Source organism: Primulina eburnea, chromosome 7, assembly GCF_022965805.1.
Source record: "Primulina eburnea isolate SZY01 chromosome 7, ASM2296580v1, whole genome shotgun sequence".
NCBI lineage: Eukaryota > Viridiplantae > Streptophyta > Magnoliopsida > Lamiales > Gesneriaceae > Primulina > Primulina eburnea.
The window spans coordinates 7,103,343-7,175,431 of NC_133107.1; the positions used below are offsets into that span (position 1 = coordinate 7,103,343).

At 35.6% G+C, this 72,089-nt stretch overlaps 3 protein-coding genes and 1 long non-coding RNA gene across 5 annotated transcripts; 2 read left to right on the forward strand and 2 right to left on the reverse strand.

The window, feature by feature from the left end:
• Positions 1–1,821: 1,821 nt before the first annotated feature.
• LOC140837041 (probable cinnamyl alcohol dehydrogenase 9) lies at positions 1,822–5,890 on the reverse strand. Its single transcript, XM_073203028.1, has 5 exons — positions 5,694–5,890; positions 3,581–3,694; positions 2,789–3,305; positions 2,279–2,432; positions 1,822–2,159 (listed from the first exon to the last, which is right to left on the reverse strand). The coding sequence occupies exons 1-5, from the start codon at positions 5,771–5,773 to the stop codon at positions 1,957–1,959; spliced, it is 1,068 nt and encodes a 355-aa protein (XP_073059129.1). The 5' UTR covers positions 5,774–5,890; the 3' UTR covers positions 1,822–1,956.
• A 12,450-nt stretch (positions 5,891–18,340) lies between these two features.
• Positions 18,341–20,957, forward strand: LOC140836081 (WAT1-related protein At5g64700-like). The gene is made up of 7 exons (XM_073201493.1): positions 18,341–18,629; positions 18,822–18,884; positions 19,090–19,206; positions 19,338–19,590; positions 19,954–20,112; positions 20,256–20,407; positions 20,665–20,957. The coding sequence occupies exons 1-7, from the start codon at positions 18,457–18,459 to the stop codon at positions 20,792–20,794; spliced, it is 1,047 nt and encodes a 348-aa protein (XP_073057594.1). The 5' UTR covers positions 18,341–18,456; the 3' UTR covers positions 20,795–20,957.
• A 5,968-nt stretch (positions 20,958–26,925) lies between these two features.
• On the forward strand, positions 26,926–30,776 carry LOC140837042 (potassium transporter 5-like). Its single transcript, XM_073203030.1, has 9 exons — positions 26,926–27,138; positions 27,606–27,828; positions 27,989–28,237; positions 28,341–28,379; positions 28,496–28,756; positions 28,850–28,902; positions 29,121–29,235; positions 29,334–29,588; positions 29,709–30,776. The coding sequence occupies exons 1-9, from the start codon at positions 26,953–26,955 to the stop codon at positions 30,668–30,670; spliced, it is 2,343 nt and encodes a 780-aa protein (XP_073059131.1). The 5' UTR covers positions 26,926–26,952; the 3' UTR covers positions 30,671–30,776.
• Positions 30,777–30,955: 179 nt separating this feature from the next.
• On the reverse strand, positions 30,956–34,643 carry LOC140837043 (uncharacterized). 2 transcript variants are annotated; one of them, XR_012119203.1, is made up of 2 exons: positions 33,995–34,643; positions 30,956–31,215 (listed from the first exon to the last, which is right to left on the reverse strand). It is a non-coding gene; the product is annotated as an uncharacterized lncRNA (long non-coding RNA). The 2 variants fall into 2 exon arrangements; XR_012119202.1 differs by lacking the exon at positions 30,956–31,215 and adding an exon at positions 31,800–32,015.
• Positions 34,644–72,089: the final 37,446 nt, after the last annotated feature.

A 72,089-nucleotide genomic window follows, 5' to 3' on the forward strand; every position in this document is an offset into this window, starting at 1 on the left:
AAATCTCGCTACGGTAAGCCAACAAAAACGAGTCACAAGTTTCATGAAGACGGCGTGAAAAAGTTAATGTTTTGAAGAAAATTAGGAGAAGTTATTGTGGGCTATCTGTCTTCTGTCTTTACATGTGTTGAAATACTCTCAATTTGGTCTCACCTATGGAAATGGGCTGGGCTGGACTAGGACATTGGTAGGTGAGCAAAAATTTTAACTTAAGTATATATAAAAAAAAAGTGGGCTGAGCTACAGCCCAGTATAGCCCTAACATACATCCGTCTCCGGAGCTCGATATTCGCGCTTCGGGACGCTTCACGTTTTTTAGAACCTTGCCATATGTAACGAATATTTAAACTGTGACCAAAATTTGAGCTCGAACTCACGAGGGTGTTCGAGTCGATTTTTAATAGAATTGCTTGCTAGCACTAGCAGCTAGGCTTCATTGCAATCTCGAATCGGATTTTTAGATTTTAGTTCTATATTTAAGGAGTGTTCGGAAGAGCTTGTACAAATCTATTCCTGTAATCGAGTTGAGCGGAAATGCTTTGGGCTGTTTATGAATACACTTGTCTCAGCTTTAAATTTTGTAATTTTAGCTAGAACCATAAAGATTGAGATGTTCGTTTTTTTTTTCTTTGCTATTTTTTAATGATTTAAAATTATGATTTGATATTTTTATCCTTAAAAAACTTATTATATTCCACAATTTACCTCAGATTTTATAATTATTTTTCTAGATTTTTTAAAATGTAAAATTTTATTTATGTATGCGTTTTTAAGAGTTTCCAAAGAAATTCATAAAGTTGAAATAAAATTTTATTAAAAAAATTATTATTTTTTACAATATTTTGTATTTTTTTTATAATTTTCATTTCCAATATTTTTTACATATTTTGTGCATCTGTACAAATTTTATCATTTATTTTTAATTTTTATTAATCTTATATAAATTCTCATTATATTAATTTAGAAAATATTCAAAACACTTTTTTAATTGACGGTACACGTGAAAGTTTCATTAGAAATCGAGTGCGGGAACTGCATTTATATTTCTATCTTTTAGTTTATTGTTTTAAATGATATATAAAATCAAATGTTAAAAAATTTGACAAATTTGACAACTACGTTTATAATAAATTGTTAATTATTTTTCTCATCAATATAACGTGCAAAATGAAAATGGACTGCTTCGATTGTAATATATCTATGGTCATTATCAATCAGAATGTCACACAAATGTGAATAAACAAAATGGAAATGTTTACGAAATATTCAAAAACATATTTATATACTATGTATAGTGAGATATCATCTAACTTGTTTTTCAAAGTCATAAAGATCATTATCAGTAAGGTTTTTTTAATTTAGACGAAAACTCTTATGAAATTGTCTCACGAGTCAATTTTGTTAGACAAATACCCAAACCGATCGACTCATATTACTTTTGAGTAGTTCTCTTGTGAGACGGTCTCATGAATCTTTATCTGTGAGACCGATTAACTCTACCGATATCACAATAAAAAGTAATATTTTTTCATGGATGACCCAAATAAGAGATCTGTCTCACAAAATATGATTCGTGAGACCGTCTCACACAAGTTTTTGCCATTACTTTCTGGATCAAAAGTATTACTTTTCGTTACAAACATAAATCGATCGATACGTCTAACAGATAAAGATTTATGATATCGTCTAATAAAGAACCTAGTCTTATATATTTATGTCTAGGGTCATGATAGATAACTGATTTTAGAAAAAGAAGTGTTGCTAGATCACCTTTCATGATTAGAGTAAACAACCAATGTAACAGATCACCAACTCTGTTCACACAACAAAGAAATATGATGTAATTGTTTTGTGTTCACAAGACCCAACAACCCATATCAGAATGAAGAAGAAACATGACAATAGGCAACATATCAACGAGTCTGCTCGCCATTAAGATGATGTCAATACTAGCATTTAGGTATTGACTAATGAATTCCCAACATCGATGACGAAGCGGTACCTGACATCTGACTTGGCAAGACGTTCCATGGCCGTGTTGATCTCGTCCATACGGATGAGTTCAATGTCCGACGTTATGCCATGCTTCCCACAGAAGTCGAGCATTTCTTGCGTCTCTTTTATGCCACCGATGTCGCTCCCACCGACAAGCTTCCGTCCTGTACCATGAAAAGGAATCATGAAACTAAGTACTAATGCAATCATGGTTCAGCCCCTACTCACAAGTCCTTTTTTCCCTTTCCCAGTAAAAGAATGCCTAAACCAGGACTTGTCTTACCCAAAACGAGAGGGAAAATAGGTAGCTCCAGAGGTTTATTAGGGAGGCCAACCGTAATCAATTTCCCGTTCATTTTCAGCAAACCAAGCAAGGGTGCCAAGGAATGAACTGCAGCAATGGTATCGATAATGAAATCTATTGTCCCAAGAGCAGCCTGCAACAAGCAAACATCAAATCTTCAACTCAGAAATTAAAACCAATCAGCCTCATTGATCAATACTCCATAATAAACTTCAGTAACAACAAAGATTTATGTCACTAATACATAACAAAGTTCACGAACCATGCAATTAAAACATGGGCTCAATGACTCACTAATTAAGCAACTGTAAGACGGCATCGATCACATTGGAATGTCTCAGGTTTTTGTTTTTACAATGTTCACACAACCAGGTTATACCTCAATTTCCAGCTGACTTGATTCAATCAAAGGTAATAGGATTCATTCCATCTCAATTAATTTACTGCACAAAACTTAATATTTTGGCAAAAAAAAAAACAATCAATTACCTTCAACTGAGCAGGATCAGAACTGACAATGAAAGCATCAGCACCAAGCTTGTTAATGGCTTCATCTGCCTTGTCCGAAGACCTACTAATAACAGTTACTTTTAACCCAAAAGCCTTTCCAAACTTGACAGCAACATGGCCAAGCCCACCAAGTCCAGCCACACCTAAATGCTTCCCAGGCTGATCAGTCATTCCATAGTACTTCATCGGGCTGTAGACCGTGATTCCAGCACAAAGCAAAGGTGCGCCTGAATCCGAGGGGATATTGTCCGGAAAGCGTAGCACAAAATGCTGGTCGACGACGATTATATCAGAGTAACCACCATAAGTCTTTGTTCCATCTTTATCTAATGCGTTGTACGTAAAAACCAATTTGGGACAATAGTTCTCCAAGTCCTGTTCGCAGATACTGCAAGTCCTACAGGAGCCTACTATCACTCCCACTCCAACTCTGTCACCCACCTTAAACTTTTGAACCATTTCCCCGGTTTTGGTCACTAGACCAACCATTTCATGTCTGTGAACGGGAACAATAGACAAGTTGTAAAGCTTTTCTTGAGCATACAAAAGAATCAGGCAGCAGTCAAGGCACGTAACAATCGTTCTTAGGTAAACAAACCATTGGATTTCAATGGATCAGGGACGCAACATCTATAACAATATCACTATCGTAAAGGACATAATGATACAACATCAGATTTCAGTATGCAGCTAATATAATAGAAAACAAAGACATTAAGTAACCTTAAGTGATCAGCATTTTCAGATATCCTCGTGATATTAAAATCTTACCCAGGAACAAGAGGGTAATTCGTGAAGCCCCATTCGTTCTTGGCGTTATGCAAGTCTGAGTGGCAAACTCCACAGTAGAGTACTTTGATCGTCACATCTTCAGCTCCATTTTCCCTGTCGGACAAAAGCAACGACTTTTCAGTACAACTGAACAGTAGGGTCGTACCTGGGAATACGGTCTGCCACCAGTGTTAGGTAATTAACTAGCTTCGTAAAGTCGACTTGAAAAAATTTAGTTTGTCAGATATTTTTTTAATATTTTATTTCAAATATATAAAATTAAAATAGCATGAAAAGACGTGCTAAAAATAGGATTTTTGAATAAGAACATAGAAACCAATATATATATATATATATATATATATATATTTTTAAAGTTTACAAAGGGTATGGTATGTAGAGGGGGTATCGTGGAAAAAAAGCCGCTGCAATATTTTTTATAACAATGTCACGTGTAAATATTTTATTGGTGTGAATTATGATGTAATGTTACGAAATTAGTTGAAATTTGATATACGTTATCAATCTATTATTAGTAACAGACAGTATTGCAGGAAATGTAGTAAAAGATTTTCTTCCATTAATTACCGAACAAAAAACAAAGCAGTGTAGTTAAATAATTATATTTTATAAAAAAACTAAATACAAATTAATATATATGTTGTGGGTTTTACAAAAATAAGGCACACATACAACGACAAGAATGGATATTTAAAATAACAATAATACGAATAAAAATAACAATAAAAAAAATATACATACACAACAAAAAAATAATAAAATAAATATCTTTCCTTATGGAAGTTAATTTTCAAATATACATGGAAGTTAATTTTATAATAATTTTAAAAATATTTAATTAATAAAATTGTTTGAATGCATCAATATAAAATTTCTAACTAAAAAAATACAGATGTAATTATAATTATATCATTAATTAAAATTATAAATAGATGTCTAACTCGTAACGTATTATCATAATTATATTTATTTTTAATATAATATTGTTTATATCATGACATTTTTTAACTGCAATAAAATAGCTCGACAAGCTCTAAATTTAGTCCACTTTTTCCTAAGTTCCACAGTAGGTTTTATCTTATCATTCATTAATTTTAAAAATATTATATTCAATAAAATGCCTAAGGAAGAGAAGCATGCATAATACTAGCTATTTTCCATTGGAACAACACAAGGGTATGGAATATTGACACCCTATTCAAATATTGATTTATCTATCAAACATATATTCATCAAACATGGAAGATAGAAACATTGAATGCCTTGTATTATTGCTCTATGAATAAAATGTACAAGCATTTACTGCAACCAAATTAGTTGCACCTAATCTTTGTTGGAAACACCTTGCAATCCAACCATCATAATAAATATTCACAATTGCATGCCAATGGGCGCGGACGATGCACGTGCCTCAAAATTATATGAGTAGGTTTCTTGTGAGACGATCTCACGAGTCTTTATTGTGATACAGCCGTCAATTTTAAATTTTATTATTCTAAAACATAATTTTGGAATATTCCTAATTATTTTTTGTTAAGAGACTTTTTTCCCATAAAATATTTGTTTATAAATTTATTATTAACAAATTTTTCATATTATTTATAAATGTATTATTAAAGGAGACAAGTACTAATGAATAGAGTTGGCGATTATCATCATTCACGCCGGTTAAGTTTATGCTATATTCCTAGTGCATTTTCCATCTTGAATTCAGATGTTTTGAATTCAGACGACGTTTCGATCGTGTTCATATTCATCACCGTAGGAATTGGGTTCAAGCTTTCCCCAAACCCTTTTCATCAATGGACGAACATATATCTTGTATAAAATATATCGAGAATAGCATTCCCAATTTAACATAGACCGATCAACAATAAGCAACCAAAGATTCGTATACTGAGGAAATTAAAATTAAACCAAACTGCGTGCAATAAAGAAACGAACAATTAAAGACCACCATGGTATATAGAGATAAAGTTTTTTCTTCCAAAAAATAAAAATAAAAAAGTGATAAATTGGTTAAATATTCATGGAAATCAATCAGCAGACCGAGGAACTTATGAACAAAACACATATTGAGAAACGCATGCACCTGCGCGAGAAGTGAAAAGGGGAGAGAACGCCAGAGGGATCTGTTGCTGCCCAGCCAAAAGCTTTTTGCTGCCCAGCCATTGTTTTTCTCTCGCAGATTAATCTAAATTCCTCGCTGTATGATATAATGCAACAGTATTGGGGGTTTTTATTGACAGGCCAGTGGAGTGGAATTGGGGAGTCTGCTTTTACACGATTGTGGACCCCAAAACTCATTTATAGCATTTTTAATGCAATAATTTCCAATTAATCATTTTTTGGAGATTTTTTTTTTTTTTTAAAAAATCTTGTTGTAGTTTACGAATTTTCGTTCTAATGAAAATAATTTAAAGTAATTTAATATACTTTTACCAGTATCAAAATTTAAACATTTTAATTAAGTATTCAGTTTTTATAAACTAGATTAAATAAGAACTAGAAGATATTGTCATATTTAATATATTAAAGAGTGAGTTTCATGTGAGACCGTCTCAGATCCTAATCTGTGAGACGAGTCAACCTTACCGATATTCACAATAAAAAACAATACTCTTAGGGTGTGTTTGGTTGAGCGGATTAAATAAGGATAAATTAATAGTCAAATATTTATCGTTAAAATTTTAAGATGTTTTAACAATCATTTTGACTCGGTTTAAGATCCAATTTTATTAATCAAATAGTTATCCATAAAATTTGGTCTTAAACCGGGTCAAAATGATTATTAGAACAACTTAAAAATTTAACGATAAATATTTGACTATTAATCTATCCTTATTTAATCCACTCAACCAAGCACACCCTCAGCATAAAAAGTAATACTTTTTCATGGATGACCTAAATAAACTGTCTCACACAAGTTTTTGTCTATATTAAAATGGATTGTTCTGGATTTTTAAAATTTTGGAAATAAATGTTGCGGAGACCGAAACAAAAACGCAACGAAATTTAAGCCAAAATGTATCTAATTCTAATAAATCAAATGTATCAAATTAACCTGCGGATCACATGTATCTAATAAATGGGATCAGCGTTAAATGGGATCACATGTATCTAATAAATCAAATGTATCAAAAAAATGGGTAGGTCTTTTGACGGTCGACCCGACACAACAAAGTATCCGGTCCAAGGGTCCGAATCTGCTGCTCGTAATTAATTTGATCAACTGCAAAGCGAGTGAGAGAGAAAGAAAGTGCATGGTGATTCTCACTGGAATCTTCACTTCGCATGTGATTATTTGAAGAAACGAGAATTGATATGAACAGGAGTGGAGCCAGAAATATGACTCTGCCCGGGGTAGAATTTTAAATTCTAGAATCTTCTAATATTTTAAATTGATCTACCCTGGATATGAATAATCGTATATGAAATGTGTGGGAATCTTCTCTCCTCTCCTTCCATCATCTGATGATACTATGAGAAGTACCCGTGTCCTCGAGAAGTACTCTGGTCATCCCAAAGCTCTAGCCGAGATAAGAACTAATTCGGGTCCCATCCCTGAAACTCAAAAACAAGAGAGGATAATCAGACCGGTCTATACTTGAATGAGCATGGACTATCAGCTTAGCCCGGACAATATAATAAAACTTATAGAGATCGGGGTCTTTTTCACAGCCTAGCATAGCGATCATTGCTCGAGCATTCCAAGACAAATGCCAATCCTGGGGACACCGGTATGGGAAGTCATGCTGTGAAATCACCGGCATATCATTCAGTACACGCAAAGTTGATGTGAGGGTACCAGAAGCAGTAAGATGTGTCAGTTGTGACAATATCAAAAAGTAAGTATGAGCAGTATCACGCTCTCAAGAGAGGAGGCCGTACATTGAAAGCAAATTAATCATTACTTGTATCTCTATAAATACCCTAGCTTTATTAATTACGAAACATTCAATTCATTTACTGTTTCTCACAAATAATCAATATATGTTCTTTATATCGTATTTTCCTTGCAAAAAAAACACTTGAATGACTTGAACGTCGGAGTTGCTACGTTGGAAAATCCCCCGGCGCCTCACTAAAATTCCTTGTTCTCCAAGTGTGCAGATTATATAGCCCGAGAACTACCAACCCGATCTCCCACGTTCACGAGAAGAACTCGGCTCGGTTAAATCGCCCACTTAGTTCACCTAATTTACCCGGCCTACATGAGGATGGAATTTGGGGTGGGCTGTTTCCACAAACGATTATCCACAAATTCAGAAAACCTAGATTCAATTGATAAGGTTGTGATGATGGATCAAAAAATTAGAGAATGGGCCGCAAAAAAGATGTTTGAGCCCATCAAGAAATGCTCGCACCCAAGAATATTAAACCAGGAGGAGAATTTTCCAGAATTAAGCGAGCTCCTCCTGCATGGGAACGCAACCACATGGTTCGACCTCAACAAAATAACCAACTTATGCAGTCACATTTTCTAATTTCATTTCTTTTTCTGCAAGTAATTTTGGTGATATAAATTGTAACAGAACGCAAGTTTTGATTCATTGAGAAAATACAAGCTTTGATTTAGGAGTCGGTACGAACTCATTGACAGCGGTGAGGATGAGAAATGAAGACGTCGCGGAAGCCATGAGGCAGCTTGAGGCCAATTTCAAGCTTCACTCAGAGACCTAGCTAGTTGGCTAGCTACACCAAAACGCTTCAACAACAATGGATTTAAGGATGGGGCAGATGAATCAGAAGTTGCAAGGTGCTCATGTACACGCTCTGTGTTTCTTCGAGGCTTTTTAGCCATTGTTTTGTTGAGTTTGAGTCAAGCGTCAGTAGTAATTGCATTATTGTTGTGGGCATGCACGAGCTTACGATTTAGAGTCGCATTATTAGGGCGTTTATATTAAATGGATTTTAGTTGTGCAGTTATAGTTGGATTATTTTGGTGAATTCAAAATAGAAATAATTCGAATAATTGTATGATTTGCGTTGGAAAATAACTAGTCAAGTTGGTTTTTTGGAAATTAATTCAACGTGGGATATTTTGAGAATTTAGTTGAATTATTCAAGTTGTTGGAATGATTCATGTAATTATTTTTCCTTGATATATTATTTTAGACCCAGAAGATAAAATTTGATCACTGTGATATAGTTTGGTAACATACGACGTTGTACGCATATTTACGTGATTTATATGAATTTAATGAGTTATGTGAACTTAAATGTCTTGTCATTTAATGTTATTTTATTTGACATATATGATATGATATTTAGAATAGGGCTTGATATGTCATCATATTTTGAGCTCTTTCATCCTTGTCACCCCTTTCTTGTTGTATTGTATTTTTGACACACGTTGATGTTTCGGTATCAGTTGGTGGCTTTTGAGTCGAGTCATACCTGAGATCGGAAATATGATTGTATATTTCTGATGCATTTTCTGTGTGATATGCTCTTGGAATTTTGATATCGTATATATTTTCGATATTGTGCCTTCCTTGTAACGTTGGAAATTGTATGGAGGCCAAGCTATGGGTGTTTGTTTTAGCACATATTGTCACGTCCCGGGACGGGAGTTGGTTGACACCGGCGTTGTTCTCCAATTTACATTCGAAAACAACAAGTCTCGGAAGGATAAAATTCAGAAAACCAGTCTTTTTATTCAAAATACGAAATAATTCATTGTGTGATACAAACTCGAATCATTAATGTTTTACAGCGGAAATGTAAAACAGACAAAACATTGCGTCTACAGATGCAGCGGAAAAACATAATTTAAAACTGAGAATAACAGTCTTCTTCTGCACTATCCCCAAAATTGATTCTGCTCCTTTTCTTCTAACCTTTCTTCATCGTTCTTATCTGAGATGTTATGGTGGGTGAGTGATATGATTGTCACTCAGTAAGCAGGAGCGGGAATAACTCCCAGTTTTCGAAATCATTTTCATACAGAAACGTAATACGAAAATATACAGAAATTCTTATTTTCATAACGGAAATCAGTGTTCAGTATTCAGAAATCAGTTATCAGTATTCAGTAATAAAAAATCAAAAGTTTATCAAGTAAGCACTGAGCACGTTCGTGAATTTCATGGCTAAACTGATATCAGTCCCCTATATGTTCTCTCCTCTAAGGGGTGATGCCAGTAATCAGTAATAGTAATCAGTAATGTTCAGAATATTTATTCCTACCATTAGTTCACTAGGTTTCAGTACTTCAAAATTCAGATATCAGAAATCGATCATACGTACAGAAACTTTGCTTTAAAACATAAATCATCAAACTGGATTCAAAATACTTATACATAAGCCCACTTATAGTAATTTGCTAAAAGTGTTTCGGTTGAAGTTTGAAATCTGCTTGTTCTTGCTACTGGTTTCTAATCGTCGAAAATCAGCACTCTCTTAGCTCGAAAATTCAAGTGATAATCTCAAGATTTATGTAACCCAATTCAGAGGTCTGAGAGTGATATTCATAGGCCAAATTATGACTGTTAGCCTCCCAATTAATGACCATAATCTGACATTAACAGCCTTTATTCCATGTTAAATGCTTCAGTTACAAGTCATGGGCTGAATTGGTTACTGTCTGCTGGAATTTCGTTCTGTTGCTGCTGGATTCTAATCTGCTGGAAAAATACCAGCTTCTGAAATAATAGCTTATGTTGGAATTTTGCATTGCTGCTGGAATTTCGTGCTGCTGCTGCTACTGGATTTTATCTATTGTCTGCTGCTGGATTCCAATCTGCTGGAAAAATACCAGCTTCTGAAATATTAGCTTCTGCTGGAATTTTTAGCTTCTGCTGAAATTTGCTAGCTGCTGCTACTGCTGGAATTTCAGGTTCTCACACATCTTGGCATACCTCGCACACTTAGACCAGTGCGATTTAGCTGAATGATGATGTGGCTCCCTGTGTGTTGTTGCTCGAGCACTGATTCAGTTGTTATCATACCATTTATTGGCTCATGTTATCTCAGTTACATGCATTGCATATTGTATTTAATAGTATGTTTGTGCATGATTTTTGTTTATTTATATTTGTTATTTAACCGTTTCTTACCAGAATCCAATCTCAATTATTTTTTGGAGATAATGTGGCTTCTTTTGGACATTATGGTAGGTCACTCAAGTGGTTTTACTACACCAGACAGAGGAGAGTCCACCAATGTAGATCGTTGTTGAGGTTGGACTATATAATATCAGGGAGATGCCTCAAGTATTTGTATTATGTTTTGGGAGTCTTTTATCGTTTTTTGGATTTATTTATCCTGTCATCAAGCCCTGCCGGCTCTAGTTTATTGTTGAATGATTTATTTTTTTTTTGTGCCCGACCGACACGTTTATGTGTGTTTTTTTTTTTTTTGTGCCCGACCGACACGTTTATGTGTGTTTTTTTTGTTGAGCTCATAGTTGAGTTACTTTGATATAAACTGATCATATCTCATTTTTTCGGTATATCTAATTCATGAGGAGATCATGTCAAAATTTTTTAGGATCAAGGTCTATTCTAAATTATTTTAAACTATTTTTCCCTTCTTTCATCTAATAAATATTTAATGTCTGATAATTAAATATTCTTATAGCAATGAGGCCTCACATATCATATCTATTAGAAACATGAAGCTGAAATTTATGGGAAAAATAATTATTAGTGTGATCGAACAAAACTTGCACTATAAAATCCTTAATAAAATTAATAATATTCAAGCTCGAAATAATCGCAAGTGCACGATGTCAATAATAATATATTGTACGAGAGTACGATTATCGTTCTTTTAGAGACTGTATTTCACAATTGTTATACTCAATTATTAAACCTTTAGCAACAATAATTCGCATGATTGTTTACTACTACGATGATTAAATAAAAGCTCAACGAAATGATTCACAAATTAAATAATGAAATAAATAAGCTAAAATGATTGATTAAATATTCAACGAGAAATTAATTTGTTGGGAATCTAGGTTCACCTACTCCTCGCTAATTTACTTAATTTATTCGACAATAATCTACGCTTTCGACACGATTTCCTATCCAATTGAGCACGCCCTCTCGAGCTATGCCAAACTAATTCAACGCAGTGAAGTAATTAAATCTCTTTAATTATTTATCAAAGGTGAATTTCATGTCATTCTATGAAATCCTCTAGCTTTCGACTTACTGGACTATGACTATCGACATGTATCCGACTTCATATTTTTGTGTAAATTGTAAATCAACAAATTATATTACTCGTTCCTATCACGGGCTATTCTCTCGAACTCACTCGCAATATGAAATCCTTATTAAAGTTAGATACGCTTCAACAACGCAATGAAAATAATAGCACAATTAAGAATAAATCAAAAGTCGATATATGAATTAATTAAACTCGGTTTCAGGGTAAAATCCTTTTAATCCCAACAAATAATGAAAATTAGCTACTAGAATTCATGATCAAACTAAGCAAACAATATTTAAATAAGAATAATTAAACTAGAAATACTAGACGTAACGAGAACACGAAGAACATTGCCCGGAAATCTTGAAATCTTCAACTCCAAGCTTTCTCCAAGCCTTTTTCTCCTTTTAAACTCCTTGGATGCTGAAAAGTCTTTTAATTTTCTTTCCTTAGGGTTCCTTTGTGCAGCCTCCACTTTGCAACATCTTGTGGAAGGCAAGAAATCATCCTCAAAATCTTTTCCAAATTAAATACCGCTCGGGAGAGGTACGGTAAGATTCTACCGCCCGAGCGCCAACTCCTCTGTAATTTTTCTCCCAATATAATGTGCGGTACGCGTGCCCGAGCGGTAAGATTATACCGTCCGAGTGCCGAGTCCTCTGTAATCCAGTCTTCGAAAGGAACATCTTTCACCTGAGCGGTAAGATTCTACATCCCGGACGCCAACCCTTCTGTCCGGAAATCCATCTTCGCGCCCGAGCGGTAAGATTCTACCACTCGGGCGCCAACTATTCTGCCCCGTTCCTCTCGTTCTCGCGTGGCTTGTGTATTTCTATATTGATTTCAGCTCTCCGGCCATTTCACCTGCAAATTCATAACGTACGAGTGAGACACGATCATAGCATATGCTAATTCTAAAACGAACAAAATGTATATAAAATGCACGCACATACAATGCAAACACACTCAAAATTAATGCTAAGATGTCTTGAGGAGATAAATTATAAATGGTGGAAGGTATTGCTGTAAAAAAAGAAATCCCGAAGAAGAAAAAAAGCTCCATGTATGTTCATCATCTGGACAAAGATTTATCCTTCCACATGGTCACCTCACCGGCATATATGCTCAAGTAAAGAGCACATTTGAGCAAATCATAATTTGACATCAATATCAGATCAACAAATATCAATACTCCCGTCTTACAACAACTTGTTGTTTTACTCAAAAAAATGAAAAAGAAAGGTTGAAGAAACGAGATTTGATCACCAGGCTTGTCGTTTAGTTGATCGGTAGAGACTAACCATGATTGTCGTCTGGATGCCTGGTAAAAGGTTAGTTAGGATTTGTCGTCCTGACTGAATGAGTATACTAAGATCACGAAAATACCCTTATTAGCTCAGAAAAGTAATTTTTTCCCAATTAATAAAAACCATAAAACTTACCCAGCTCTCACATCTCATCCACTTTCAAAAATTCATATTTTCCTATATTATCTATGTAAATTACATATTTAAAACAGTTCCATCATTGTTTTCTAAATAATAGCTAAAAACTATAACAAAATAATCATAAATCCTAAAAAAATCAATCGTACAAACATGCAACATATGCAGATAGACAATAATATTACGTAATATATGTCACACAAGGCTAATATAATATTAATTAGTACCCTTGGGATGGATCTAGCATTCTAGCTCATTTTCTAAAAAAGTTAAAAAAGAAGAAGGAAACGTAACATAAATTAATTTCAATTTAAATTAATAAGACATCGAGGTATGACATTCAAAGGTGAAAGGTTGAGGATAAAAGTTGGCAAATTGGAACTAGCACTAGATCGTGTGACTAGCTTTAGATTGGTGGTTTATGCTATTTTTAAAATCATTTTGGGACCAAAAGCTGTCACATTCCAAGAAATTTTAATAAATGCATGATCTTCATGTCTTTTTTTTTTTCCCTTAAAAAAAAATTTACATGTAAAGCTGAACTTTATTGCTTTATATATATCTCTTTTCTTGGACGGTTGATTCCATTCGGACAGGAATGACCAGTATCTACATAAACTAATGTCTGCTGACACATGCCAAATAAAATTTTCTTCGGAAATATATTATTTATTTATTTCCATCTTTCATTTTTTTCTTGGATAAATAAGAATTTTTTTCTCGGATATATATTCTTGATGCAGAACGACCTGATTAATACTTGTAGTAAAAAAAAAAAATGATACGTTTGATATAAAAATAATAATTTTCACTCAAATCATCATACATTATTACACTATATTTTTTTATAATGTAACTAACAAAAAATGATATATTTATAGTGAAAAATAAAATTTGGATACAAAAAAGTAATAATTTTCATGAATCGAATACTTTTAACTCAAATCATCATATATTACATAAAATTTTTCATTACATAACTAACAAAAATGATACTTTTTGCAGTGAAACATAATACTTTGGAAATAAAAAAGTAATAATTTTCATAGTTTCGATCGAGTCAGAATTCCGATTACAAAGTTGACTTGTGAGATGAGCTCATAATAGTTTTTGTGTTTTTTCATTAGTGTCAAAATTTCAATCTTGATCTCGTATCTTCTAAATTTTGGAAATTTTAGTTTTTTTTTCTTCCAATGTGGCGTATGTAGCTAATAATTAAAAATGATAACATTTATATAAATAAGTTAAAATTTATAGATAAGAATATAGGAATATGAAAAACTTGAGAATTTCAGAATGCGATGTGAATATGAAAAATAATAGTTATAATGTTAGTTACAGATATTTAAGGTAATTTTTTTTTATAGATTGGTCATTTTTTCGCGGAAGAAAAATTATTATCAAGTTCATATAATTTGATCATTTTTATTTCCAGTCTTGTAAGTCGTTAAAATTCAGTATTAATCCAATAAATTGGTCCTTATATTCATTTTTTTCAGTCCTTTTTTTTAATCAGATCTTGCCATCCTGGTGTGGCATTCCGATCGACTACACGTCAAGAATGTTCAGATCAACAAATTCTATTTTCACGTCATAAATTTCCTGAATAGGTGTTTTGTCAGACGGTCTCACGAATCTTTATCTGTGAGACGGGTTAATTTTACCGATATTCACAATAAAAAGTAATACTCTTAGCATAAAAATTGATATTTTTTTATGGATGATCCAAATAAGAGATTCCTTCATAAAATACGATCTGTGAGACCGTCTCGCACAAGTTTTTGCCAAATTTCATTTGCCACGTTGACACTATAAAAAAATGATTAAAAGTGAATTCAAGAATTAACTTATTGAACTGAAACTAAGTTTTGACGACTTACAAAACAAAAAATGGAAATGACTAAATTACACTTACTTCTGGGATTGATGCAAAAGAATGCTATAGGGATTGATGCAAAAGAATGCTATTTTAATATAATATATATCCAAATTATTGATATATTTTATAATTTTGGTTCTTAAAATAACCAAAAACACTTACTTTAGGGATTGATGCAAAAGAATACTATTTAATATTATATGTATCCAAATTATTGATATATTTTGTCACGTGAGATATTTGCCTAATAAAAAAGTAGGAAATGGTTGGCAAATGGGAGATAAATAAGAGTTGATTGAACAATTCAAAGACATTATAGATGTTCAAAGATAAGATATGGAAGGAAGAACAAGGAATATATGATGTTTTTTGGTTGCTGCCATTTTGAATATGGTCACAATTATTTTTCAAAAAAGTGAACGAATGTGACTCTATATTCTATCTGAGAATCAATATGGGAAAATATTTTTTTTAGTCCATTAACTTGTCCGGTCGTTCACTCTTTTCAAATTTTGATTTTGGTACACTAACTTTAATTTTTTTCACTATTTTGATCCCAATACTGACGTGACATCATACATATCATTATTTTTCTATGACGCGTCAACAATTTTCAATGTCACATAAGCATTTTCAATGCAACGACAATAGTTTTAGGTGTCACGTCAATATTTTTAGTTGATACGTCAGTATTTGAAAAACCTAATGAACCAGAATAAAAAATTAGCCAAGTTAATGAACAAAAAAATATATTTTCTCGATCTATATATATATATATATATATATATATATATATATATATATATATATATATATATATATATATATATAACATTTAGATTAATATTGATTGAGAAAAAAAATATGCATAAAGTGATTCATATTATTTTTTTACTCGAGGAGGCTACAAAAACTTTGGTCCTATCTACAAAATATTTTAAATTAAATGTATATCACAAAAATATTTACCTTTTAGTGTGTGTGTGTGTGTGTGTTTTTAATTTTTTTTATTTTATAAAACGATCTTTATTATTGACAAAAATAATTTATTGTTATTGCTTTTTAGTAAATGAGGTACATACGTTAGCCCTTCATATCCCCACTTAATTAGACTCGTCCATTTGTCCGAATATTCTTTTCGCAGTGTGGAAACACATACATTGTTTTTGAACGATATATAGAGAGACTTTAAAATGGCTTTAATTTTTGAATGATGTGAAGTTTCATATCATCCATATGCCATATTTTATGGAAAAGTCACTTATCTTCATTTAATATTTTAATATTATTACTGAATAAGTGCTTCAATTGAGATTAGAAAAAAAAAAGAGGTAGGGGAATAAGCATTCTTATACTTTCACCCAAAATCATTGATTAAAATAAGCTCCACAAAATTTTCCAAGAATTGATGATTTATATATATTTTGAATCATTAAAAAGTTATTTATATATATAGTTTTGTTACGATGTCCACTAATCGTGCCCACCATTGAGGTAACATTCAACTATTGAATGTGATTAACTGTATCAAAATTATATGTCTAACAGATAAATGTCGTCTCAATGGTGGACACATAAATGAGTACGGTTGACGGACAAAATAGCAAATATATATATATATATATATATATATATATATATATATATATATATATATATATATATGAATGTATGTATGTATGTATAGGATTAGGTTTCCAAGAGTCGTCCTAAATAATTGTACCATATAGGCTTATGAATTGAAATTTATGTTTTTTTAAAAGAAATGAACAAGTACTTTCTCGTATATAAGTCATCCTTTTTTTCACATGTGGAACATGAACATTTTATCGACAAAATCCTTTCATTATTATTACAAGTTCTCAAAAATAAAGTTGAGTGATACTCATGGATGAGCTCACTATCTCTGGTCCATCTCTAGCCTAAATGAAAGACAGACCCATGACCGGCCCATGTATTTCCCGATAAATACCAGGTTTGAGTATTTAATTCATTCAATATATTATTTTTCAGCAGCTCTCTTAGCTGGAGCCCCTTAGATCCTCAGTATCTGACTTGAGCATTGGAGAAGCTACGTCGGGACACCCTCCTGGCCCCCTTCTAATGGTCTTATTCGTGATTTTAGGCTCAGGACAATATCGAAACCTGCGTCTGGACATTTGCTGGAATCAAACCCTAAATTTTTCGACTAAAGTAATGTTGTGTTTGGATGGAAAACATCGATACTTATGAACGAAAATCTAGATTTCGAAAGACATCTATGTTGAATATATTTGAAATCCGTTCATATTAATACTATATTCAAAGAAAGGCCATTTTTTTTTTTTACTATTTTCAATTGAATTTATCGGATAATTTAAATATGCTCAAATAAAGCCGCCACATATATCTTAATGCAATTTAATTACCGAGGGGGTAAAGTAAGAATAATCAACTTTAATTTATGGAATTCTTATTAGTTGTTAATTCGAATCACTGGTCAAGTCACACCCCAAAAAGGCACCTATTATGGTTAGTCATGTCCGCCACTAGCTCACCAATCACCGCGAATTAGTGCAATAAAACTTTTTAGTACATGGTTAATTAGCAAGTTGGCGAAGTTATTAAATTTATGTACAACTTTTTTATTATTATTATTATATAATAAAAAAGTTGTACATATATATATATATATATATGTGTGTGTGTGTATGCGTGCGCGCTATGAACACACGTCAGTACTGATAAATTAAATAATTTCGATAATATACGTGCATTTAAAATATATTCAAGATGTGTATAATTTGAAACTCATTTATCAAATCTCTTAATGCAAATCAAATTTATCAACCTAAGTGCAATTTAAATGAAATTGAACTATAGTATCCAAATGTTCATGTCGAAAAATGGAAAAATAGACAATTATGTATTCTGAATTGTCATGTATTTTTATGTGTTTGTCTCATAACTCGTCAAAATTTGGTAATTATCCAATAAATTAGATTTTTTTATAGTTTTTATTCATTTTTTTTTTATCCAAAGTGTCAACCATTTTTCCATATCTCATCAACATTTTTACTACGTCACATCAACGCTAGCTTCGACGATATACCACAGAAAACCAACTAAAAGAAAAGTTACAAAACCAAGACTTAACCATAACAAGTTAGAGACGGAACCCAAAAAAAGAGTATATATATGTATATATATATATATAATCATGCACGTGAATAACTATTTAAAAAGACAGAATCCCTAGTAGTATGTAGCTTACACAGCCAGCTACTTATATATATATATAGAGACCTCCTGTAAAAGATTACTTACAGCCCTATTCAACTTGTTTGCACAAATATATATTGAAGAGAAAATAATAATATTAATATATAATGAGGGGAAAGAAGCCATATTTGGTAGTTATGTTGATACAGTTGATATACGCAGGCTATTTCTTGCTCACAAAACTTGCATTAGATGTGGGTATGAACACCTGTGTGTTTGTCTTCTACAGACAAGCTGCTGCCACTCTTTTTTTAGTCCCCATCACCATTATCTTAGAGAGGTAATTGTACAGTATTCAGTAATTTTTATTGAATATGTTGTTTAATTTTTCTCCTTATCTTCTTGTTCATGGATCATCAGAATCTTTAGTGTCGAAGTTTTATTTGCAATAAAATCGTATCTTGTTTATATATGCTTGATTAACTGAATGGCAATAAAATTTTGGTATATTTTAATTTGATTCTACTTTCAGGAAAAGCGCTCCACCTCTATCCTTTTCCCTGACGATCAAGATATTCCTACTTTCACTGATTGGGTACGTCTTTAGTTTCAGAAACATTACCATTTTTTTTTGTACGTAAATATTAACAAGAATATAGTCAATTAAGTGTTTTTTTTTTTGGTTAATTAGCTAGTTTCATGAATAGATTCATACATGAGTTTCAATACTAAATAGATCTTATGTTAAATGAAATCGTCTTTTTTCGTATAGAAAGTTTAATGAGTTGGATAATTTGCAGGATCACAATGAGCTTAAACATTGTTGGTGTAGCTTTGAAATACACATCCGCATCTTTGGGAGCTGCTACTTCAAATACTCTTCCTATTATTACTTTCTTTCTTGCTGTTCTATTAAGGTAAAGTTAAAGAACCTTTACAAATTATTTATTATTTTCATGTTGAGGAAAATAGAAGGAAACCAATTTAATTTAAAAGCAACAGCCATTTTGTCAGATATGATACTCATAAGGTGTACCTGAACTCACAGGATGGAAAGCGTAAAACCTAGGACAGGTCCCGGGATAATGAAACTTGGAGGAGTAATACTATGCCTTGCCGGAGTAGCGACGATTGCTTTCTTCAAAGGACCTCTCTTGAAACTATTGGTGCATCATCACTTGATCAGTAGTCGCATTGGCGAAATGCAACAAGAACAAGCTCCTGCTGCTGATTCTTGGGTTAAAGGTGTCTTCCTCATGATGTTTTCCAACGTAACCTGGGCATTATGGCTGTTATTACAGGTTAATTATAATAGGCTATTTATCTAAATCTATGCACTTAATTCTCATCGTATTTCCATTGAACTTATGCATTTAAATGCAATTCATATAAGAGTACAAACAAATCGAGTTGGTTCACTGGCTTGAATACATATTAATTTCATTATAATATAGCTAATTTCATTAATTTAATATAGCTAATTTGATTGTTGCACAAATATTTGAAGCACATGACATCATGAATCATATAGAAACCCTAGAGATACCTAAAATAACTCATTCTTCGATCAATTAAGAAACGAGATGGTCGTACGTTGTTTCGGTCATTTCACTTATTATTCCATACTGAAAGACATTGAAATATATATATATATTTATATATAGGGTAGATTACTAAAAGGGTTTCCTTCGAAGCTGCTGTTGACGACTCTGCAGTGCTTGTTGAGCACAATACAGTCATTCCTTGTGGCACTCGTTTTTGCAAGAGATCTAGCTCAATGGAAACTCGGATTCGATGTCCAACTTCTATCGATATTCTATTGTGTAAGTCTGTTTAAATAATTATCATATGTTCTCTTTTAAGCTAATTACAAGACAAAAGCATTCTCACAAGATTTAACTTAATTTGTTAAACTTAAGGATCATATTCTATTTAATTAATTATTGTTACACATATATGTTGACAGGGAGTAGTGGTGACTGGTGTTACATTCTACTTGCAAGCATGGGTTATAGAGAAGAAAGGTCCAATCTTCCTAGTCATGACTACTCCTTTGATCATGATCTTCACAATCACTATATCCGCACTCGTATGCGGAGAAATTATCACTTTGGGAAGGTATGTGTATAGACATTATTATCTTTTTTTTTTTTGATAATATTAGCTTTTAGCTAGAATTTCATGTAAGGCCGATGGAGCACGAAACTCATAATTTTATAAAATTGCAAATAAATAGATGATCACATAGTCTTCTCGTTAGATTCGTCGTGCGCTACCTGTTTGGATACTTGATATATAGGTGGTATATTATATACAGTATAGATACTTTGAGCTTATGCTAAACTACATGCTTCTACAATTGATGGTATTTGTAGTGTATTGGGAGGAATTCTGCTGGTTGGAGGGCTTTATTGTGTGTTATGGGGAAAGATGAAGGAAGAAGAAATTGCAAAAGGAGAATGCAATCCAAAAGTTGTTGACGAAAAGGCTTCATCTCTAGTGTAGCATTGAAGGAATAGAATTGCAATTACATGGATGATAGTTGTTAGATGTTATCTTTGTAAAACACTCAAATTTCCAGCTTTGAATATTTTTAAATTCGAAATATATTGGATAATGTCGAGATTTTAATTTGTACCGAGTAAATTTTGAAGTTTGCATGAAATTGTGCCCCCAAGGAATTCGAAATTTAGCCTAGATAAATATACAAATTTCGAGAATTGTAGATATGGATCAAGATGTATACTACAATATAAAGATCTTCAAGATAAGGAATTATGATCCTAAAAAATAAAAAATCATGTATAGGGATATATACACATAAACCGAAATTTTATCAAGATAAGTGCTTCAAGATTGAAGATTTTCTAGACAAGATAGTGAACAGAAAATTCAAAATTATGCATGTACGTGCATATATAAATAGAGATCCGTGTATATAAATATATACTTCAAGATGGGGAGATTTGAGTATCAAGATTGGCTTATCAAGCACATGAAAAATTGATATTAGCATGTCAAGTTTTTGAAATATGATTATCATGATGATAAAAGATTTCAAGAAGATCAAAAAATCAAATCTTTGTTCACGATCTATCTCTAATTCGAATTTCAAGATTTAAACTTTGAACGCGAAGATAATGAAGGGAAATAATATTTTCGAATTTAATTAATAAAATGTCTTGATTTAAATTATTTCCCTAACAATATTTTTTCCTTGTTGATTGATTGAATATTTAATATGATTTTGCCTTTATAAGATAATGAGATAATTATGGAAATATATTCTAGATATGATATTTATTATAATGATTTAATGAAATATGATATCAATGGTTAAATAGAGTTTATTTGTAATTAAACTCTGATTTTCCTTATGAAATAAGATTCCTTGTGAAGAAAAAATCTACAATTACAAATAAGAGATCAAGGACCTAATTGCGTGCTTCTTCCCTCACAAACATACATATACGCACTTGTGCACGCCGTGAATATCAGAGAAATAAGTCATCAAGGATCGTGCTGTTTTGAAGAGTGGTGATCGCGTGTTGCCTTGAATGTTGGGGACATCTGCAGACATCATCCGTAATGAAGTTGGCTGAAGATTGTTTTCATGGCTCCTTTTTTAGCATCACGTTTTTTTTTGCTTTCTTAGTTGATGTTTTATTATTGTTGGTTGTTTTAGAAAGCTTTTATTTTCTCAATTTGTTGAGGAAATCGATTTTAGTCTTAATCACTAATGATATGTTTTTGTAAACGTTGTGATTTTCTAGTGATTAATTTTTGCCCTGAGGTAAATACTTGTGCAAATTTAATCTTGTCCATCAATTTATTTAAAGTGAATTTGTGTTACAAAATATAATATTCCGCTGCATGCATGTTGTCTTAAGTGTTATAACATTTGACACAACACCTAATTCTGATAAGACACAAAATTACAATTTTACACTACTGTTGATATATTTTTACACATATGTCGAACACTATTTCTTACAGATAAAATGTGATCAAGATAGCTCCCACACTTCTATTACTAAGGCATCACCTCATTCACGAAATCACACCTAAAACTCCATTGTATTTTTGACACTCTGCTCTCCAAGTGCTGTAGAGATTTCAAAGATTTTACAAGCCGAAGTCCAAACACTGTCTGAATTTAAGCAAGATTCCAAGATATTTTCGATCCAAGCTACCCTTCTCATGTTTTCTTCATTCAAGATTAAGGTAAGTGAGCTATTGTATATAAGTTGGCATACTTGTTCTTTTAATAAGTGAACTTATATTTTAAGAGATTAAATTCATATATGAAGTATCTTCGTTTCTTAAAGTTCGATCGAGCTTTATTATGATTCTTCTTCTCTTTTCTTGTGATACGATTAAGAACTATCATACGTTTTGTCAATGTGATGATTCAACTAGATATGAGTTATAATCCTTACATGTGATAAGTTTATGACCTTTACACGGCGTGATTCGCTCCTTTAGAGTAATAAAAATTAAGGAATAATATTAGTAAATCATGTAAAATAGATGAATTTCAGTGTTAATACTATGCTTATGTTTATATTGTATGTTATACGAAATATGTCATGTATGATATGTTATTTCGAAGTTCATGTATATTTGTTATGTATGTGTTTGAACGACCCTACTTGCTAAGTTTTTCCCCAAACACTCATCTCTTACACTCTCTCTCCATATAAGAATGAAGAGCAAATCAAGGATGATGAGCAAGACCAGTTTTGGAGCTAGTGACAGAGACATAAGAATCATGAATTTATTTTATTTACTATATTTCAAGTTTTAATTTAAGTTGTAAGATGCTTCCGCAAGTTTTATTACGTTTTGGGATTTTACATTGTAAAAAAATGATATATATGAAGTAAATGGATTTTGGTTTATACTATGCTACAAGACTCTATGTTTTTCGATTATGTGATTGTTGAACAACCTCAGATGTCTTGTGCTTCAGTCTCGGGGCGTGACAATATTTGGTTGACTTAAATTTTTAGATTAGTTTGCAAAAAAAATATTGATTTGAAGATTTTGGATATAAGGAGATAATTGGAAAAGATATTTTGTTAAATATATATTTTGAGTATTGAAGATATTATAGAGATAATCATATATGATCTTGATTGATATGAAAAGATAAAATGCAAGAGTTTGTCTATCTTGGATATATAGGAGTTTTCTTTATATTAGAGTTTTAAATTTTTTTGAAAAAGTTTGTCTATCTTGGATATAATAGATCTATTCACCACGATCATCAGTGTGACGAGGAAGCATCAGAACCAAATGACAGAAGAAGCAAAAGCTTCGTGCGTCATTACGCGACGTGTCGACTCATTCGATATTAGAGACCAAAATTTTTTCTTCTAAATCGGCAGCTCATGGCAGCTCCTCTTGACAGGTTCACTCCTTGTTTCCTTAGTTGATCGTTATAATATTCACCATTGGAAAGCTCGCTCTATGTTACTTTCAGAAACAAAGCTAGAATTTTTTTGTTGGAGGTGAAATCGAACTTTTTAAAATAGTTAATAGAAATAATGTTATAAATATAAATAATATTTATCAATTACTCACAAAAAATTAATAATTACAGTGATAGTAATAAATAATATTTGTCATATCATTTTATTGCAAATCTATCTCGAGATGAGAATATTTTTTACATAAATAATAATATTTTTTTATGAGTCAGATCGTGTAAGAGATGTCTCTCACATAATTGTCTCGGTTTTTGTGATTATAAAAATAGAATATTCAAAAATCAAAAGTAAACTAATGTTCAATATTTGAGCTAACTTATTTGAAATAAATTAAATATACGAAAACTTGACAAAAATTAGAAATTTAATCTTTCCAAATCAATCACCAATATTTATGAGTGGGTCTCTTATGAGACAATCTCACGAATCTTTAATCCTATCGATATTCATAATAAAAAGTAATACTCTTAGCATAAAAAATAATATTTTTCATGGATATCCTAAATAAAAGATCAATATCACAAAATACGACCCTTGAGATCGTCTCACACAAGTTTTTGACATGTCTCATATATAATGATTTGTGAGATCATCTTACAAGAGACCTACTCATATTTATATTTTTATCAGTTGTATTTTATTTATATTTTTATCAATCAACCACCTGCCAGCCCTGGCTCCGTTGATTAGATTTAACACGATAGTTGGAATCAGCCAAGTCAACAGTGAGCGCAAATTAGTTTTTTAGTTAACTCAGTTGGTAGTAGTTCATAATTAGCTGATCAATTAGTTAAAGTAAAGTTTACTTTTGCAATTGATCATGTAATATATAAATTAAACATATATGTAGGGGCAGAGCCAAAGACTCTTATAAGCTTGGGTGACCCAATTTTTTTTAAACTTTGTCGTGCAGGAGGGGGAAGGCATGGACCCCGTGCCAAGGTCCGTGTGAGGGTCCGTGTAGGCTCGTAAAAATGGCACCAAGGAGAAAACGAAGGCACGGACCCCGTGCCAAGGTCCGTGTCCGGGTCCGTGTACCTGCGGGAAGTGTAAACTCACGAAATTTCAATACATGCTATGCTTGTCATTCTAGACTCGATAGTACGGACCATGAACCGACACCCCGAGACCCATCCTAGCATGCCATAACATCGACCCAACTTCGCACAACACCCAAAGCAACGACGTCCACCCTACGACACATACAATTCAAAAACGTGGCAATTGACACCAACTAGTTTCCTACGACTTCTAATGCATTTTCGTACCTATCGACACTAAGCAACATATCAAATAATATCCCAACATCATACTATGCATACCTAGATGCAGCAACGATCACCCGTCGATCTCCAACGAAGCCTGCAACAATAAAATCTCAAAAACCCATTGTGTGTGCGTTAGATATATTTAGGGAGTGATTTTTGCTTAATTAAACCATTAACCATGCTAATCAATATACTAATTAAAATGTTAACTCAATTAACCAATTAATGAAAATACTATCTCTACTAACCTTTAAATAAAAATTCCCTAATTAAAATGAAAAGCACAAGCACTAAATCTTTAAAGGTTCTAAAATCTTAAAGTCACCCAATAAATAAATTAGGCTTTAAAAAGGCTAACACTTCATAATTTAATTAAAATGCCCCATTCTTAACTTAAAATAAAATACCACATTTTAAAAATTGCCAATCTCGTCACCGGTCTCCATTCCTCGATCCCGCCTCGAATAATCGCCTGAAATATGACACTCGAGAAAAACATTTGAATGTGCATCACATAAACATTAAAAAAATACAATTTAAATAAATCATGCATCACTAAAATCATTTTAAAATTAAATAAAATATTTAACAATTAAGTAAATGCATAGGTTATACGTGTACTGAATTTGGGCACTACATAATAGCTCAAGCACCACAGTTTGATTGCTCTACCAAGTAGGGACAATTATTGCACCCAACAATCTTTCTCCCAATAATTACACTCCTTGCAATCAATGAGAATTGAACCCGTGACCTTGGCTCTGATACGAATTGTAAGATCGAATGCTTACCGTTTAATCAAAAGTTATAGCTGGTGGTAATGGTACAACTCAAATTTTTTAAATTGCACAATAGCTCAAGTACCATGGTTCGATCGCTCTACCAAATAGGAACAATTATTGCACCCAACACAAACCGTTCAAACTAACTGTTAGATTATATTGTTGTTGTATGGTGAACTGATGGTCATTAAATAACCAGAATTTGTAAAGTGATCATTAAGAATTTCAACTTAGACAATGATAAGTCCTACTCGAAATAAATTGTTACGAAAAGTTGCAAATCAAAATCTTTTAGTGAATTCTAAGTAGAAGAAGAAATTATATATGAGTATTTATTTTTGAATATACATAAATATTTGTCCTCTTTATATTCGCACTTCACATATCGCTTGTTTCCATATCTAGTTATTCCATGTCAAGTGTTGCTTTTATTAAAATATGTAACTTATCACTTGTTTATTTTTCAATGTTTCATTGAAGCTAGTCGTTCAAGAAATTGTCTTAACCGCCTAAAAAATATTAAGGACATCTCGATTTCAAGAAAATATTTTAGAAATAATTTATTCACCGTGGTTATAATTTAATTTAGTGCGACAGAGAAATAAAAAATTTCAAAATTTGTGATGTAATGGTAAGTATTAAGACTATTTCATTATTTAGAAAGGAAAAAAAAAGCTACATGTCGCGATCCCACTTTTTTAAAACTTTTTAAGATTTTAGAAACTTATTATTTTTAAATATATTGCAGATATTTCTTAATTTATTTTAAGAAACATTTTGCATACATCTTATAATTTTTTTCACAATATATTATAAAAGATTCAAACATTATTAAGTTGAATCTGATATATATATATATATTTTTTGTATATTAATTTCTTCGGAAAAATGATTTTAAATTTTTTGGTGGAGGCTACAACGGGTGAGGTTCACCCGGTGGAGTAAAAAGTTGACCCGAGAAGTCAACTGAAGAAAATTCCATGCAAATGGAAAACACGCTCACGCAATTCACATGCAAATGGAACATCCACACACGCTAACCATAAACCAAAGTCCTAATATATGAACCAAACCGAGCTAGCTAACTAACTCCAAATCAAAGAAAGCTGCAACCTGCAACAATGGCGGATCGCGAATTCCATTCTCATGATCTCCACGATCATCAGTACGAGGAAGCACCAGAACCAAATACCCATTTGAGAGAAGAAGAAGCTTCATCGGTCGTGCTGAACCGCTTCGACTCGTTCAATATAGAGGCCGGAAATGTTTCTTCTAAACCGGCAGCTCATGGCGGCTCCTCCAGCCAGGTCCTCTCCCAGTTTCCTCAATTGATCGTTATACTATTCATTATTGGCAAGCTCTATCTTACTTCCATTTTTATATATATTAGATTGAGGACGATTCTAGAATTTTTTTGGGGTGCGGCATCCAATTTTTTTTAAAATAGTTAATCAATAAAATATTGACAGGGACGAATCTAGAATTTTTTTTGGTTGCGGAATCTAACTTTTGGAATATTTGATCAATAAAATATTATTTTTTTGACACTTTTCCTTATTTTGATTCTTTGTTAACAGTTTTCCAATTTCTGGGGGGATTTCAGACATATTTCATCTGATTTTTTGTTTACTAAATTTTCAAATATTTTATTTTTTTATTTTGGTGTACTAGCTTTAATTTTTTTCCTCGAGAGATTTCAGACATATTTCGTCATGACACTGAAAAATATCTGATATAACTTCAAAAATATGTAACATCTTCATTCATAGTGCAGAATAGCTGGAGAAGGCTTTTGAATATAACTTTTCAGTGTGTGGGAGTCGTATATGGAGATATCGGGACCTCTCCACTGTACGTGTTCTCCTCCACTTTTCCCGATGGGATTCAGCATACCGACGACATAATTGGAGTTCTTTCGCTCATCATTTACACCATTGTGTTCATTCCTATGATCAAATATGTTTTCATTGTTTTGAGGGCCAACGATAATGGCGATGGTATGTTTTGTATATTATTCAAAATTTTGATTTAAAAAAAAAAATTAGAAAACTGAAAAATCAAAATGTTTAATATCATTTTTTTAATCAATAATCTTTCCATTATCATACTTATTTATTTATTGAATTCTATTCACTTCAATGCGGGTGCTTGCTGCAGGGGGTACATTTTCCTTGTATTCCTTAATATGCCGGTACGCTAACGTGAGTCTGATACCAAAAAGTCAGCCTGAAGACTCCCGACTCTCAAACTACAAACTCGAAACCCCTTCGACCCATTTAAACCGGGCTCGAAAGATCAAAGAGAATCTGGAGAAGAGCAAAGTTGCTAAAGTCGTGCTTTTCCTCGCCACGATTCTTGGAACTTCCATGGTCATCGGTGATGGTATTCTTACACCCTGCATCTCAGGTATATTTTGAACACACGTGTTATAAATGGCAAGTTTAGAACTTTGAGTTGTCGTTAAGAAATGGGATATTTACATAATTTTGTTTATTGATCGAATTTGCAGTCCTTTCTGCTGTAGGTGGAATCAGTGGTTTGAGCAAAGGTAGCTGCAACATTTCTCTACGTGTTTACTTTCTTTCCTCTTTGGCATATATACAAAATCATACCATGTTCGTGATTTATGTAAATGTATAATGATGTTGGTATGTAATTTCTCAGATGCTATTGCGTACATTTCAATTGCCATATTGATTGCTCTCTTCGCCATGCAACGATTCGGCACTGATAAAGTGGGCTACACCTTTGCTCCCGCAATCTGCTTATGGTTTTTATTTATAACTGGAATTGGTGCCTACAACTTATTCAAGCACGATATTCGTGTTTTACGAGCTTTCAATCCGCTGTATATAGTGCATTATTTCCGAAGAAATGGTCACAAAGCGTGGGTATCTCTTGGTGGAGTTGTTCTCTGCATCACAGGTTATATTTACTAATCAATTCTAATACTTGAATTTGTTTAACTTTCACAAGCAAATTAACCAATGTTTATCATTTGTTATTCTCAATATATAGGGACCGAGGCCATGTTTGCTGACTTGGGCCATTTCAATGTACCAGCCATACAAGTAAGTATAGTAGTTCCATTATGCCACGCCTATTCGTTGAAGGAATATGCAATGATCATGTTTATATTATGATTCTCTAGCTAGCTACTTGAGTTGGTTTGTTTTCATATATAAGAACATCACATTGTTAGTCGGCACCGATCGATTTGTAAATTCTTTGTATGGATGATTGAATTCAAGGCAAAACCAATGAGAATTCTTTTTTTGCATCATGTCAGATTAGTTTCTCCGGAATTGTTTTTCCTGCTATCATCATCGCATATATTGGACAAGCTGCGTACCTTATGAAGTTTCCTGAAAATGTGCTAAACACATTTTATGACTCCATACCAGGTTAATTCCTCTCCGAGATGCTCCAATGCAAACATAATGCTAAATCTCTTATGGTTTTTGGGTTAAATCTGAACATTTAATTTATATATATCTTACAGATCCAATTTATTGGCCAACTTTTGTTGTGGCTGTTGCTGCGGCCATTATTGCCAGTCAAGCTATGATATCTGGAGCATTTTCCATCGTTTCACAATCCCTGAGTCTAAGTTGTTTTCCAAGAGTAAAAGTTGTTCACACTTCTACCAAGTATGAGGGACAAGTCTACATTCCTGATATCAATTACTTTCTCATGATTGCTTGTGTCATCATAACGTTTGGCTTCAAAACGACAGAAAAGATTGGCAACGCCTATGGTAATATCTTCGAATTAACTTCATTTTGTATTTCTACTAATCAGAAATTCTAATGTTTCTTAAATAGCAATTATATATTATACATGACAAGTAACATAGCCCACACTACTCATGTTGTAGGTATAGCTGTTGTTTCGGTGATGTTGATAACAACATCTCTGTTGACACTGATAATGCTCTTCATTTGGAAAACTAGAATTTGGTGGGTTTGCTTGTTCTTCGTTGTTTTCATGTCGGTGGAGTTGGTATATCTATCGTCCGTTCTTTATAAGTTTACCAAAGGCGGGTATTTACCATTGGCTTTCTCTCTAGTGCTTATGATAATAATGGGTATATGGCATTATTCGCAGCAGCAACGTTACATTTTCGAGATGAAAAATAAGGTTTCTAGTGCGTATATCAGGGATTTAGCTAAGAACAAAGACATAAAGAGACTACCAGGAATTGGGCTTCTTTATTCTGAACTAGTTCAAGGAATCCCACCAATATTTTCTCACTTTGTTTCTAACATCCCTTCTATTCATTCTGTGATGGTAATAGTCTCAATAAAGTCCATTCCTATCAGCACCGTCTTGCTTGAGGAGCGGTTTTTGTTTAGACAAGTTGAATCAAGAGAAAGCTATGTTTACCGTTGTGTTGTAAGGTATGGATACAAGGATACAATGAAGGAACCACACGTATTTGAACAACAGCTAGTGCAGAAATTGAAGGAGTTCATAAAGCATGAACATTTTATGCATGAGGCGGAAAACATCCCTAAACCGGATTTATTGGGTGAAGGATCAACTTCTTCTGCATTGATTCAGTCTGCTAGTTTCGATAACAAAAGGGCCGACATTCCACTGGCCCTGCTCCCGGGAGCAGAAGAACAAATGCGATTTATCGATAAAGCAATGGATCAAGGTGTGTTTTATCTGCTAGGAGAAGTGGAAGTGGTCGCGAAAAAGGACTCATCTTTGCTCAAGAAGATAGTAATAAACTATGCCTACACATTCCTAAGGAAGAACTTTAGGCATGGAGAAGAAATGTTGGTCATTCCCCAGAAAAGGCTTCTTAAAGTTGGAATGACATACGAAGTTTGAATTCTCACAAGATAAATTGGTGCAATTAAGCCATCTTTTACCCAAAGATTAAATAATTTGATTAGACAGTTTGAATTCAACATTATATATATTGATGTTAGAAGGATGATCGATTCAATTTCTCATTCCCGATTTGTCACGCCCCGAAGCTCGGGAGTTGACACCGGCGTCGTTTAACAATCACACAATTAAAAACAACCAGTCTCGTAGCATAGTGTCACCGATAACCAGTTTATTAATCATAATTGTAACGTTCATACTCAAAATTTGCGGAAAAATTTAAAATTTTCTTAAACATAAAATAACATTCAAAGTTTGCCATAAAATATCTTAACCAAGTCTCCCATAAGACATGGTTGTTCAAAATAACTACAATAAAATTTGCTCACAAAAAGTTTGCTCAAAGTATTTCCATCAAAATATGAAATCAGAGTAATTTAACTTTTGCATAAAACTTAAACATGGCGGTCATCGGGTTTAGCCTCCCGCTCAGTCCAAGCCTGCCCCTAGGTCGCCACCTCCTGTCTCCTCAACAACATAATCACCTGCATCGATCAAGTCTAGTGAGTCTAAAGACTCAACACGTATAAACCGGAATAACGAGTATTACGTAATAAAACCACATACAACTTTAAAATAAAGCGTACATACTAAAACTTGACCTTGCATAACGTAACTTGAACATACGTACATACATAGACGTGCCATAACTTGAAAGCTTTCATAAACATGCTTGCATAACTGAACGTACTTAAACATACATGACTTTATTTTGCGTAGAGGCATGTTTCAAAGCAAGTGACCCATAACATAATAAATGCCTGATCAGACAAACCACAGTACTGGGCTGACAGGGACGTATCCACTGCCACATACATGAGATCCATGTTCATAATTTAACGGGCTGGTTGGTCCCCGTTCATAATTTAACGCTTTCCAACCTCTATCTAACCCGTTCATAATGTAACGGGCGGATTGGTTCCCGTTCATAATTTAACGCTTTCCAATCCTAACATAATTTGATCACAAGACATTTAGCATACCTTCAAAAACTTAAAATTGTAACGTCTCGCTCATTTTTAAAAATGCGGAAATAATTTTTTTTTATATAAAGCTCACATTTTCGAAATAACATTTAAAATAATCGTACTTATTGACCAATAAAAATAGTGCGGTTTAAAATAACCAAACTCGTCCAAAATCATACGTAAACGTAAACGTGTAAAAATCATAAATCATCAACGTATGAAAATATTCATCTCATTTCAAATCTCAAAAATCAAAATGCGGAAAACATGTGGTCCTCGGGTCATGTCACCGCCAGTCTCCTCATCATGAAGCTCACCTGCATCACACACACCTAGTGAGTCTAAAGACTCAACATACCTGTACCAGTAATAACAAGTACGTATACATAGCACACAATAGTGAAAAATATCAAACTCAACATATCTTTCATGAACTTAAAAACATTCGTGAACGTGTTGTGTAAAATCATATCGTTTTTCATGAACTTTAAAAGCTTAATGCCAACATACCTTTCATGAACTTTAAAACATAAACGTGTCGTGTAAAATCATGACGTGTTAAAACAGCTCATCGTTAATCATCATTCATCATTTATCATTCATCATTCATCATTGGTGAATTCAGTTCATTAGATGTGACTATCGTACATCATCATTTACGATGGATCCATCATACATAGAACCGCGGTACCGGGCGGCTGTCGGACATCAGTGACAGGATTACCTATCTACTATGCCTAGGCCTCATCATCATCATCATCATTTACATATACATCTTAAACATTTACATATACTTCGATAGCCACAACTAATTCCCATCATTCAAAACATTATCATTTTCATCACTCATGAAATCATACTCCAATACAATTTTCTTTAAATTCAAGCGTGCAACGTATATTCTCATAAAATCTTAAAAATCATGATGCATTAACATTTAAAATATCATAACTTTGTGCTCAGGGCGCTGCCAGGACCAACATCTAACCTCAGATGCAAAATGACCATTTTGCTCCTGGAAATCCAAAAATTACCATTTTACCCATAGACGTAAAATTTCACTTCTTTGACAATTTCTTAATTCCATTGACTCTAACACGTCCCAAATAATTATTTAAGCTTACAAGAACTTTCCCATATTTTTATTTGGCTTAAATCTATGACTTTTAAATTTATCTTTAAATATAACCTATTAATGCGTTTTAATCCTGAATTAAACCAAACCTTAGCATAAAATTCTCAAATTAAAAACTTAAACGTCTAATAATTATTTGAACTTAAATATAATTTTTCATAATTTTATTAAGCATAAATCTATGCGTTTCAATTAATTCTTTAATTAACGTTTCGTGCGGCGATTGAATCCCGGATAAAACTAAAACTCATTCTTTTGATCTGAAACTTACCAAACTCCTTAAAACATCCAAGAACATATTTATAATCATTCCTAGATGTAATATCGAGTTTATTTCATAACTTAATCCATTCGTTTTAAAACTTGCACCGGAGTCCCGATTTTAACCCGAGTGGACTCGAAACTTAACCAAATTTTACCAAACTTAAAACATGACTTCACAACACCATACGAGACCTGAATCCACCCAATTCCCACCCCTTAGAACCTTAAAAACCTTGCTGGTATGCTGCTGGAAATTTCAGAATATGCACGCCTCTACCTAGTGCACTAACCCTCATTTTATTTCGTTCCTAGCCTAGACCCGATGAACCAGCCATGACTCGGCTTCCCCTAGACCATCCTAGGACTCCTCTGGACCCAAAGGAACCATGGCTACACCCCCAGGCACGAAGAACAGCTCACCCGATCGGTAATCACTTCATGCATCCTACACGACCAACTTATTTCCCCGAACTCGAACGGCTTTGTGGCTCGTCCCAGCGCTAGCCGAGCCTTTCCAGACCGTGGTTCAGACCCCTCGGGGTCTGGTCCATGGCTTGGTATGGCCCAAGCAACGCTGGTCCTTTCCACTTCACCGATCTACCCACTTTCGATCTAATAATCAAGAACCATGGACCACCCTTACTCGACGCGGTGTGGTCTTGTTTCCAGCCTACACTCCTCTGTTTGTCGGTGATAACATACCTCAAACTCACCCTTTGACAGTCCCCTTGCACAAACAGGAGAAGAAAACGTGAGATGCCAAGAAGATGCAAACTTAAATAATGAAAACCAAAGCCATGAGAATTTGTCATGAAAATACCGAGCCAGGCATAAATAATACACACATGACAGCATATAACGACGTGAATGATACAGAAATAATGATACAATGCGTGCCTTAGATGTTTGAAGAGCAAGAACGATGCGAGGGAGACCCGGGAGAATTTTTCCTTTTCAAGAGAATCCAAGGCCGAAATTTCCTTGAGTTTCCTGCTGTGAAAAACCGATGAGAATTGTATGGCTGGAGAGGGGTGTCGGCTGTTATGGGTAGGGTAGGTTTAGGTTAATGAAGATTATGTATTATTTAAATGGTTAATAATTGACTAAAGGGCCCTAAATATTTAATTAAAGGTTTAAAAAGATATTTAAGCCCAATAAACTTAAAAGTAGGTCTATTAAATCCAAACATACTCTCGAAAAACATTTCGTGTTGGAAAGTTTTTGAAAATATTAGCCGAACCCTCAAAAAGTTCCCTGATTCGATAAAATTTGCGTACCGTAAAAATATAAAATCTTGCGAGTAAAAATACCCAATAAAAATCTATTTCTCGAAAAATACCTTTAAAACATCGTATAATAATTAATAAAAATTAATCATGTAATAAAATAATTTTTCTGATAATTCCCCGGCCTCCGCTCCTCGTTCGAGCGCGAAATACAACTTAAAAATCTATAATGCATGAACATTTAAAATTTTATGAATTAAATCATATCATGCATGAATTATGCATTAAATACATAAAATAATTAAACACATAATTTAGAATAAAATCCTAAATAGCATGAACTTTAAATAAATCATGAATTAAACAAAATTCATGAAATAAACATGCATTTAAATGCTTTAAAATAATTTAATAAAATACCAAAGAATTTAATATCAAAAGAAACCACTTTCCAGGAGTGGGATATTCTATGAGTGGCGGTGCATGGGCATGGGCCGAGGCCCATGCTGGACCATCTTAACGACCTATGACCAGTAGTGGTGCGTGGGTATGGGCCGAGACCTTTGTTGGTTCAGCCTAATGGCCCATGATCGTTACAAAAAAAGGCGCCTTTTTTTGTAACGATCATGGGGCGCCTTTTTTTGTAACGATCATGGCCATTAGGCTGAACCAACAAAGGTCTCGGCCCATACCCACGCACCACTACTGGTCATGGGTCGTTAGGATGGTCCAACATGGGCCTCGGCCCATGCCCATGCACCGCCACTCATAGAATATCCCACTCCTGAAAGTGGTTTCTTTCGCCTTCCCCAACACTTGAACCTAGGACATCCAGGATAAGTACCTAGATTCCTAAGTGTTGGTACCAGTTGGGCTTATAGTGCCCAAATTCAGTACACGTAAAACCAATGCATTTATTTAATTATTAAATCATTTAAATTAATTTTAAATGAGTTTTAGCAATGCATAATTTATGAAAATGCACTTTTTTAAATTATTCATGTTTATGGGATGCACGTTAAAATATCTTTTTCAAGTTTCATGTTTCAGGCGATTATTCGAGGCGGGATTGAGGAAAAGACCCGGTGACGATTTTGGCAAAATTAAAAATGTGGTAATTTTATTTTAAGGTTGATGATGGGGCATTTTAAATGGTTTATTAAGTTTTAGCATTTTAAAGCCTAAATTAATTGTTTGGGAATTTTAGAGTTTAAAACTTTTAAAATTAGTATTTTATGTGTTGTATTATAATTAAAGAAATTTTTAGTGAAGTTAGCATTTGATTAGTACTCTCTTTAATTTGTTAATTGAAGAGTTATTTTAAATTGGAGTGTATCAATTTAATTGATAATTGGTGTGGGTTAGCCTTTCTTTTTATATATCCTTTTAATTAGTCAATTAAGCTAATCCTAATCTCCTAATTAAACACAAAACACACGCACACACACACTCTACACACACTAGAAACGTGAAAGCACCATACACACATTCACATTTTTATTTTCAGAAATTAACAAGAAAGAAACCTAGGGTTCTAAGAGAAAAGCAGCCGCCCCTTCCCCTTATCTTTTCATCGAGTTTTTGGTGGATTTTATTACAAGAAAACGGTGCCACGTTCGTCCCGGATCAAGCCTCGCTCCATCTCCGTCTCGGTGTCGTCGTATCGGTATTTTTAATAATAAAAAGCACGTATATTCTGTTCTTTCTGCATCGATCTTGTCATAGTATGCGTTGTGTATTTTTATGTGTGAAAATCCATGTGTGACATTCGTCGTTTGAGCGGAAAATGGTTTGAATGCGTTTGAAATACTTTTTAGATCTGAAAACTCATAACTCACTGTTCTGTTGAAAACTGCGATTTTTCTGTCGGGATTTTGAGAAAACTTTCAACTACAAAATTGTAGAACTTTTCGATGCCTTCGATTTGATATAAAATTCGAGATTTTTGGATGAAAATTGAGTGAGTTATGATGTTTTTCGTGAGACTGCTCAAACTGCGTTTTCAGAAAGTTATGATATTGATGTATTCTTGAAGTTTCAGTGTTGCAGGCTTCGTTGGAGATCGACGGGTGATCGTTGCTGCGTCTAGGTATGATTAGTATGAGGTTGGGATGTTAGTTGATACGTCGTATAGTGTCGATAGACGCTCGAATGCGTTAGGAGTCGTAGGAAACGAATTGGTGTCATTTGCCATGCTTTGAATTGTATGTGTTGTAAGGTGAACTCATTGCTTTGGGTGTTTGTACGAATTTAGTTGATGTTATGGCATTCTAAGGTGAGTCTCGGGGTGTCGTTTCATAGTCCGTGCAACCGAGTCTAGAAAGTTGAGCGAAGCATGTACCTAATTTTCGTAAGTTCGCGATTACAGTGGGTACACGGACCCGCACATGGACCCATTCACGGGGTCCGTGCCTTTGTTTTCTTCTCGGCGTCTTTTTCCAGTATCTACACGGACCCCTACACGGATGAGGGCACGGGGTCCGTGCCTTTGGGTTTCATTTAGTGTATATTTCCAGTAACTACACGGACCCTCACCCGGACCCTGACACGGGATCCGTACCTTTGCTTTCCTTCGGTGTCTATTTCCAGAGCCTACACGGACCCCTACACGGATGTAGGTACGGGGTCCGTGTCCTTCTTTTTTTTTTGGAAAAATAATTTAGTATGCTTTGAGGTTAGACGTCATGGTTTAGTGCAAGAATTATCAAGGTCGCGTCATGGGAAATTTTAGAATGTCCTAAGTAATGATTGAACTCGAGAGTAAGTATGATTTATACGTTAAGTTATGCAAGTTAAGTATGCAATTTCATGTTAGTATGTGCAGCAACAGCCACAGTCGAAGTCCAACGAACCCCTCAACGCCAAGTAAGTATGTATGACGTGCAAAGAAAATATTTTAAGTTTTTGAGGTATGCTAATTGTCTTGTGACCAAATTATGAATGGGTTTGGAAGTCGGTGAACATGGCCGAGGACCTCTCCGCCCCGTTAAATTATGAACGGGTTAGATCGTGGTTGGAAAGCGTTAAATTATGAACGGGGACCAACTAGCCCGTTAAATTATGAACGGGGATCTCATGTATGCGGCAGTGGATACGTCCCTGTCAGCCCAGTACTGTGGTGTGTCTGATCAGGCATTTATTATGTATGGGTCACTTGCTTTGAAACATCCTCTACGAAAAATGATGAAGTCATGTATGTTTTAGTATGCTCAAGTATGCAGTTATGAATATGAAAGTTTCACGTTATGGCACGTCTATATATGTATGCAAGTTCAAGTTTATTATGCAAGCTCAAGTTTCAAGTTATGTCCGTTCTATTTTTAAGATGCATGCGATTTTTATTACGTAGTACTTGTTATCCCAGTTTATACGTGTTGAGTCTTTAGACTCACTAGACTTGATCGATGCAGGTGACTATGTTGATGAGGAGACGGGAGGTGGCGACCAAGGGGTAGGCTTGGACTGAGCGGGAGGCTAGACCCGAGGACCGCATACGCTATTTTAAGTTTTTAAGAAAATACATTTATACTCTGATTTTATGATTGGGTTGTGAGACTTTTCGAGACAGCTTCTCTTTTAGCAAATTTTAATTGTGATGGTTGATTTTAAAGATATTTTATGAATGATGAGTGACGACCGTATGGATGTTTTTATTTAAGAAAATTTTTAATTTTTCTGCAAATGTTAAGTATGAAAAGTACGGTTCGTTACAGGGCTACTAGCCCAACTGGTACCAGAGTTGTGCCAAGTATCTATATGTCCAAGAGATCTTGGGTTCGACTCTGGGGAGGCACAAGCTCCAGTTCTTGGGCTGGAGAGTTCTATGAGTAATGACGCATCGGAAATCCGTGAGGGAAAAGGCCCAGTGGGAACCCAAGATGGGACAAGGCCCCCGAGGGAGCCCAAGATCGGGATAGCCCATGGTAATCACAAAAAAAAAGGCGCCTTTTTTTGTAACGATCATGGGCCATTAGGCTGAACCAACAAAGGCCTCGGCCCATACCCACGCACCACTACTGGTCATGGGTCGTTAGGATGGTCCAGCATGGGCCTCGGCCCATGCCCATGTTGAGCTACTAGCCCAACTGGTACCAACACTTAGGAATCTAGGTACTTATCCTGGAGGTCCTAGGTTCAAGTGTTGAAGAAGGCGAAAGAAACCACTTTCCAGGAGTGGTTCTATGAGTGGCGGTGCATGGGCATGGGCCGAGGCCTATGCTGGACCATCCTAATGACCCATGACCAGTAGTGGTGCGTGGGTATGGGCCGAGGCCTTTGTTGGTTCAGCCTAATGGCCCATGATCGTAATTCATGCATAATAGGATTTAACTAATGAAATTTTAAAAGTTCATGCATTAGGGTTTCTTTGTGCATTTCATATTCGAACGAGGATCGGAGAACGAAGAATTTTCAGGAAAATTATTTTATTACACGATTTATTTTTATAAATTAATTTAAAGAGTTTTTAAGTGTATCTTTTAAAAATGAGAATTTTTGGGCATTTCTACCTGCAGGATTTTAATTTTTAACGGTATGCGAATTTTTATCGAATCGGGAGACTTTTTGAGGGTTCGGTTAATATTTTCAAAATCTTTCCAACACGAAATATTTTTCGGGAGTGTGTTTAAATTTAATGGGCTTAATTTTAAGCTTGTTGGGCTTAAATATCTTTTTAAACCTTTAAAATAAATTTAAGGTCCCATTAGTTGGTTTGTTAACCATTTTTATATTATATAATTTGCCCTAAACCACTTCTTAACCTAAACAAATCCTCCATCAGCCGCCCACCTCCTCCAATTGGCCATCTCTTTCGTGAATTCCAGTAGCAAGATTTCGGTGCTCCATTTTTCCTCCAAGCTCAAGCTTTTCTCCCCGCCTCGTGTCCCTCGAGCATTTGTACATCAGATATTTAATCAGGCACGCATGTATTCTCCTTTTTGTATCATCCACGCCATATGTATGTTAAATATGTGTTATATCTGTTAAATGTCCCACATCGGTTAGATAATTAACCTTTGAGTGGCATATATTGGCTTGGACAATCCTCCCCCCTTGAGCTAGCTTTTGGGGTTGAGTTAGGTTCAAGTTCCAATCTTTCCATGGTATCAGAGCCAGGGTTTCACCGTTATGTGTTGGACTGCCTATAATTAGGCCACCCGTTCTGCCCATAATTGGGTCATTTGTAAACTCCACGCTCCAGATGTTCATTCCTGGGCGTGAGAGGGGTGTGTTAAATGTCCCACATCGGTTAGATAATTAACCTTTGAGTGGCATATATTGGCTTGGACAATCCTCCCCCCTTGAGCTAGCTTTTGGGGTTGAGTTAGGTCCAAGTTCCAATTTTAACAGTATCTTGTAAAAACTTTCGATCCAACAGCTGCACACAAGAAATTATCGGTTTTGCTTGTTTATGCATTTTCAACCATCACCACTCATGTTTTCTGGTTTTTGGTGCAAGGGGCTGCGGTATATTGATGGTAAGGGGCTGTTCAGGTCGTGGTTGGTAAGGTTTAAGTGCTGGTGTGCGCAGATGGTTGGGTTTTTGATGAATGGACGAGGGCCGATCGTGTGTGAGTTGTGAGATGGTGCGATCCACTCTTCCTGCTACATCAGCTGTGCGAGGGCCTTCTCCAGCTTTGGACCAGACCCTGGTGGGTCTGAGTTGGGGTCTGGAACAGCTCGAACCACGCTGGAGTCGAAGGATCAAACGATGAGCCATGTTGGGAAGGGTAGTCTCGGTAGGGAGCTTGTTGTTGTTTCTCGGATCCTAACCATTAGGAGCGTGCATGGGGATGGTGTCATGGTTCTGATAGAGGTGCCTTAGAGTCTGGTCTAGGTCCCTGGCATGCTGGTTCAGGGCGGGTGCCATCGGGTAGGCTAGGACGTGAGTTTTTTCGGGAAGTGAAGGTAGTGGAGTGCAAATAAGGAAGGGCCGAATTGTTTTGTAATTTTCTGGAATTCATCCGTGAGTTTAGGGGCTGGGTTTGATGGGTTTCAGGAACATTATAGTGTTTTTAAGTTATGATAAAAAGTTAAGAAAATTTTGGTTGAGTTTCGAGTCGATTCAGGTTAAAATCGGGACTCCGGTCAAAACTTTAAAACGAATTGGTTAAGTTGTGATTTTGGCTCAAGTTTACGTCTAGGAATGCTTTTAAAAATGTTTTGGGACATTTTAAGTAGTTTGGTAAGCTTCGGGTCAATTTTAAAGGTCCAGGGGTAAAACGGTATTTTTTGGGTTTCCAGGGGCAAAATGGTCATTTTGCACCCGAGGTAAGATTTTGGTCCTGGCAGCGCCCTGAGCACAAATTTATAGTATTTTAAATGTTTATGAATCATGATCACGATTTTAAGATTTTATGAAGATATATGTTGCATGATTGGATTTAAGAAAAAATGCATTTATTCATGATTTTTATAAATGATGAAAATGATAATGTTTTGAATGACCGGAATTAGTTGTGGCTATCGAAATATATGTAAATGTTTAAGACGTATATGTAAATGATGATGATAATGATTATGATGATGAGGCGTAGGCACAGTGGATAGGTAATCATGTCACTGATGTCCGACAGCCGCCCGGTACCGCGGTTCTATGTATGATGGATCCATCGTAAATGATGATGTACGATAGTCACTTCTAATGAACTGAATTCACCAAAGGAAATGATAAATGATAAACGATGAATGATGAAAGATGAAAGATGAACGATGAATGATGAATGATGAAAGATGATTAACGATGAGCTGTTTTGACACGTCATAATTTTATACGACACGATTATGTTACGTTTTTAAAGTTGATGAAAGGTATGTTGAGTATGATAATTTTCACTGCTGTGTGCTACGTATATGTATTTGCTATTAACGGTGCAGGTGTGTCGAGTCTTTAGACTCACTAGACGTGTGTGATGCAGGTGAGTTTGATGTCGAGAAGACTGGAGGTGCTGGACTCTGAGTAAGCGGGACTGGTGGGCGACACGACCCGAGGACTTATGATTTTTCCGCACATCAAGATTTATGATTTTTGAGATGATATGATTATTTTTGCACTCTGTTTTATTTTACAGTGGATGTTAGGATTTTACTCGTTTTTACTCTGCTTCATTTTATTGGTAAATGTTGATGCTTATTTTCAAACGATGATTTTAAGAAGGATTGTTTGCATGGATTTATTTAAATGTTTCTTTAAAAAAAAATTATTTCCGCATTTTAAATGAGTAGATGTTTCAGTTAACGACCATGGGCTATCCCGATCTTGGGCTCCCTCGGGGGACTTGTCCCATCTTGGGTTCCCACTGGGGCCTTTTCCCTCACGGGCTTTCCAATGCGTCATTACTCATAGAACTCTCCAGCCCAAGAACTGGATCTTGTGCCTCCCCAGAGTCGAACCCAAGATCTCCTGGACATATAGATACTTGGCACAACTCTGGTACCAAGTATCTATATGTCCAGGAGATCTTGGGTTCGACTCTGGGGAGGCACAAGCTCCAGTTCCTGGGCTGGAGACTTCTATGAGTAATGACGCATGGGAAAGCTCGTGAGGGAAAAGGCCCCAATGGGAACCCAAGATGGGACAAGGCCTCCGAGGGAGCCCAAGATCGGGATAGCCCATGGTCGTTACAAAAAAAAGCGCCTTTTTTTTGTAACGATCATGGGCCATTAGGCTAAACCAACAAATGCCTCGGCCCATACCCACGCACCACTACTGGTCATGGGTCGTTAGGATGGTCCAGCATGGGCCTCGGCCCATGCCCATGCACCGTCACTCACAGAATATCCCACTCCTGGAAAGTGGTTTCTTTCGCCTTCCCCAACACTTGAACCCAGGACCTCCAGGATAAGTACCTAGATTCCTAATTGTTGTTAACCAGTTGAGCTAGTAGCCCAACTGGTACCAGAGTTGTGCCAAGTATCTATATGTCCAGGAGATTTTGGGTTCGACTCTGGGGAGGCACAAGCTCCAGTTCCTGGGCTGGAGAGTTCTATGAGTAATGACGCTTGGGAAAGCCGTGAGGGAAAAGGCCCCAGTGGGAACCCAAGATGGGACAAGGCCCCCGAGGGAGCCCAAGATCGAGATAGCCCATGGTCATTACACTATCTCTGATTATTAATTTAGTTTTGAATCCTTTATTATCTGTTTAATTATTTGAGAACAGTAGTGTTAAAACAATCAAATCAATTTTCGTTGCTAAATGTTTAATAACTGCAAATAATAATTGTTAAATACAGTCTTCAGTGGAACGATACTCGTACTCACGTACACTATATTATAACTTGACATCGTGCACTTGCGATTATTTTGAGCATATAAAACATATTTTTATTGAGGATTCCACAGTGCAAGTTTTGCTCGATCATCATCTGTACAAGCTCGGGTCCTACTATTGCTTTTTCTCCCACTTCATCCCAATATAAGGGTGATCGGCATTTCCTTCCGTAGAGAGCTTCGTATGGAGCCATCCCAATACTGCTGTTATTATAAGCAAACTCGATCAATGGTAGCTGATTGCTCCAATTGCTACTGAATTCTAGGGCGAACGCTCGCAGCATATCTTCCAAGGTTTGAATTGTTTTCTCGGTTTGGCCATCGGTTTGTGGATGATAGGCCGTACTAAGAGTCACTTTTGTTCCCATGGCCCCCTGAAAGCTCTTCCAAAAACGTGAGACGAACCTTGGGTCTCTGTCAGACAGGATGCTCACTGGTACTCCATGAAGTCGTACAATATTGTCCATATACACTGTATCTAACTTGTCCAGATTTTAGTTCATACGGTTGGTAGGAAGTGTGCAGATTTTGTAAGTCTAACTACGATTACCCATATTCCGTCTTGTCCTTGCCTCGATTTTGGCAACCCTACCACAAAGTCCATAGAGATGTGCTCCAATTTCCACTCGGGTATCTCCAAAGGTTGCAATAATCCTCCAGGTCCCTGGTGCTCTGCTTTGACCTGTTGACACACTCGGCATTTGGCAACAAATTCTGCCACGTCTCTTTCATTCCATTCCACCAAAATTTCCTCTTAAGGTCTCTGTACATTTTTGTACTCCCTGGATGGACTGAAAATTTGGACTCGTGTGCTTCTGACAGTATTTCTTGACGAAGGTTATCACTGTCTGGTATACACAGTCGTCCTTTCATCCATATGACTCCTTTGTCATCAATTTGTAGATCTTGAGACTTCACTTCTCTGACTTGCTCCTTAAATTTGGTCAGTACCGGGTCTCGATCTTGGTTTAACTTGACGGTCTCTTGCAGACATGGCTGGGCTGAGAGGGAACCTAGAGTCACTTTTCCTGGGCCCTTTCGACTTAGTGCATCAGACACTTTGTTTTCTTTACCCGGATGGTAGCTTATGGTCAAGTCATAGTCCTTCAATAGTTCGATCCACCGCCTTTGCCTCATGTTCAGTTCTTTTTGGGTGAAAAAGTACTTGAGGCTCTGGTGATCTGTGAAAATCTCACACTTGGCACCATAGAGATAGTGCCTCCAAATTTTCAAAACAAAGACAACTGTTGCTAGCTCCAGATCGTGCATAGGGTAGTTCTGCTCATGCGGTTTCAACTGCCTTGATGCGTAGGCGATCACTCTTCCCTCTTGCATGAGTACGCATCCCAGACCTTCCTTAGAAGCATCACTGTAGATGGTGAATTCCTTATCCTCAGTGGGTAAGATTAGTACTGGCGTAGATGCGAGCTTTTCTTTTAATGTCTGAAAACTTTTCTCGCAACCTTCGTCCCATACGAACTTGGAAATCTTCTGAGTGAGTTTAGTCAGTGGTATGGCAATTGAAGAAAAACCTTTAAAGAACTTTCTGTAATTACCTGCCAGTCCAAAAAATCTCCTGATGTCTGTGACGTTTTTAGGTTTTGGCCATTCTGTAATCGCCTCGACTTCTCTGGGATCCACTGATACTCCTGCTTCAGAGATCACATGTCCTAAAAAGGATACACTGTTTAGCCAGAACTCACATTTCTTAAACTTAGCATAGAGTTCCTTCTCTCTCAAAGTCTGAAGTGCAATGCGGAGATGCTCTTCATGATCTTTCTCGTTGGAAGAATAGACAAGGATGTCGTCAATAAATACCACTATGAACTGATCCAGGAATGGATTGAACACTCTATTCATTAGTTCCATGAAGGCTACAGGCGCGTTGGTCAGTCCAAAAGGCATTACTGTGAACTCATAATGCCCATATCTTGTCCGAAAAGCTGTTTTGGGGATATCTTCCGCCCTGACCTTCAGTTGGTGGTATCCAGTCCTCAGATCCAGTTTAGAAAATAATGTGGCTCCCTTAAGCTGATCAAATAGGTCGTCAATCCTCGGGAGGGGGTACTTGTTCTTAATAGTGATCTTGTTCAGTTCTCTATAGTCGATGCACAATCTCATACTCCCATATTTTTTCTTACAAAGAGTACTGGGGCTCCCCGTGGGGACACACTTGGTCGGACTTGCTTTTTGTCCAGCAATTCTTGGAGTTGCTCCTTTAACTCCTTGAGTTCAGCTGGCGCCATCCTGTAAGGTGCTTTCGAAATTGGTGCTGCACCAGGAACCAGATTAATTTTGAACTCGACTTCACGGTCCGGGACTATCCATGGGAGTTCTTCTGGAAAAACATCCGGAAACTCACATACTACTGGGATGTCTCCTATCTTCAGTTCGACTTCTCCTTGCACTTCGCTAACCATTGCTAGGTAGATATCTTCTCCGGACTTCATGGCCTTCCATGCTTGGGAAGCGGAAAAGAGTGCTTTCCGTTACTTGGATTTACCATGATACATGATCTTTTCCTGATTTGGGGTTCGGAGCTTCACTCTTTTCCCTTTACAGTCCACTAATGCATTGTTTCTGGCTAACCAATCCATTCCTAGAATGATGTCGAAGTCGGCCATAAATAATTGTATCAAGTCTGCACTGAATGTTTGATTACCGATACTGATTAAACAGTCCCTGTGAATCTCGTGAGTTTCGATGGCCTTACTTGTCGGTGTGGCTATTCGAAAAGTTTCAGCTAATACTCCAGGCTTAGGTTCTAGTTTCTTAGCAAGTCTCTAAGACAAAAAAGAATGTGTAGCTCCACAATCAAATAACGCATAAGCAGGCACTTTTTTAATTAGGATGGTACCTGACACGACTTCATTGGCGTCGTCGGCCTCTTCTTGAGTCATAGCAAAGACCCTGGCGTTAGGATTGCCTTCCTTTGGCTTGTTGGGGTTAGCTCCTGTGTTTGGCCCAGTTATCTTGTTGGGCCCGGCTGCTTGGTTGGCGGCAGTAGGACATTCGGCAATTCGGTGTCCCGTTTTCCCACATCCGAAGCATACGCCACTATTTCTTCGGCATTCTCCCAGGTGTCGTAAGTGACAAGTTGGGCAAGACTTAATATCTTGGTAGCTTGAGTTAGGCGAAGGCCCTTTAGGACGGCCCGCCGGACTTGTTAGGCTTCTTGAAAGTCTGATTGCTATGTGAGGATTGACTATTCATGGGCCTTTTGTTCTTATTTTCCTTCTCCCTGCGCTGGATGTCAGTTTCAGCTCGGATAGTTGCGCCCATTAGGTCTGAAATATTCGCGGGTTGGTAGACTGCTAGAGCTGATTGGATCTTGCTGTTCAATCCCCTTTTAAAACGGTGCAATTTCAAAACTTCGTCCGCCATGATTTCCGGAGCGTAAGATCTAAGGGCATTAAACTGGGAGGTGTATTCCACTACTGGCATATCTGGAGCTTGAGTAAGATTCTAAAACTCACTTAAACTTCTGCAATCTGACTTCTGCCGGGTAGTACTGTTTCAGAAATGTTTCCCGGAAGATTCGCCATGTGATTGGTCCAGCAGCGGTCATGGTTGGCGATACTGCTTCCCACCATTTAGCTGCTCTGTCTTCCAGAAAAGACACGATCACATCCACTTTGAGTGCCTCGGGAACTTCCAATAGCCTCAACTGAGTCTCGACACTCTTTAGCCAACTCTGGCCAACTTCAGGATCAGCAGCTCCACTGAATGTCGGACATCTGTTTTTACGGAGAGACTCGTAATGAAATTTGACTCCATTCGGTGGTGTAGGTGGTGGTGGTTGATTGGCGTTCGGGTTTCCCAATCCTTGCAGTGTTGTTGCCACAATGGTGGCTATGGCCATAAGATCAGCTCGGCTTAAGTTGACTGCAGGCGGGGGTCCATTTCCCTGCCCATTCTCCACTCCGCCTTCACGGTCGGTATTAGCATACGCGGGTTGCGGTTCTGTCTTGGGGGTCTGCCGGCCATTTCCTACAAATTTCGAGTTCTAAGAATTTGTTGTACGAGTAGAATTCATACGATAGATTGTGCTGAAATAAATTGAAATCAATTAATCAAATAGAACAAATTTTTATTGATTTCTTAAAGAAAGAACATGACCAATCTAAATGAAATAAAAGTCGTACTGAATAAAATAGCAAAAAAATAGAAAAATAAACTCCTAGAACAAAATCACTAAACATCCTAATCTAATCCTCTATCTCTCCATCTCTGACGGCTGCGATAGGCTCCTCAATCTCTATAGGTTCTTACGCTTCCGGTTCCTCATCCGGCTCTTCCTCCTGAAGTAGCTCTACCATATGAGTGAGCTGGGCATTCTCCGTATTAAGCTGGGCCACCTGCGTCTTCCACCCTTGAACATCTACCTCTGCCTCGTCCAACAGATCTATGGTACACTGGTAGCGGTGTTCGTACCCCCTCTTATTCTGCTTTATCTTGTTCTTCAGCCCTTCACCCTGTTGAGTTAGTTGATGGTTCACCTTTGCAATGCAGCTTATAGCTTCACTTAAATTTTCCAGTCTCTTTTTGCTCCTGGCATTTTGTTGTTTTTCTTCCTCCAATTCTTTTCGATATCGGTCGATATCTTCTTGCAGCTTTTTCTCTCGATATAAGCCATGCTCTATGTCATCCCTCAAATCTATGTTATCTCCTCTTACCAACTCTCCTTGATAGATCGCCTTATTGAGTTGGACCCTTATGTCCTCCTTTTCCGTGGCTAGAGTCTGAATTTTTTGTCTCTTCTCGCCTAATCGGGCTCGAAGTCGCTTAATCAGGCGCGACTGATTGTCAATGGCAAGCTGCTTCATACGGATGGCAGCTTGGGCACGATTACGGAATTTCAGGGGGACTTGATGGGGCCATTTCCTGAAATAAAGAAAAAGGAAATGTTCATAATATCATAAATATGACAGAACAAAATATCATGATAGAGGTGGGTACTGAAAATTAAAATTTTTCGAAAATTTCCAAATATGGAAAGTTTTGAGATAGACATATGGATTCGAAGCATATGTTGATAGGATTCCAGGACAGTTGACGGAATCAAATTCGGAGTTTCCTACGAAAAATTATAAGAGTTACGAAACTTTCCTAAAACGGTAAAAACGAGGTTTCGGAAGCCTAAACGAAGGATTTTTGCGATTTTGACCCCTACCTCACGACTTTAGGGTGGTGAGTATCGTTCGTTGGGCCATTTCGGAGGGGATAACGTCGGGCTCGAGTTAAAATTCCACCGAACATTTTTTTTCGTTGTTTTTAAAATAAATTTTTCCCACTCGGATTATGAACCTGGCGGCTCTGATACCACTTAAATGTCACGCCCCGAAGCTCGGGAGTTGTCACCGGCGTTGTTTAACAATCACACAATTGAAACAACCAGCCTCGTAACATAGTATAAACCGATAACCAGTTTACTAATCATAATTCTCAAAACAAATTCTTTACAACTGAAATAAAATAAAATATGCAGAAACGTCTTACATAAAATTGAAGTACTAAAATTCGAAAATCCCTTTATAGCCAATCTTGAAATTTTAGAATAATCACCAGCCCCAAAATTGATCGGATTCTTCTTCCTCAACCTGTTCTTCAGATTTATCTGGGAAAAGTTGTAAGGGTGAGTATTTTGGGAAATACTCAGCAAGTGGGGGGCCGTTCGAGCACAACATAAAATATGACACAATTTTCGAAAATAATTTGACACATAAACATAGACATATCATGTTTTTCATACCATATTCATATTCATATCGTAACATAACAGCACTGCGATTTTTCCACCTTCTATGATTTACTGATATCAGTCCCTAAGTTTTAATCCTCTAAGGGGGCGAGGCCATAAAACGGTTCTATCCCACCGCCAACGGCCATATGTTGGATTTCCACCCATTTTCAGAGAATCCTCACAGTGCCAACACATAACGTACCAAGATTTAAAAAAAACGTAGACACAAAGACGGCGCTCGACCGAATTTTGAAAAGATAGGAAAAACACATAACCGAAAATTTAAACATTTAAAATTTCCCACTTACCTTAAATCTTAGAGAAAACGTGAAGAGGCTAGGGTTCTTGTACTCGAAATTTCGAATTTCCTCTTCGGCGGCTGGACTGCGGCAGCGCTTCGCGGCTCTCGAAAATCCTAAGGAGACTAGGGGAAGAATTTCGAAAATATGGAATGAAATTTTAGGTGTAATTTTCGAGATACTAGGCCCTCCTATTTATAGGGGTTGACTGCTATCTCGATCGTGTATTATCCGCGCGTTTAAACTTGAATCAAATATTCATCGAGAATCGTGATATAATCGTGATAACGGGTGACATTCTAAATCTTATATCCTCTAAAATTTCGAAATCCTCATAATATATACACTTTTAATTTGAATTCTAGGGATTTTATTATCTCATGCTTGATCTTTTATCCCGGTATCTCAATCTCAACTCAAATATTTGAGCTTTATCTGCTTATATTCGAAATTCCTTATTTAATTCTTTGGATGGAGATATGTTTATTCCTCCCAAAATTTAAAGTTGCACGATAAATAATATCATCTAAATTTCGAGCTTCAAAATTCTGCACACGATAAAATTATCTACACGACTTAGATAACCTCAAAAGAAATCTTATATTCTGAATAATAATAATATCAAAATCCAAGATTACACCATCATAGTATAATCAAAGTATTAATCTAATAAGATCACGATTCAACAAAATCCAGGGTTTTACACGATTAACTTAGATGCCTTCTAATTTTTAAAGTCCATTCAAACCATTAGCTTCAACAGTTGCTTGTGGACCAAATGCATTATTATCATTCAAAGTCAGTTGTCTAATGAACATAATTAATATTTTCAATTTTTGGACGAATTTTTTGAAAAAATAATTTCATTTTTGTCCCAATCTTTTTATTAACGTTGTACATGTGGGATTCGTAACATAATTGAGATTTTACGCATTTACCCACAAAGAAAATAGAAGTACATATATTTATCAGATAAAGATATAAGATTTGATATACCTAGATAAAGATTAAGCAGAGGATAATTTGATCCTTAAATTTCGAAATATCCAAGGGATAAATATTTAGATTTCTAAAATTATCCAAGATCACGGATAAAAGAATGATAATTATCCTAGATTTAAAGTTTGATTCAAAAGTTCAAACGTGAGAATAATACACGATCAGGGTAGCAGTCACCTATCTATAAATATGAGAAGCTTCCATTCAGAATTTACACCTCATTTACACATCAAATTTTCGAGTGTTTCCTTTCCAATTTTCGAAATTCCTCTCCAAAAACTCTGCACGAATCATCAAAATTATGTCCAAGTTTATAAATTTGTTTCTCTCTCTCGGGTTCTCAGAATCTGATCACCACCGTTCAAAATATGCTTCCATAAGTTTCGAATAATAAATCCAAATTTAATCAAAATCCAATGGCTAGTTTTTCGTTTATAGCCTTCGCAAAAATATTGCTCATATTCTACGTGAAAATAGCATACCTACGGTTTTTCTTCCATAAGCAGGTTAAAACGGCTTCCAAACCCGATCTCCGATGTTCGTAATCTATTTGACATACTTTTGAACGTATTGTAAAATTTTAAGTCCGATCCAATGGTTCAATAAGGCGAAATGAATTTTTCAAAACTGCCGATTTTCCAGTGATGTGCTGATGTGTTTTCGAAGTGTCGGTTGCATGATTGTTCTATAGTTTTCCAATCCTTCATGTTTTCTTCCAGGTCTAAGGTAAATGAGCTTGTTTTAAATTTAATTTCGGTTGTATAATTTTCGTTTTCTAAAATTCGGTCGAGTGTAAATTCTTCTTCTATCCCTTTCTGGTTACGATTGTCGCATGATGTGTTGGCACTGTGAGAATTCAACCGGATATGGGTGGGAATCCCAACCATGATATGACCCTTACGCGGTGGGGATATAACCACTATATGACCTCGTCCCTTTAGAGGAGTAAAAATTAGTTATGATATCAGTAAATCATAGAAAGTAGAGGAATCTCAGTATCTGGTCAACGGTATGCATATGGTATGAGTCATTTTATGCATGGTATGTGTTTCAAATTTTTATGGATTTTGTTATGTTGTGCTCGAACGGTCCCCACTTGCTGAGTGACGACCATATCACTCACCCCTTACTCTATTCTCCCAAATAAATCAGAAAAAAAAAATAGAAAAAGAAGAATCAGACACTAGTTTTGAAACAGATAGTGGACACATGAAGAGTTTTAATTAAAAATATGTTCTTGTGAGTTTTTAATTCAAGTTATAAATGCTTCCGCAGATTTTTATCGTTTTCAGAGTTAAAATTGTAAAGATGATTCTATTTTTTGGTATTTATGATATAAACTTGTTTCGGTTTATATTGTAGTACGAGACTTGTTGTTAGCAATTATGTGATTGTTGAATAACGCCAGTGTCGACTAACTCGGTTTCGGGGCGTGACATTTAAGTGGTATCAGATCCGTCAGGTTCATAATCCAGTTGGGAAAACTTTTACCAAAAAGGAAAAAAGATCGACAAGATTATGCAAAGAGCCGATGTGATCCTCTCAGGACGACCCAACGAGTAATATCCATAACGAAGTTGAGAGGCATGGTTCGGAAACACAAAATTCTTTCGTTTAGGCCTCCGAAATCGCGTATTTCCATTTTATGAAAGTTTCGTAGGACCCGTAACTTTTCGTACGGAATTCAAAATTCGATTATGTCAATTGTTCTGGAATCCTCTCAACGTATTCGTTCAATCATATGTTTATCTCCAAACCTTCTATTTTTGAAAAATTTCTCGAAAAAATCATGTTCATCGTGTTTGTTGTAGTACTGGTCGAATTTCAATGGAATTTTGTTAAAGAAACAATTATTATTGACCTATATTGTTGGGATTGTACATATCTGAGATAAATTGACTTAAACTTCTGACTTAATATTAAATATTTGATTTGGGAACGGTAAATTATTTATGGAAAAAAAAAACTAGTATGTGAAAATCTGAGATAAGAATTATAATAAGTTTGAATATTCCGAAATAGAAGTTAATTTTGGGCAATAGTTAAATGTGTGAACATTAATTTAGGTCCTTAAGAATGCTAACCGTTAATTTTAAATATGTATGATTTTGGAATATCTTGTTTAAATGACTACGAGAAACAATATCTTAAGGTTTATAAATTTATATTTTTTGGGATAAATAGTAGATTACTACCTTATGTGAATAAAATAATGAGAGGTTGCTGGATATTGAGGAATTTATAGCATAATAAGTTTTGGCTTTTGTAACGGTATTAAGAATGATTCAAGGAGAAAGACATTCAATAAAATTAGTATGTGTTAGAGCTCTCTAAGCTCATGGTCTTTAGAAAAGTAAAATTTATTGCAAGAAAGATTTATTGCACGAATTAATTGAGGATTAATTTCATTCGTACAAGGTTGAATAAGATTTTATTTTATGACGACTGAGTTATAATTTTTGGGATTTAAATCAATAGGCTATAGATTAATATAGAGTTAAGTTCCAAGATTTTATACGAGTTTTAGGTTTTGAGATAGTAATCGTAATAATTTCAAGATAGAATAAAATCAGTATCAGTTCGCGTATATTCAGTGCCGACTTGATTCAAAGCACTTTGGTAGATTTCAATGTCATCATATGGATGGAGGCAAAAACTTGTGTGAGACGGTCTCACGGGTCAAATTTGTGAGACGGATCTCTAATTTGGGTCATCCATGAAAAAGTACTAATTTTTATGCTAAGAATATTACTTTTTATTTTGAATATGAGTAGGGTCGACCCGTCTCACAAATTAGGATCCGTGATACGGTCTCACACGAGACCCACTCATGGATGGATAGGTTATCTAAGTGCAATGCAATAGCAAATTGCCGGAGTAAGTATTTCAAACTCCAAACCACGATCCAAGAAGAAACCATGTACCATGGCAATGCCAAGAGATAGAAATACATTCTTTATGCTTCCCGAACTTGGAAATCCATAAAATCAGGAAAGAATGTACCTAGTAATGGTGAACAGAGTGCATGAAGAAATTGAGCTCAAGTTGGGAGATACCCCAATAGTGCGGGAATTCTTGGATGTTTTTCCGGAAGAATTACTTGGGATAGTCTCGGATCACGAGGTTGAGCTCAAAATCTATCTAGTTCTCGGTACTGCACCAATTCCAAAGCATCATGCCGAATGACGCCAGCTGAACTCTAGATGTTAAAAGAACAACTCCAAGAGTTGATAGACAAAAAGCATAGCTCCGGTCCTATTAGTCAATAAGAAAGATGGAAATATGAGATTGTCTATAGATTATAGAGAACTTAATAAAATCACAATCGAGAATAAATATCTTCTTCCAATGATAAAAGATCTTTTAGATCAACTTAAAGAAGCTACAATATTTTCCAACTCGGCATGAGAACAGACTACTACCAATTGAAGGTCAGTGATGAAAATTTTCCCAAAACAGCCTTCCGAAAAAGGTGCAAGCATCATGAATTCACAGTAAAGCATTTTGACTTGACGAATGTGTCGGCAGCCTTCATTGATGTAATGAATAAGGGTTCAAGTCATTCATTGACAAATATTTTTAGCGGTGTTCATTGAGGAGATCCTCATTTGCTCACCGAGTGAAGAAGACCACAAGAAACATCTCCATCTCACTCTTCATATGCTAATGGAGAGAAGAAGTTTCGGCTACAGAACGACGCTTTGTTAGGTCACATAATATGTGAGGCATGAGTATTTGCGAATCTTAATAATGTAGAAGCAATCACAGGCTGACCAAGAGAAAGGACAACGACAAAAATTTAGAGCTTCTTAGGATTGTCGAGTTATTATCGGGACTTTGTCCAAGATCTTCCCTCAATAGCAATACAGCTTCAAAACTCACAGAAGAACTCTAAATTCAAATGGAGTAAACAGTGTGAGAAAAGTTTTGAAACCTTAAAAACGAAACTTGCAACCACAATGGTGGTAGTGCTGCCTGATAAGGGCAATGATTTTTTTTCAATTACATAGATGCGTCAAAGAAGGTCTTAGATATATGCTAATGCAAGAAGGAATAATAATTTTCTTTGCATCAAGGCAATTGAAACTGTATAAGCAAAACCATCCAACCCGTGACCTTGAGTTAGCCGCATTAGTTTTCGTATTAATGAATATGAGGCATTACCTTTATGGCGCCAGGTGTGAGATCATCACTGACCATTAGAACCTCAAGCACTTGTTCACGCACAAAGAATTGAACATGAGGTAGAGACGATGGATTTAATTATTAAAATATTATGATATAAAGATAAGATACCGTCCAGGAAAGGCGAACGGGGTAGCTGGCGCTTTAAATCAGAAAATCATGGGTGAAACGATCATAGCCTCACTATCAACGCAACCGTGCTTCGAGAACTCGTTAAGCAAAACCAGCTTCATAATCTTGATGGAAAATTAAGATTTAGTATGAGAAAAAAAAGAACATTTGAGATTATAGTTTATATGAAATGATCAATTTTTATATTTTGAGGTTTACTTTATGTTGACCGTATTGAGTTATAGTTTGACTTTTGTGAATTTTATATTACTACAAGCATTTGGAAATAAAACAATATAATTGGGAATCGGTGTCTGCATTACATAGTCGACATTAAATTTAAGACATGATTTTTAGGATTTATATGAGATTGAATAAAAGACTAGTTGTAACATCTACTCATTTTAAAAGCGCGGAAATAAATTTTTTTAAAAATAAAGTATCTAAATAAAAACTCGCATTTTCGAAATAAAACTAAACGTTTTGCATGCATGCGCTATACAGAAAAATGTAACATTTAAAAATAGTCATAAATATTTGACAGGAAAAATAATGCAGTTTAAATTAACCAAACTCATCCCAAAATCATACGTAAACATGAACCAGTCAAAATCTTAAAAATCATCAATGTAGGAAAATATTCATCTCCACTCAATCTCATAAATTATAATGTGGAAAATATGTCGTCCTCAGCTCGTGTAACCGCACCAGGTCTGTCTACTCAGAGTTCGGTGCATCCAGTCCCCTCATCATTAACCTCACTGCATCACACACGCCTAGTGAGTCTAAAGACTCAACACACCTGCATCGTTAATAGCAAATACATATATAGCACACAACAGTGGAAAATACCATATTTAACATACATTTCATGAACTTTAAAAACGTAACATAAACGTGTCATGTAAAATCATGACGTATCAAAACAGCTCATCGTTAATCATCATTCATCATTCATCGTTTATCATTTATCGTTCGTCATTCATTTGTTATCATTGGTGAATTCAGTTCATTAGAGTTGACTATCATATATCATTCATCATTTACGATGGATCCCATAATACATAGAACCGCGGTACCCGGCGGCTGTCGGACATCAGTGACAGGATCACCCATCCACTGTGCCTAGGCCTCATTATCAGCATTTAAATATACGTCTTAAACATTTACATATACTTCGATAGGCACAATTAATTCCCATCATTCAAAATATCATAATTTCCATTACTTATAAAAATCATGCACATATGCAATTTTCCTTAAAATCAAACATGCAACGTACATTTTCATAAAATCTTAAAAATCATGATCACGATGCATAAACATTTAAAATATAGTAATTTGTGCTCAGGGCGCTGCCAGGACCAAAATCTCACCCCGGATGCAAAATGACCATTTTGCCCCTGGAAAACCCAAAATTATCGTTTCACCCCTGTACCTCTAAAACTGAACCGAACCTTACCAAACTCCTTAAAATGACCCAAAACATTTAAAAAATCAATCTTAGACGTAAAATCGAGCCAAAATCAAAACTTAACCGATTCGTTTTAAAACTTGGACCGGGGTCCCGGTTTTAACCGAAGTGACTCGAAACTTAACCGAATTCTTCCAAAATTAAAATACGACTTAACAACACCATAAAAAACCTGAATCCACCCAATTCGAACCCCTTAGAACTCTAAAACACAGCCAGCATGCTGCTGGAAATTACAACGCAAGCGCGCCCCTTCTCTAGTGAGCTAACCCTCCATTGAAATCGTTCCTAGCCTAGACCCGAAAAACCAACCGTGGCTCGGGTCTCTGGACCCAAAGACACCACGAATCCACCCCCATGCAGCCCACACACCAAGCCTACATGCTAGGAGCACTAACACCATCACCGCGAGTTCCCTCGCGCTAGGTTCAATCGTGCTTGCTCGAGAGTTAGGACCAGAGGGGTTAGGGCTCTCCCAGGTCATGGTTCATACCCCTCAGGGGACGGTTTAACGCCTGAAATCACACTGACGCCGGTGGCCTCCGTCCCCAACTCACGATCTACCCGATACCATTCCAAGCCCACCGATTCAGCATATATTTCTCACCCTCTCGACCATCCATGACTCCAGCAGCTATACCACTCGAACACTTGATATAAACGACCCTGAACACTACACCAGCATCCCTTTTACAACACAGATCACAGAAAACGAGAGTACCAAACATAGGATGCACAAATACATGTAAAAAAACCGAAAGCCCTTCTACCTCATGCTGGGATCAAAAATTTTATTGCATGAATGCACATACATAAGTAATATCAACATGGGTGATGCAAAGAAGGATGTTACGAGCGTGACTTATGAGTTTGGAGATCAAACACGAAGAGAGTGAGGCTTCCTATGAAGAACAAGATACCAACGGAGTTTTTTTTCTTGAGGAACATCACTGAACCCGAGAGAAAAAGCAGCTGGGGGAGGAGGATGTCAGCTGATGACTTTTAGGTTTAGAGTAAATTGTGCTTAAGTGTTAATTAAATAGTTAATAATATGTTAATGGGCCAGAACTTCATTTTAAAGTTTTAAAAGAGTTTTAAAGCCCAATAAGCTTAAAAGTAGGCCCATTAAATCCAAACACGCTCTCAAAAAATATTTTATGTTAGAAAGATTTCGAAAATATTAGCTGAACCCTTAAAAAGTCCTTCATTTCGATAAAATTTGCGTACCGTTAAAAATAAAAATCTTGCGGGTAAAAATACTCAATAAAATCCTATTTTTGAAAAATACCCTTAAAACACCTTATATTAATTTATAAAAATAAATCATGTAATAAAAATAATTTTCCTGAAAAATCTCCGATCTTCGTTCCTCGTTCGAGCGTGAAATGAATCTAAAAACCCTAATGCTTGAACTTTTAAAATTTCATGAATTAAATCATATCATGCATTAATTATGCATAAAATACATAAAAATAATTAAACACATAACTAATGAAATGAACATGTATTTACTGCTTTAAAATAATTTAATAAAATACCATAGAAATTTAATAACTTGCATGCGTGTGGTTCACGTGGACCTTCCAATTTTCGGGACTTTATAATCTACCCTCCTTAAATTGAATTTCGTCCCCGAAATTTGTTTATCCTCGATACACAAAAGTTTTTAGACTCTTAATTCTAGTATCTCAATAATACACGCTTCCGCTGCACTACTCTGATAAAATAAGTGTTAAACTATCCTTACGTCTCCTCGATCCTTAATAAATTTTCCTACCAAAATTTTCGTTTGTGGATCGCAACTTAAAACAACTTATGGTGACTTAGATCTATTTTTCAATGTCCTTGAATTTCTGACTTTATCGCGATTCCTCATACTAGAAATTGATGTCCAAACTTATGGCACTTCATTTTTCTTATACAATACCCATATTGTTCAACAACCTATTACATTGGCATTTAGGCAGTTCAACTTAGGAAACCTTAGCCCCAAAATTTACTGACCGACTTCTATCCTCGGTGGTTTACTTAAAAGTTAAACCTTATCTCAGCTCCATAACAAAATTAGCCTAAGATCCTTGAATCGAATATTTATCTTATGACATCAAACTTACGTAACTTAACTATTTACAAGTATACCCCAAATATAAAATTGTTGTAAATCATAAATTCGAGTAACGTTAATCTATAAAACCCAAGATACGCAATATCGATCTTCTACATCAATAATAAAACCATTCTAGTATTAGTTACATTCTTAAACTATTTTCTTCTCAATTACAATAAAGTTGATGCTTAATATTGACTTTTTCTCATTGGAGCAAATGTCGCATTCTTATGTATTCTTAATGCTTAATTAATTCTAGCGTATAAAACTTAATAATTTATCCCATGGTAGCCTTAGACTAACTCTAATAAATCAACTTCGCTTATAACCGATAGAGTTCTAAAATTCCCATACAAGATTTTTAGATTTCTTACTCGAAAATAATCTTAATACTTGTTCGTTGGTAACTTATGTTAATCCCAACTCGTTTCTTTTGGTTTTTTTTATTTCACCCAAAATTTTCGTACGAGCACCTATTTCATAAACTTTAAATTCAAACTTACACAACCCAAATAGTATTAGATAACATAATTCCAATACACATATTCACTTATTCTCAAGTTTTTTAATGACTTTAAAAAATATCTTAAAACCAGGTGTTTATCTCAATTCTTATATGCGTCTATCAAGTAATCCAACCATCGACCATACTCAATTTTCTATAAAAATTAAATTCCAACAAGGGTATAATTTTAAATAAGTTAACTTACTGTCGAATCTTATAACTTAACTAATCGCTCAACTTTGTCTTAAATTGTTAACACTCTAAATTCTTAATTTGCCACGTCACTATTCCATTAACACTTAAATTTCAAGCCCAAGATTGATTCATCCTACCATGTCCTTGATTACCATTCATTATAACTCATATACCTAAAGGTTCTAAATTTCCTTCAAGCCTAAATCACCGAAAATTTCTATCATTTAAACCATTCAATTCTCACTTACTGCTAAATAAGTTCCCAACTTTCCTCGAGTATTATCCAATTTCTCCTTAATCTTAAAATTCCAAAATTACCTATAAGTTCTTGGTGTTCCTAATTCCATTGTATAAGTTCTCCGTATCATAAAGTTCAATAATTTTAAGCTTATTAAACCCAAAATCAATTTCCACTGCCTCAAAAATTTACTGATTTTACCCATGTGTTCCTCAAAAGTTCGAATTTAATCCTCAAAAATTTCGAAATTTTCAATTTGGTCCTTAAAATTCTTGAAGATTACAATTTTGGCCCTATAACTCTTCGAAATTTGCATTTTGACCCCATAATATTTTTCGATTTTAGCCTCATTAGACCTTAAAATTCTCGAAACTCGGAATTTCATCCCAAATTCGTTAAATTCAAAAATAGTCCCTTAGAATTTTATTTTTTTCACTTAGGTCTTCAAATTATTGGTTATTACAATTAGGTCCTTAAAATTCTCAATCCATTCAATTCAATTCTTAAATCTTAAGTTATACATTTTTATACTTCTAAAGATTTTTGTGTTCTTCGAATCATTATTTCTTATATAAAAGCCTCAAAATTAACCCAACTATTAACCACGAACCATCAACATTTTCTTAGAAAACATACATGCCCCAAGAGTATTCATTATTTTCAAGATTAACTTATGACCCACGAGTAGAACATAAGTACTACTAACCGAAATTAATATAGTCAAATCATTTCCGACCTATCCTAATGCCCAATAGAAAAATTCTTATTCATGTCCAATTCCACCACAAAACCAGCATGCATGAAAATCATATAATTTCTCATTTCATGTCGTAACATGCAGGAGAATTTTAAAACGACAAATCTCAAAACAAAACGACACATCAACATGTATTGTAAGCATATATCATGTAAACATACAGGTGATAGCATTAAAAACATTTAAATCACAAATGCTTACGGACTTGAGGCTTGAAGACTGAGCGACAGAAGTTGGCGACATCACAACCCTCTACAGGACCCTTGCTCTGATAACCACTGTAACATCTACTCATTTTAAAAGCGCGGAAATATTTTTTTTTTAAATAACGTATCTAAATAAAAACTCGCATTTTAGAAATAACATTTAAACGTTTCGCATGCATGCGATGTACAGAAAAATATAACATTTAAAAATGATTATACATATTTGACAGTAAAAATAATGCGGTTTAAAATAACCAAACTCATCCCAAAATCACACGTAAACATGAACCAGTCAAAATCTTAAAAATCATCAACGTAGGAAAATATTCATCTCTACTCAATCTCATAAATTATAATGTGGAAAATATGCGGTCCTCGGGTCGTGTCACCGCACCAGGTCTGCTTACTTAGAGTTTGGTACCTCCAGTCGCCTCATCATTAAGCTCACCTGAATCACACACGCCTTAAAACGTCTACTCGTTTTAAAAGTGCGGAAATATATTTTTTTTAAAGCTCGCCATTACAAAATAAAATTTAAAATAATTGTCTTTATTTGACAATAAAAATCTCACTACTTAAAATGACCAACATCAAATATAAACGTAAAGGAGTAAAAATCGTAATATCCTCAGCGTATATAAAATGTTCGTCTCCTCTCAAATCTCATAAAACATAATGCGGAAAGCATGTGGTCCTCGGGTCGTGTCGCCCACCAGGTCTGCCTACTCAGAGTTCGGCACCTTCTGTCTCCTCATTATTTAGCTCACCTGCATCACACACGCCTAGTGAGTCTAAAAACTCAACACACATGTACCAGGAATAACAATTACATATACATAGCACACAGCAGTGAAAAATATCATACTCAACATATATTTCATGAACTTAAAAGCATAACGTAAACGTGTTGCGTAAAATCATATCGTGTCAAAGCATATCATCTCATGTCATCATATACGTAAATGTGTCATGTAAAATCATATCGTATTAAAGCATGTCATCTCATGTCATCATATACGTATACATTTCTTTTTTAATTGAATTCAGTTCATTAGTTGTGACTTTCGTATTAGCTCTATCGTATCAGCTCTATTCGATGGATCCATTTATAAAACCATGGTACTCGGCGGCGGGAGATATCAGTGACAGCCATTACCCGCCCACTGAGCCCGGGCCTCAGCTCATCATATCTCATGTCATCGTATACATATAAATCGTCAGTCACAACCAATTCTCATCTTTAAAAAATATCACCATTTTCATCACTTAATAAAAACATGCATATGTGTAACTTTTCCTTTAAACCAAGCATGCAACATATTTATCATAATTGCGTAAAGATCGTGAAATTGATGCATGAACATTTAAAATTTCATATATTTTTGCTCAGGGCGCTGCCAGGACCAAAACCTCACCCCGGGTGCAAAATGACCATTTTGCCCCTGGAAACCCAAAAATTATCGTCTTACTCCCGAACCTCTAAAATTGACCCGAAGGTTACCAAACTCCTTAAAATATCCGGAAACATATTTATAAGCATTCCTAGACGTAAACTTTAGCTCATTTCATAACTTAACCGAGTTATTTTAAAACTTGCACCAGAGTCTCGGTTTTAACCCGAATCGAACCGAAACTTAACCAAATTTTCCCAACTTTCTCCTACACCTAATAAACATAAAAAGGCTCTAAACACATCCAAACAAGACCTCTACACCCCTCGGTCATGAACCATATACTACTGGAAAAAATTTCCAAAAGAACTCACTTGAACTCTAGTTGCACCCCTACCATAATTTACGTCCTTATCTCAAACCCAGCTGGACCAGCAATGGATCTAGCTTCCCTAGACCATCCTAGGACACACTCAAGGAACTCACGATTACACTCCCATGTACTACATCCTTCCCTCCCGATCGCTAAACCACAAGATGAGCCAACCCGCGGCTTTTCCTCCCTCCTCATCGATCGGCTTTCAAGGTGGTTCCAGAAGCGTTCACACCCTCCTTTGTAACGTACCGTAGTTTTTACTACTTAAAAATTTGCGGAAGAATTAAAAATTTTCTTAACTAAAACATGAACAACTAAAGTTTGATAAAGTAAATTGTACGTCTCCAAATCTGTTGCAACAAAAGATCTAAAAATTTAAGTTTGACAAAAGTATTCGAACATTTTCATAAATCTAAAGACTTGGGCGGTCCTCGGGTCTAGCCTCCTGCTCAGTCCAAGCCTGCCCCTTGGTCACCACCTCCCGTCTCCTCATAATCATCCTCACCTGCATCGATCAAGTCTAGTGAGTCTAAAGACTCAACACGTATAAACTGGAATTAACGAATAATACGTAATAAAACCACATGCAACTTCAAAATAGAGCATACATACTTAAACTTGGACCTGCAATAAACTTGAACATACATACATATCTTAAACGTGCCATAACGTGAAACTTTCATAAACATGATTGCATATTTGTACTTACGTAACTTCATCATTTTGCGTAGAGGATGTTTCAAAGCAAGTGACCCATAACATAATTCGCCTAATCAGACTAAACCACAGTACTCGGCTGACAGGGAAGATCCACTGCCACATACATGAGATCCCTGTTCGTAATTTAACGGGTGGATTGGTCCCTGTTCATAATTTAACGCTTTCCAATCCTGATCTAAACTCGTTCATAATTTAACGGGGTGGAGAGGTCCTCGGGCACGTTCACCGACTTCCAAACCCATTCATAATTTGGTCACAAGACATTTAGCATACCTCAAAAAATTAAAATATTTTCTTTTGCACGTCAACATACTTACTTGGCGTTGAGGGATTCGTTGGATTTCGTTTGGGGCCGCTGCTGCACCTACTAACATGAATTTAAATACTTAACTTGCATAACTTAGACGTAGGTACACATGCTCACCACTGAATTCCGTAAATAACTTAAGACATTCTAAAACACTCGGGAATTGACCTCATTTAAATCATCATACTAAACCAAGACATGAAACTCCAAGGATACATTAAAATTCCCCAAAAATGTGAAGTACACGGACCCCGTGCCTGGGTCCGTGTAGGTGCGCAAAAGAAATACTCGGGAACTAGAAGGGACATTGACCCCGTGCCCAGGTCCGACTCCGGGTCCGTGTAGGTGCGGTGAAATTTGTCATACAGAAAATAGAATGCACGGATCTCGTGCCCTGGTCCGTGTGGGGGTCCGTGTAGGCTCGCAAAAATGGCACAAAGAAGAAAATGAAGGCACGGACCCCGTGTCCGGCTCCGTGTACCTGCGCGACTTGTAAACCCACAAAATTCAATACATGCAATGCTTATCATTCTAGACTTGATTGTACGGACCATGAACCGACACCCGAGACCCATCCTAGTATGCCATGACAACGAATCAAATTCGTACAAACACCCCAAAGCAACGACGTCCACTCTACGACACATACAATTCAAAATCACGGCAATTGACACCAAATCATTTCCTACGACTTCTAATGAATTCAAGTGCCTATCGACACTAACTGGTAATCCAAATACCAACCCAACATCATACTAAGCATACCTATGTGCAGCAATGATCACTCGTCAATCCCCAACGAAGCCTGAAACATTAAAACTTCAAGACGCATCCATATCATAATTTTTGGAAAAACGCAGTTTTAGAATTCCCACGAAAAACATCATAACTCACTCAATTTTTATCCAATTTTGAATTTACTGTCAAATTGAAGATATCGAAAAGTTTTACAATTTTTGTGTTGAAAGTTTTCTCAGAATCACGACCAAAAAATCGCAGTATTTAAAAAGACAGTAAAAACGTAATTTTAGATCTAAAAATGGTTTCAAAAGTAATCTAAACATAGACGCTCAAACTTCTACGCAACACACATGTATTTTTACGCATAAATAACAACACAACGCATAATTTGACGAGATCGATGCAGAAATAACGTAATATACGTGTCTTTAAAACTTTAACGTTACCGAAACGACAATACCAAAGCGGAGAAAGATGCGAGGTTGATCCGGGACGAACGTGGCGCTAAAATCCTCGAAGAAAAACACACGAAAATTTGCTAGAAGATGGAGGGAATGGGGCGGCTGCTCTTCCTTCTAAGAACCCTAGGTTAGCTCTCTCTCAAAAATTAAATAAATCTGAATGAATATGTGTGTATGTGTCTAACGTGAATGGTGTGTGTGTAAGTGTGTGTGTGTGCGTTTTGTGTAGGTAATTAGAGCTAATTAGTTCATTTAAATAAATAATAACTAATCACAAGGTAATTGAATGCTAATACCCCAAAAGTAAAATAATGCACACAAGTCATTAACTTTAAAATTTTGAAACTCTTAAATAACTAAATAAATAAATAAAACTTTTAAAATACTAAAAATTAAATAAATTAATTAAAATACCTCATCCTTAACTTAAAAATAAAATACCACGCTTAAAAATTGCCAAACTCGTCACCGGTTTTTCCTCGATCCCGCCTCGAGTAATCGCCTGAAACATGAAACTTGAAAAGCATTTTAACGTGCATCACATAAACATTAAAATAATGCAATTTAAATAACTCATGCATCACTAAAATCATTTTAAACTTAAATAAAATATTTAACAATTTAAATAATGCATGGGTTATACGTCTACTGAATTTGGGCACTACATCCTTAGCCATGACACAGACCTTCCGTGATCTAGTCTAGGCCTTTGGTAGATCATCGCACCGCCGGTCCCTCCCTTCCACGCGATCTCCTTCCCACCGAGCCATCTTAGAGACAACACCTCTCGATCTCCACTCCACGACGTCTAACCTCTCTCACTACCTTCTTAACTCCCTCAAACCCTCATGTGCAGTCACTTAATGAACAGAGATCGGCAGCCCCTTGCACAGGATCAGAAATCATGAGTGTCAAAGCATGGAATGCACAAATACATGAAAAAAAAAACCGAAAGCCATTCTTACTCATGCTTGGATCGAAAGTTTTCTTACATGAATACACATACATTAGTAATATAACGTGGGTGATACAAAAAACATGATACAGAGCGTGCCTGATAATTTTTTTTGTTTACAAAGGCTTGAAGGAATGCCACCCGAGAGTGAAGAGAGCTTGAGTTGATGAAGAAGGAGAAACTGAATCTCCTTGCTGCAGCTCACACGAAGAAAATGTCTAATTGGAGGGGTAGGCGGTTGAGTGGAGGAGGATTACGTTTATAGAAACGCTTAGGGAGTCATTTAGTGTTAATTAAGTTGCTTGACAATTAATTCATGGGCCTAAAAATAGAATTTTAAAAATTTTTTTTAAAAAGAGTTTGAAGCCCACTAAACTGAAAAGTAGGCCCAATAAATCTAAACACACTCCTGAAAAATATTTCGTGTTGGAAAGTTTTTAATAATATTAGCCGAAACCTCGAAACGTCTCCCGATTCGATAAAATTTGCGTACCGTTAAAAATAAATATCATGCTGATAAAAATATCCAAAAAATTCCCATTTTTGAAAAAAACACTTAAAAACACCTTATATTAATTTATAAAAATAAATCGTGAAGGAAAAATAATTTTTCTAAAAATTCATCGGTCTCCATTCCTCGATCGAGCGTGAAATGCACCTAGAAATCCTAATGTGTGACCTTTTAAAATTTTAGGGATTAAATCCTATCATGCATGAATTATGCATAAATTGCATAAAAATAATTAAACATATAAATAAAAATAAAAATCCTAGATTGCATGCACTTAGGTTACGCGAATTAAATTCCTGGACCTTACACGCCTAGTGAGTCTAAAGACTCAAAACACCTGGACCGTTAATAGCAAATACATATACATAGCACACAAACGTGAAAAATACTATACTCAATATAGCTTTCATAAACTTTAAAAACGTAACATAAACGTGTCATATAAAATCATGACGTGTCAAAATAGCTCATCGTTAATCATCATTCATCGTTTATCATTTATCGTTCATCATTCATCATTTATCATTGGTGAATTCAGTTAATTAGAGGTGACTATCGTATATCATTCATCATTTACGATGGATCCATCATACATAGAACAGCGGTACCCGGCGGCTGTCCGACATCAGTGACAAGATCACCCATCCACTGTGCCTAGGCCTCATCATCAGCATTTAAATATACGTCTTAAAGATTTACATATACTTCGATAGCCACAACTAATTCCATCATTCAAAATATCATCGTTTCTCTCACTTATAAACATCATGCATATATGCAATTTTCCTTAAAATAAAATATGCAACGTACATTTTCATAAAATCTTAAAAATCGTGATCATGATGCATAAACATTTAAAATATATCAAATTTGTGCTCAGGGCGCTGCCAGGACCAAAATCTCACCCCGGATGCAAAATGACCATTTTGCCCTTGGAAAATCCAAAATTATCGTTTCACCCATGTACCTCTAAAAAATGTCCCAAAACATTTTAAAAAAAGCAATCTTAGACGTAAACTCGAGCCAACATCAGAACTTAACCTATTCGTTTTAAAACTTGGAACAGGGTCCCGGTTTTAACCCGAATCGACTCGAAACTTAACCGAATTTTTCCAAACTTAAAATACGACTTAACAACACCATAACAAACCTGAATCCACCCAATTCGAACCCCTTAGAACTCTAAAGCCCAGCCAGCATGCTGCTGGAAATTACAGCACAAGCGCGCCCCTTCTCTAGTGAGCTAACCCTCCATTGAAATCGTTCCTAGCCTAGACCCGATGAACCAACCGTGGCTCGCCCTCCCCTAGACCCTCTCAGGACTTCTCTGGACCCAAATACACCACGAATCCAACCCCATGCAGCCCACACATACATCAGTAACATCAACATGGGTAATGCAAAGAAGGATGTTACGAGCGTGCCTTATGAGTTTGGAGAGCAAACACGAAAAGAGTGAGGCTTCCTATGAAGCACAAGAGACCACCAGAGTTTTTTTTCTTGAAGAACAGCACTGAACCCGAGAGAAAAAGCATATGGGGGAGGATGTCAGCTGATGACTTTTAAGTTTAGGGTAAATGGTGCTTAAGTGTTAATTAAATAATTACTAATATGTTAATGGGCCACAATTTCATTTTAAAAGTTTTAAAAGAGTTTTTAAGTCAAGCTTAAAATTAGGCCCATTAAATCCAAACACGTTCCCGAAAAATATTTCGTGTTGGAAAGATTTCGAAAATATTAGCCGAACACTTAAAAAATCTCCAGATTCGATAAAATTTACGTACCGTTAAAAATAGAAATCTTGCGGGTAAAAATAACCAATAAAATCCCATTTTTGAAAAACATCCTTAAAACACCTTATATTAATTTATAAAAAATAAAAATAATTTTCCTGAAAATTCTCTTGTATACATTCCTCGTTCGAGCGTGAAATGCATATAAAAACACTAATGCATGAACTTTCAAAATTTCATGAATTAAATCATATCATGCATGAGTTATGCATAAAATACATAAAAAAAAATTTAAACGCATAATTAATGAAATAAACATGCATTTACTGCTTTAAAATAATTTAATAAAATACCAAAGAAATTTATAACTTGCATGCATGTGGTTCACGTATTCCTTCCAATTTTCAGACGTTACACTAGTCTTGATCTTAAATGTTCAATGAAAAAGTTGATATTGATTTTGAATTTCGGTTAGAGTGACATTATTGGGCTATATTTGGACTCAAAGAGTTTTATTAGGGTTCTCCTCTCTCATAAGAAACTAGTTCATCAAATTATGATTATGATATATGCGATTATTAGGCTATAGTAAGTTGTTGTAGAATCAACGATTCTAATAATTTGGGTTCAATATAAGTGATATCATTGGATGTCGTAATAGAAATAATAATAAAAAAATATATGATGTTATAAGTATAATTGAAAGTATGAGTACTCAGCCCAAGTTTCGAGGATGAAACTTCCAATGGGGAGGGAGGGATGTAAAACCCAAGATTTTGTAATCGTGATAATATTTTGAAATTTAAGTGTGCTAGGATTATGAAATCTTCGGGTATCTATCTCATTATTTAAGATGTGAGATTTGCAAGTTTATCTAAAGTTGTGTGGATAATTATATCGTGTACAATATTTTGGAACTCGAGATTTAAGATAATATTGTGCATATATTTTGAATGGGATAATAAATAGACCACGATCTAAGAATTAAATAAGGATTAGATACAAGCATGTAGAGTTGAAGATATAAATTCAAAATTGGAAATATTTTTACAGATAAAGATATAAGATTTGATATGCTTGGATAAAGATTAAGCCGATGATAATTTGATCACTAAATTTCGAAATATCCAAGGGATGAATATTTAGATTTCGAAATATTATCCAAGATCATGGATAAAAGAATGATAATTATCCTAGATTTAAAGTTTGATTCAAAAGTTCAAACGTGAGGATAACACACGGTCAGGATAGCAGCCAACTCTCTATAAATATGAGAAGCTCCATTCAGAATTTACACCTCATTTACACATCAAATTTTCGAGTGTTTCCTCTCCAATATTCGAAATTCACCTCCAAAAACTCTGCACGAGTTATCAAAATTTTGTACAAGTTCAAAAATTTGTTTCTCTCGATTGGGTTCCCAGAAACCGATCTTCACCGTTCAAAATATGCTTCCCTACGTTTCGAATAACAAATCCCAATTTCAGCAACATCCAACGCGTAGTTTTTCGTTTATAGCCTTCACAAGAAAACTGCTCATTGATAGGATCGATTAACTGGTGAAAGAGTGTTTAGAAAGAGGGGTTGAATAAACACTCTCGATTTACACAATCTTTTCGAATATTGAGTCAGTTTAGTGACAAACTGAAACTCGGAATCTTGTCAGTCGATTTCAAACAGTTAACAATAAAATGCGAAATTAAATTGACTCATAGATAGAATGAAAACTGATAAAAGAATACTCGTGATTTTATGGATGTTCGGAGATTTCAATCACTCCTACGTCACACCTTCTATCACAAGGATAAGATATCCTCTAAAACACTTTGATCAATACAAACACTTGTACAGACCCACTTCAGTTTGGATTTAATAAAGCCAAAACTGAAACTTTTAGTTTACAATCTATTTCACAGTAGTCAACTGGACTTAGCACAACTGATCTCTTTTAAGATCGAATTTACATTAAGATGATTTGTGCTTATAAGCTCGAAAAATAACCTAGAATGCTAGGAATATATCTGATAAATGTGGGCTTCTAATTCTTTGAATATGAGCAAGAGTTTCAGCAGAGTAACATCAAGAATGATAGAAGGTAAATTGTTGTTTTTCAACTGCTCTTCTCTGTTATTTATAGGCTTATCTTCAACGGTAATACTCAATATTATTTGAATCTTTATATCCGTTGTTTGCCACGTAAATCTTTTTCTAACATTCGTACACTGCGGCTGAATTGCGACGTTTCCATTAATAGTTGTAGTCTGCTTTTGTACTGTTTGTCGGTTGAATGTCCTTTTTGTTAACTGATGACGTGTACAGCTGAAGGATCAGCTGATAAACTCACAACTGAATGTAGCAACTGATCAGTTTCCAACTGATCAGTCAGTTGATTGCGTAGGTTCAGTTCAGCAGGTTTCAGTTGCCTTTGTTAATATGTGCTTAAAATTCAGTTAAAGGCAACTGTCAGTTGAGTATTTGTTCAGTTACTTTCAAACTTGTCGATCAGTTAATCCAATCGATTTAAGCACTTAATTTGTCAAACAACCAAAATTCAGTTTCCAACAATTTCCTCTTTTTTTATGTTTGACAAAACTTGAAATTCATGAACTGGTCAACTGAACTTATGAAAATAATCTTTGAATATTTTATAGATAAAATAATCCTTTCATTGTACAGATTCGTACAAAGATTAAAAGAATGAAATAATCTTCAAAATCCGAATAAATAAATTAATCTTTTATTTTTCTTTGATGGTCTTTGAAGATTTCTCTGGATAATCCTTTCTTCTCTCTGGCTGATCCTTTTTTCCTAGTTCTTGTTCTTTCTTTTTTTGTCAAACTCGTCAACCTTTCTCGATAAAGTCCGCACATCTGTGTTGAGATTTGACACTGTATTTAATTGTATGTCTTCCAGTAAATCCATTCTTTTAGACATAGTATTTTCCATATAGTCAAGACTCCTTGTAACCAAAGCTTGAGTCTGGAAATGAGCTTCAGTTGACACTCTGTCTTTCCGAAGTTCGTCTATTTGAAGGAATAAAGAAGTGACGTCCTTTTGGATTTCGTGCAATGTTCCCATGGTGTTGTCCTTCATCGATTCAAATCTCATAGTGCAAGAATTGGGTTGACTTGATATCTGACAAAAAAGACCCTATGCCGGCAAGATTGGACCGGATATCAGCTGGCAATTCTTCAGTTTGTGCCGAGTCCAGCTGAGCCTTGTCAGTTTCTTCAAAAACTGCATGTTCAGTCATGGCAGCTGAGTGAACTGGCTCTTCAACTGGCATTTCTTCAGTTTGTGCCGAGTCTAGCTGAGCCTTGTCAGTTTCTTCAAAAAATTCCTGTTCAGTCATGGCAGCTGACTGAACTGCCTCTTCAGGTGGAGAGAGTCTGTACAGTTGGTTCTTCTGTCTGTTCGGCTGATTATTCAATTCCAAAGATCTCATCAACTACTATTGATGATTGTAGCTGAATGTCAATGGCAACTGATTTTATCACTTCATCAACATTTTCGAGTGATAATTCAGCATCTGAATAGAGTTGTAGTTCAGCATTTGAGGATGGAGTAGCAGAGGATGATGGTTTACACTCTTGGAAGTAGAATCAGTTGCTTTCTTGGAAGACCCAATAATTGGTTCTTTGGATTGCTCCTGATGTTGAGCAGATTGTTCAGCCGGCTCTTGAGTTGATAGATTTTGAGAATCTGCTGGTAGAGTCATATCTTCGTCCATTTCCCATTGTTTGATTTCCAAATGGAGCAAGAGAAGATCCGAGTCCAGTTGGTCATAGACAACTTTATCATTGAATACGGTTAAACTAGTAGGATCAAAATTGAGTCGCAACTGAGTAAGCATTTTTTGTAACTTCTTCTCACGCACCTGGTCAAAAAAGTATTTCTTCCGCTCCAGAGCTTGAACAATTGAAGAAGCTTTGACCATTTTAAGCACAACCTTCTCCAGATTTATGAATTTCTCCAGAACTGATTTCTTCTGAAGCTGTGTAGCAAAAACTTGAGTTCTGAATTTAAGCCATTCATCGTAGGCTTTCAGCTTTGTCAATAAAAACCCATTGATCTCTTTCCATATCAGATCAATGTGAGTTTGGATTGAGTTTGTTGGCCTAGGCTCTTCTTGCATTTTTCCTTTGCCTTTTAAATCATTTAGGCCATGAGGGATGCTTAGCCCTGAAGTTGTTGCATAAATTCTTTCTCTGATCACTACTCTTTTTGGTCTTGCAATCAGTAGAGGAGTGTGGCCAATAATGATGATCAAAAGATCCTTGATTCGAGCCGATTCCTTCTCATCACCAGATTTGGTGATCTTCTCCTTTGGTTGAGCAGCAGATTGAGGTAACTGAACCTCAGCTGAAGATTCAGTTGGAATGGCTTGTAGAGGTATAGCCTGAATAGGCTGTTGGGCTCCTGATGTTGTTAGTCGTTCAGCAGGAATGGTGGTGACAGCAACTCCTGGCTTAGTCTTCAAAGTGCAAGGTTTCTTGGTGATTTTGAGTGGAGGATTTTTCTCATAATCAGACTCAGAGACAATCAGTTTACATTTGGTTGTCTTCTTCTGGAATGTTGTATTCTTCTAGACTGTTATCTTAGCCTTCTTAACTGACTTGGGAGCATCCTGCATCCCAATCTCTTTCTTTACTTTCAAAAACTCCTTAGAAGACATGTCCAATTTGAGCTTCGGTGGCTGGACATTTTTAGCATTGAAAACTTTGAACTTGGATGATTTCTCAGCACCATCACCCACTAACCCTTTCACCTTCAGCATATAGCTGAGTTGCACTGCATATCCCTTGGATTGCTTGGTTGATTGGAACATATTTTTCAAGATATTGAAAATAATGTTCTTCCAGTTCATCTTCCTGTCAGCCATGATTGCAGTCATGGCTTGAAATTTTTCCAAAGTTAGAGCAGCAAAGGATCCTGCTTTTGACAGTAGCCTCTTGGCTACAATATCAGCCAGCAACTGTACCTCTGGCTTCATCTCCTTCTTGGGATCGGAAACCTTGATCTTCCGACCATCACCAGAAAGAAGGGTTTTCATCTCTTCAACGTCAGATGCCTTCAGTTCAGTGATATATGCAAGCCCCTCAGTAGGCAGCTGAAATAGATTTCTGAAGAAGTCTTCATCAATAATCAGCAACTGAGCATTGACAGTAGTAGCGATCTTGCCATCGGTAGTGATGTATCCATTAGCGTAGAAGTCTTGAATCTCCTTCAGATAAATTTCTTGGGAAAATTTTCATAGAAATCCCTTCAGCCTGGCTGCTTCCAATTTGAGAAAGATATTCTTGATGCCTTCATCCTTCACAGTCAAGACTGAATCAAAATCAACAGTCATAGCATTGAGAATGTGAGCAGGAACTTGGTTGGCCATTTGAGTGAATTGAATTCTGCGAAAGAGAATGAGCTTTGAATAGTGATTTGCTCTGAATGATGATGTGCGCGTAAGAAAGAAGAACTGAAATGGGGTG

Bases quoted from the DNA above. Each gene is read 5' to 3' on its own strand.
- LOC140837042 (XM_073203030.1), top strand. From the start codon at position 26,953: ATGGCGGATCGCGAATTCCATTCTCATGATCTCCACGATCATCAGTAC. The intron at 27,139-27,605 runs GTCCTCTCCCAG...TTCATAGTGCAG, and splicing joins ATGGCGGCTCCTCCAGCCAG to AATAGCTGGAGAAGGCTTTT. The intron at 27,829-27,988 runs GTATGTTTTGTA...TGCTTGCTGCAG, and splicing joins GGCCAACGATAATGGCGATG to GGGGTACATTTTCCTTGTAT.
- LOC140836081 (XM_073201493.1), top strand. From the start codon at position 18,457: ATGAGGGGAAAGAAGCCATATTTGGTAGTTATGTTGATACAGTTGATA. The intron at 18,885-19,089 runs GTACGTCTTTAG...GATAATTTGCAG, and splicing joins TTCCTACTTTCACTGATTGG to GATCACAATGAGCTTAAACA. The intron at 19,591-19,953 runs GTTAATTATAAT...ATTTATATATAG, and splicing joins CATTATGGCTGTTATTACAG to GGTAGATTACTAAAAGGGTT.
- LOC140837041 (XM_073203028.1), bottom strand. From the start codon at position 5,773: ATGGCTGGGCAGCAAAAAGCTTTTGGCTGGGCAGCAACAGATCCCTCT. The intron at 3,695-5,693 runs GTGCATGCGTTT...TTTGTCCGACAG, and splicing joins CCTTTTCACTTCTCGCGCAG to GGAAAATGGAGCTGAAGATG. The intron at 2,433-2,788 runs GTAATTGATTGT...TGCTTGTTGCAG, and splicing joins CTGATCCTGCTCAGTTGAAG to GCTGCTCTTGGGACAATAGA.